Source organism: Tursiops truncatus, chromosome 10, assembly GCF_011762595.2.
Source record: "Tursiops truncatus isolate mTurTru1 chromosome 10, mTurTru1.mat.Y, whole genome shotgun sequence".
Lineage (NCBI taxonomy): Eukaryota > Metazoa > Chordata > Mammalia > Artiodactyla > Delphinidae > Tursiops > Tursiops truncatus.
In genome coordinates, this window is record NC_047043.1 from 102,718,200 (window position 1) to 102,788,406 (window position 70,207).

At 53.2% G+C, this 70,207-nt stretch overlaps 1 protein-coding gene across 1 annotated transcript; it reads left to right on the plus strand.

Annotated features, from left to right (window-relative positions):
* Positions 1–6,099: 6,099 nt before the first annotated feature.
* CFAP100 (cilia and flagella associated protein 100) lies at positions 6,100–52,155 on the plus strand. The gene is made up of 14 exons (XM_073787817.1): positions 6,100–6,201; positions 7,041–7,148; positions 15,279–15,356; positions 27,319–27,419; positions 29,204–29,390; positions 30,937–31,004; positions 31,077–31,240; positions 31,429–31,509; positions 31,891–32,539; positions 34,542–34,819; positions 48,322–48,457; positions 49,576–49,781; positions 50,777–50,870; positions 51,642–52,155. The coding sequence occupies exons 2-14, from the start codon at positions 7,100–7,102 to the stop codon at positions 51,753–51,755; spliced, it is 2,205 nt and encodes a 734-aa protein (XP_073643918.1). The 5' UTR covers positions 6,100–6,201; positions 7,041–7,099; the 3' UTR covers positions 51,756–52,155.
* Positions 52,156–70,207: the final 18,052 nt, after the last annotated feature.

Here is a 70,207-nt window from a genome sequence, read left to right on the forward strand (position 1 = left end):
TTTTTATTCTTTGAATTGTATATATATTTTATACAGTCTTCTGTATAATTTATATATTTCATAATTCAAAAAGTGGACAAATGAGGAAGGTGGAGGAAAATGGAGGATTTAATTTCAGGGAGAACAGACAAAAACGTAATGTCTCACAAGGGAACCACACTTATCTAGGCATAAATTGGAAAAGGCTGACTCCCCAACCCTGAAGCAACTGTGGGGACTCAACTGACACGTATCTGAAACTGATAGATTGAGAAATCAAAGCTTAAACAGGTTATTTAGGAATATGGAGAAATAAACCAGAGGAGGCAGCCCGAAGAGTGTGCAAAGTGGGCAAGGAAGTGCTGATTTTTATTATATGGTATAAAGGAATATTTGTTGAACACTTAATAAACAGTTGTTGGAGAGATTGCAGACAGGTCCTTGAGAAATGCATATTAAAATGATATTTGGGATTTTGCTTCCCATCAGATTGGCAAAAATGAAAAAGGCTGGTAACACTCAGTGTAGGTAAATGTCGAAGAAGCTAACAGTTTCCAGCGACACTTGTGGCAGTGAGATTGGCACAGGCGAAAAAAGAACAGAACAAAAGAACACAACCAAAGGGCAACTCGGCTGCACCGATCTGGACTTGAAGTGAGCCCAGCACTCCTTACGCATTTCCGTACAGGGACAGCCCTTGCTGATAACAGAGGGGAAACCCGGAGGGGGTGCACGGATCTCTGGTGGACCAGCCGTTCCACACAAACGCGAGTGGCCACCACGTGCCAGGCCAGGCACCTCGAATCGGCTGCCTGGCGACAACTTCGTCTGAAAAGCAAGTCCCGCGACAGTGGGGGTGGGAGGATCCCATTCCCCAAAGGATGGACGCCCCCTGCAAAGCCGAGGGTTCTGGAGAGATGGGAGTGCGGCAGACCCCTGACCATCCACGCCTGCCCCCCTTCATTGGTGTCACTGGGATTTTTACACCCATAACATATTTGTGCATTTCTTGTCTGTTTATCGAGTGCTTTAAAATGTCTGTGAGTCCAGGGTTGGGTTTGGAGTGGGTCACATCCGCGTTGGGTTAGGTTTCATTGCTGTTGGTAGATGGGGGTTTGGGGTTAGAAATGAGGTTTTCACTAAAAGGCCCAGCAGAGTTGGAGTAAAAACGCCTCGGGTTAGTGTTTGGGGAGGACGGGGTTGAAAACGTGAGCCTGAAAGAGGATTCCGAATCAATGAAGTTTCGGATGGCGCCCAGGCTGCGGCGGTGCTGGAGTTTGAGGTAGGCTGCAGATCTCCCAGCAAGGTTTAAACTGGCGGGGGAGGGTGTTCGCATGTGGGCGCAGGGGCTGCCCAGACCTTGATGTCCCCCGCACCCCCTCCGGCATCTGCCTGCGGCTGTCTGCAGCAATCCAGGAGGGTTGCCCGGAGGCGGCCGCGTCCTCGCCCGCGGGCGCGCAGGACGCCGAGCGGGAGCCCCGCCCCACTCCCACCGCCAGCCCGAGAGCAGAGCCGCGGGACGCGCGCTCGCCCGCCGACAAGGTCTCCGTTTGCGCCTGACGCGGGCTCTCGGGGCAGCTTGTTTACCAGCCTGAGTCACCCGGGAACCTTTGACCGCTGCCTGGCACAAAAGGTTCTCCTCCTGTAAGTCCCCTTGGGCAGAAAGGGCATTCACCAGGGCCCGGGACTCAAACTGGTGCAGGGCGACACCCCGCGGTGGATTCGGACCGTTTCCTGCTTTACCCACCTGGGCTCTACCCACCCCTACGTGCATCGGCCTCCTTTCCTTGCAGCAAATCGGATCGTGCTTTGCCTTCTTTGTGTCCCTGGGGAGTGATGAAAGACCCCAGTCGCGGCAGGAGCAACAGTCCAACCCTCCGTGACCTGGTGGGCAGCTGCCTCCCTTCTCCTGGGGCCCCCGCCAGCCTCCGCTCTCCCGCCACTGCCTTTACCACCACACTCTCTGCACCCCAGCCTCAGAGGGTTACTGCAGCTGCCTGAGCTCCAGTCTTCCCTGCTCCTCCAGTGCCCTATGTGGACCCTGTGCATCCTTTAACGAGCTCCCAGTGAAGTCACCCCGGGAGGCCTCCCCTGATGATTCAACTCCGGCCAGCTGATCTCACTCCGGCCTCCAAGACTTTCCTTACGGCTCACTTAACACTGTTTCTCTTGTACTGTAGCCAAATGTGGATGCCAGAAATCACCCCGCTTTCTCCCCAGACGCCAATCGAATTATCCGTCCATCCGAGCTGTCGGGAAAGCATGCCAGGCCAGGGCACCACAGGGCGCGTGAGGGCACTGGGGTGGGGAGGGGCCCTGAGGGGAGGTGGGGTACTGCTTCAGACTCACTTCCAGGCCTGGCAGCTTCCCCTGGCCCGGCAGACGGGAGTAGTGTAGACCACAGCCGGACTGGAGCTTAATGGCAGGTGAGGTGGAAGCAGCGCACGTGGGCCGTATGGCCCACGAACACCCCGGCTCACCGCGGGGTAGACTTTCTCCGCACCCTGCAACCTCTGAGACTGAAGGAGGAAGAAAAGGAAATCCAGATGCAAGAGGCCTGGGCAGTCAGGCGTCTGACCGCCATGGCGCCCATCCAGTCCCGAGCGGGAGTCACCGAGAATCCCGCTGTGTTTCTGCTGGCTGCGTGGCTACTCCTTCCTGCTTCCACTGTAAGCCTGCAGACACCCCAGGGGTATCAGTCGATGTGTCCCCTGTGGTCCGCATCTGTCTACTGCAGGAGCTGTGCCACACCTGGGAGAGGGGTTCTGAGGGTCTAGGAGGCCCCCCGAGGCTGACAAGCACAGGTGGGGCTGGGGAGGGACGCTGCTTGGTTGGGTAACCCACAGAGTCCACCTCCAGCCGCAGGCCCCACGACCTGGCCCTCCCCAGCTGCCCGAGCACCGTCTCTCGCCAGGCAGGTGGGAAGAGGCTTGGGTGGCATTGACGGGCCGGGCTGTGGAGCCACACTGCCTGGGTTTGAATCCCAGTTCTGCCTCTTATGGGCTGTGGTCTTGGGCAAACAGCTTCAAGTCTCTGACCCTCAGCTTCCGCATGGAGATCTCGGCCACGCTGCTGGGACGCCCTGTAGACCTCTGCAGTCAGACACACCCCTCAGGCCACACTATGATCCAGGCAGACTAGCATTTTTGAGGCCCAACTGGGTGCTGCTTCTGTGCTAACACACAACATCCCCCCAGGTCGTTGTTACTGTTCCCACTTTTTAGGTGGAGAATCTGAGGCCCAGAGCACTAGAGTAACCTGCCCAAGGTCACACAGCCAGTGAGGGTCAGAGGTAGGATTTGGACCCAGCCTGGACTGAGGCCACAGCCTGTCCCCTTGGCCAGCAAGGTCTCCTGCCCCTGGCAAATAGGTGTGACTCAGAAAACAGAAGCCCTCGGGGGTTTCATAGAGAGGGAATTTAATACAGGGCATTTGTTACACACACGATGGAAGTAACTAGATACCAAAATGGGGATGAATTGTGAGGGAGGGGACAGATGCTCTGGCTGCACCACGTCTCCCGCCCCCCAGTCTCTCCCCCGCTGGACCCACCCAGGATCCAGAGGAGGCAGGGCTAGGACGTGTTGGCGGCTGGACCCGGAGGATGCAGGCCGTGACGGCACAGAGCAGCAACATGCTCTGCTCCAGGGATGCCTCCTAGGAGGCCAGCCCTGAACTGAGTCTTGAGAAATGTAGTGTCAGCGAGCAGGACCCTATAGGGCCTTCCTGGGACAACACCCCCCTCCCCACGTCCTCCACCTGCCTCTTGTCTGTAGAAAAACTTTACCCGAAGAATATATTTAATCAGAGAAATGAGAGAATGCGGAAAGAAAGGAAAACAGTCAAGCAAGACAAAACAATGATGGTTTAGCCATTAAACAAAGTCAAGGACCTTTAGTTCCTCCTCAAGGGCTATAGACACTATTCTGAGCCATGTCCCTTGAGCTGTTTTGCAGATACTCAAGCCCCCACCAGGTGGGAGAAGTTAACTGTCTGCTGCCCACTAGCACGTAGGCCCGGACTAGCTGGAACCAGAAGGTTGATGAGGCCGACTCCCTGTTACCTCACCACCAGCCAATCAGAAGGATGTCCACGAGCTGACCACGCCCCCACAGCCCTCTCCTCAGCACGTAGCCCCTTCCTCTTTCCCCTATAGAATCTCCGAGCGAAACCTGGGGAGTGGGGAGCTGGTTCTTTGGGACACGAGTCCACTGTCTCCCCAGGATTGCCGGCTTCCTCAGTAAAGCCACCCTTCCTTTTATGCAACACTTGTCTCTCAGTATTGGACGCTTGAGCCGCAAGCAGTGAACCTGGGTTTGGTAACACGAGGAGTTTGACAGGAGAATAAAGGTCATTCCAAAGAAAGGGGTGGATAGAAGCACAGGCACAGAGTCGGTTTTGCGGGAGTGACCTGAGACCTGGCGCCATGGAAACACACCAGCTCCTGTCCTCAGGCTGGACCACCTGTACCTCTGACACCCCTCCTGGGCTGGGGGCCCCATCTTAGGAGTCCCCACTTCCCACCTTAGAAGATCTCTCTCCCGCCTCTCTTGCAGTCAGGGCGGAGGTGGGACCCTTAGGCTCCTGCCTATGAGACATGAAGTGTGGGCAGGTGACCCAGGTTCTGAGGATGAAAATCACACATCAGGACCCCCATCACAGCCAAGGGGTCTCCTCCAGGACACACCTGCAGCCGGCTTTGGGCTCTCTCCTGGTCACACCATCTCTCAGCCTGGCTCCCACGCCCTGCAGATTCGGGGAGCCCCCCTGCCCCTTTCCCCTTTAACCGGCTACTGTTGCTTTCTGTTTCTGTTCCCAAGAGCTCTGACTGCCACACCTTCTTCAAGGAGGAAAATAAGCTCACGTGTTGTTAACAAGGGATTGGATTTTCTCCTTTTGGGTTGCCTTTTTTCCAGATTCCTAAAGTCTCGTTAGAACAGGTGTTGCTTGAGATGAACCCTCTCAGAACTCTGTGCTCTCCCATCTCAGTCGCTGGTTCACAGAGCCTGTTGTGGCTTCTAGACCCCAAACTCAGTGCCCAGCTCTCTCTTCCGTGGCTCTGACGGCTAGCAAGGAGGCTGGGCTGCAGAGTCAGGCAGCGGCTGGATCAGTAGATTGTGAGAGTCCCGGGGGTGGGGGAGACACTTGTCTGCTCAGGGCACCCGACACCAGCTGCTGTAACATATACTCCCCCATACGTACACGCGTGTGCACACACACACAAATCCCATGTGTGGCTTAACACAATAGAACTTCCTGCCTTGTACGAAGAACACCGTGGTTACTGCCTGTTGGGTCCCACCCCTCCAGGGGTGATTCAGGGATTCTCGCTCCTTCCACCCGCGGGTGTCCCCCCTCCCACTCGTGGAACTGGTCTCCCCACCCACTAATCCCGCCTTGGGCAGACCCAGGAGCTGCTGGGACTCCCACTGGCACTACAGTACTTTGTGCCCTTGTCAATCTATAAATCCCCGAGATGCGTGGGCAGAAATGGTGGCCACGGTCAAATCTCAAGGAGGGGCCTCCTGCTGTTTTGGGGGGAAAGGGGGCCCTCAGCCGGGAAGGCAGAGGGCAGACCCTGGTGCCCGTGGCCACAACAGCTGGTGAATCTGGGCGATTTAACCGGGATCCCTCCCTCTTTTTACTGACAGATCTGTCACTCTGCCTTTATTTTATGTCTCATGCACCGTCTGGAGCGGTGGTTCTGCAACCTGAGCCGGCACCGCAGTCACCTCCTGGAGGGCTCGTTACAGCCCAGATCTCCGGGCCCCGCAGCCCCCACAGCTTCTGCTTCGGCCAGGCAGAACATCTGCTTTGCTAACGAGTTCCCAGCATGTGTGATGCTGCCGCCCGATACCACACTTTTAAGAGCCGCCCCTCTAGAAAGTGAGGTCCACTCCGCAGGAAGGACCAGGTATATTTTCGTACCACGAGCAACCTGGTGCCCGGTGAAAAAATGAATCAGAGAATGAAGGAAAATGAGCAGAAGGGGGGCGGAATGGTGAAGACCGAGAAAGGAAAGAAACCTGGGCCGGGCGCTTGCTCTGAGCTGCGCAGCCCCCCTGCGGCTCGTGGGCAGCAGGGCCCCCGGAGCCTTTGTTACGTCACAGCCCCGCCTGCCGGGAGAATGGTTGCCATGGCGACGTAAACCGAAGGCCCGGGCTCGGGGAGACGAGTCCAGGTGCGCAGAGGCTTCGGAGCGAGCGCGGTCGTGCGGATCCCGTGAGTGCGCGCTGGACCCGGGCTGGGGGCGCGCGGGGTCGGGGCGTAGTGTGGTGCGGGGCGGGGCCGCACACCTCGGGCGCCCTTCCAAGCCCCCGTTGCAACGCTCTCCCCCTTCCTTGCCCGTACTTTACTGGCCTTATCACATACCCAGCCATCTGGGCACCCTTCTTGCCTCTCGGCCCGGTCACCCTTGCCGTAGGCCCGACGGCCCAGACGGGGGTGTGGGGGGACCCCGTCCTGCCCGAGTACACGGTTCCTTTCGTGGAGGCTGCAGCCGGAGTGTGGCTGGAAGGGTGCAAGTTTTGGAGTCGAGGAACCTTGGACTGGAGTCCCAGCCTGGGCCCTTCCTGGCTTTGTGCCTTCGGACAGCTTGCCGCTTCGCCTCCGCCTCTGCGAAATGCAAACTCGTTCAGTACTTAAGAAGCGCCATGGCGGGGCCAGACGCTTGAGAAGGCACGAATCAGTGCCTCACCCCGTCCTCGTGGAGCTTACGTTCTAGGGGCAGACAGGCAATCAACCGATTGTCAAAGTGATAAATCAAGTATTGGTAATCGGTCAAATGGGAGTGGATGGGGTGTTGAGAAGATGCTTCTCCGGAGGGGTGACGCTTGAGCTCAGGGCTGGGTGTGGGGGAGGCCTGATCTGGGAACAGGAAGACTAGGTAGGGCGGCTGGAACCGAGCCGAGGAGGGGAGCGAGGTCGTACGGAACGCCAGGAACTGCAGGTGTGGGCCTCGTGGCGCGCCCTCAGGGAGCGCCGCTGTTCCCAGCCACCCCGCGCGTGGGCCGGGGGCTGGGGGCGGGCCCAGCTGGCTCAGGCCGCGTCTCTCTCCCCAGGTTGGAATCTGCTTTAGCCAATTGCAAGCTTATCGGTGAGCGCTCCCTCCTTCGCCCGGATGTCAAAGGTCCTGCCTCCTCTGGTCTCCAAGGGCATAAGTTTCAACAGTAAGTTCTGGGCTGGGGTGGGCTCTCTCAGCGTCAAAGGCAGCCTTGCGGGTCTGCACAGTGAGGTCTAGATGTAATCAAGGGCCACAGTGATTCTAAATCAGGCCGCGAACCAGAAATCCCAGGTTTGCCAGGTTCCCTAGAAACTGCATGTTTTGCTTCCTAGGGCCACTGTGACAAAGCCCCGCCCCAGGCCGGGCGCTTAAATAACAGAAGTGTGTCTTTTCACAGTTCTGGGGCCCAGAGGTCCACAATGGAGGTGTCGTGGGCAGGGCTGGTTCCTTTCTGCGGCCGCGAGGGGGGGACTCTGTCCTATGCTCTCTCGCAGCTTCTGGGGGTTTGCTGGCGATCTTTGGGGTTCTTGGGCGTGTGGAAGCATCAGCTCAGCGTGTACCTTCGTCTTCACGTGGCGTTCTACGTGTGTGTGTTCCAAATAGCCCCTTTTTCTTGAGGACGGGAGGCATATGGTATTAGGCAACCACGGTAGCCCAGCATGACCTCGTCTTAGTTATATCTGCGGCCACCCTGTTTCTGGACAGGCTCACATTCTGAAGTCCTGGGAGTTAGGATTTCAGATATTCAAAAGCATTCGTTTTGGGGGGGACAGAATGCACCCCAAACAGGCTTTGAGGAAAGCGCCGCCGCGGAGGTGGGACTCAGCTTTGCGCAGACCCGCCCCCGTGCGAAGCCCCTCCCCCTCTGGAGGCACACGTGCGCGGCCAGGTGCTCCCGCTGCGTGGCACGTGAGAGGCCGCTGGGGCTGAGGGGGCGGGAGGGGCACAACGTCCGCTGTCTGCACGCTGTGCATTTCTTCAGCTTTTGGTTTAATTTTCCTGTGGTTCGGATTCAAAAGTGTGTCGATAGCCGCCCTTGTGAAAAGCCCTACCTGCCTCCCAACGTGGCGGCTGCTATGTCTCCGTCTCCCTCCACGCGTGACACCCGCCACGCTCACGCCTTGTGCACGTACAAGAAAATGCGCAGAGGCGGCCTGTCCTTTCTCGCACAAACGGCCACACAGCAGCGACGCTTCCCGGGCCTTGCTTCCCGTTGACCCAGACGTGGTGGAGACAGTTCTTTATGACCCCGTCGAGCTCCCTTACACCCTTAGTGCTTGCGGCAAAGAGCGAGCCCCGTGTGCAGGTAGAATTCTTGAACCAGTTCGCTGTTGGTGGGCTGCTCTCAGCAGCGGTCGCGCGTTTCCACCGTGTGCTCTGCCTCTCACCTACTCTGCTCCCTAGTAAATTGAAAAACGAAGGCTGAAATGGGGTTACCAAAAAGAGAAAAAAAAAGGACAGCTCTGCAATGTTGACAGATAACAAATCAACTCTAAAGGCGCACCCGAAACAATGCAACACAGGCGCGCTCACAAGACAGTTGAGAGCTTTATAAACGATGCTGATCGACTCTATGGTCCCAGGGGCTGGTTAGATGGAGGGCATCCTGTGGCCCTCAAGATTCTGTGATCATACCCGTGGAGGTGACAAGCAAGCAGGAGGCGTCCCTGAGCTGGGTTGAGGGTCTGTGCATTAGGGAGGAAACCAGGCCAGGCCGGCACGGCCAAGCCGACAGACCCAGGGCATTGGCCGGCTGGGCTGGGCGCGGGAGCTGAGCAAGGCCGGTGAGGGAAGTCGACCTGGGTGAGGGTGTGTCGACTGGGGCTCAAGCCAGGAAGACTGCTGAGCCTGGCATCCTGGGTTCGGCCACAGGGGCTGGCGACCACGGTGGGGGCCAGGAACAGCCTGAGCCTTCTGGGGGGGAGGGGCTTGGGGACACTGAACTCCGAGCCTGGGCCAGGTGCAGGTGGGGCGTCTGGACCCCAGCCGCAGACAGAGGCCGCGGGCAGGGGCACTGGCGTCAGACACACCTAGTTGCTCGGGTCGCCTCGGTCAGCCTCAGCTGCCCCATCTGTGGAGGAGGAACAGCCTGTCTTCCCGAGGGCTGCCGTGGGGCGGGAGGGCTGGGCACACGTGCAGCTCTGCCAACCGTAGGCGCATCCATGTTGCTGGTGCAGTGTCTGCACCGTTGCTGTTAGCGCGCCCACCGCCCGTCTCCAGGGCCTGGGCTGCATCTGCATGCGTGGGGCCAGAGTTGGATGCTGCAGGCTGCAGGATGAGGGGTGGCTGGGGGTGTGGGCAAGGACTTAGCTGGGATGGAACACGGGAGGAGTGGGCTCTGGGTTTGTTCCTCATTTGCACGTGCTTAGTGAGTGCCGGCTGTGTGTGGGCATGGGTCCTAGGCCCTGGGGACTCAGGTGAGTAGCGCTGATGGAGTTGCCCGTCCTGGGACTTAGGTTGGGGCGAGGGACGCAGACGCTGGGAATCGGACGATCGTTCTGTATCTGCTGCAGTCCAGGGGGCGGGGAGGCCTCTGGGAGGAAGCGACATTCGACACCTGTGGGTCACTGTCCTGAAAGATGAATGCGTGGACGGGTGTCCTAGGCAGTGGGCGAGGACAGCGGAGGCCCTGACGTGGGAATGGGCATGAGGGCTGGCGGAAGAGACAGAAGGCCAGTATGGACCAGCGTGCAGGGCCTTGTGGGCGTAGGGGGACCGCTGGGCTCCGTGGGGATGACGGGGAGGGTTTGAGCAGGACACAGCCTGGTGTCTGGGTTTTACGACTCTGTGGCTGGGGTGCCATTCCGTCCCCCTTGGGCAGGGGGCCACTGGCCGCGGCTCCCTCGAGACCCTGGGCAAGGCCTGGCCCTGGCACAGAGGGCAGAGGATGCCTGGTGGGACCTTGGCCTGGCAGAGTGGCCGGCAACGCCAGAGTGGGCCCCAGGCTCCCCAGTCGGGGCTGGCGGGGGCAGGGCTGCAGGACCTCAGTGCACAGCCCCTTCCGGGAGACCTGGCCTGCAGCTGGTCCCCGCATCTCTGGGGCTCCTCGCGGGGGCGGGGCCTGGGGGCCATCCCTTGAGCGGCCGAGTGTATTTCCCGGTGTGGGTGGGGGGAGGGGGCTGCTGGGAGGGGTCCTCCCTGCTGAGGCCTGGCTGTCGGCCTGCGTGCTCCGCCAGCGCGTGTGCACGTGCCTTCCCCCGCCGCTGCTGACCCTGGGCATGGGGACCGGGTTCAGTCGTTGACTTTGGCGGTTTAGGAGCCCTGTTTTTTTTTTTTTTTTTTTTAACATCTTTATTGGGGTATAATTGCGTGTGTTAGTTTCTGCTTTATAACAAACTGAATCAGTTATACATATACATATGTTCCCGTATCTCTCCCCTCTTGCGTCTCCCTCCCTCCCACCCTCCCTCCCCTCCAGGCGGTCACAGAGCACCGAGCTGATCTTCCTGTGCTGTGCGGCTGCTTCCCACTAGCTATCTACCTTACGTTTGGTAGTGTATATATGTCCATGCCTCTCTCTCACTTTGTCACAGCTTACCCTTCCCCCTCCCCGTATCCTCAAGTCCATTCTCTAATAGGTCTGTGTCTTTAATCCCGTCTTACCCCTAGGTTCTTCATGACATTTTTTTTTCTTAAATTCCATATATATGTGTTAGCATACGGTATTTGTTTTTCTCTTTCTGACTTACTTCACTCTGTATGACAGACTCTAGGTCCACCCACCTCATTACAAATAGCTCAATTTCGTTTCTTTTTATGGCTGAGTAATATTCCATTGTATATATGTGTCACATCTTCTTTATCCATTCATCTGATGATGGACACTTAGATTGTTTCCATCTCTGGGCTATTGTAAATAGAGCTGCAATGAACATTTTGGTACATGACTCTTTTTGAATTATGGTTTTCTCAGGGTATATGCCCAGTAGTGGGATTGCTGGGTCATATGGTAGTTCTATTTGTAGTTTTTTAAGGAACCTCCATACTGTTCTCCATAGTGGCTGTACCAATTCACATTCCCACCAGCAGTACAGGAGTGTTCCCTTTTCTCCACACCCTCTCCAGCATTTATTGTTTCTAGATTTTTTGATGATGGCCATCCTGACTGGTGTGGGATGATATCTCATTGTAGTTTTGATTTGCATTTCTCTAATGATTAATGATGTTGAACATTCTTTCATGTGTTTGTTGGCAGTCTGTATATCTTCTTTGGAGAAATGTCTATTTAGGTCTTCTGCCCATTTTTGGATTGGGTTGATTGTTTTTTTGTTATTGAGCTGCATGAGCTGCTTGTAAATCTTGGAGATTAATCCTCTGTCAGTTGCTTCATTTGCAAATATTTTCTCCCATTCTGAGGGTTGTCTTTTGGTCTTGTTTATAGTTTCCTTTGCTGTGCAAAAGCTTTGAAGTTTCATTAGGTCCCATTTGTTTATTTTTGTTTTTATTTCCATTTCTCTAGGAGGTGGGTCAGAAAGGATCTTGCTGTGTCTTGCTGTGATTTATGTCATAGAGTGTTCTGCCTATGTTTTCCTCTAAGAGTTAGATGGTTTCTGGCCTTACATTTAGGTCTTTAATCCATTTTGAGCTTATTTTTGTGTATGGTGTTAGGGAGTGATCTAATCTCATACTTTTACATGTAGCTGTCCAGTTTTCCCGGCACCACTTATTGAAGAGGCTGTCCTTTCTCCACTGTACATTCCTGCCTAGGAGCCCTGGTTTTAAGTGACCCAACCTTCATCTGGGGAGCTGCAAGATCGGGCCGGGCATGAGCACAGCTGCTCTGTGCCGGGCTGGGGTGCAGAGGTCGAGGACACGGAGGCGTCGCCCGCTTTTGGAGAGTTTGGGGGGAGGGTGATAAGCAGCTGTCCTCTCTGTGCTCGTCCCGTTCGCGCCACTGGCCGCCTGTGCTGCTGGGACAGATGTGCAGGGTCCCCTGCCCAGAAGGCCCTCCCCCTGAGGCTCCGTCCCCCTCACTCCCTTCAGGAGTTTATTCAGCGTGAGGCCCTGCAGTGAGCCCCGCGTGCAGTTCAGTCACGGGGCGGCCGCACCTTCCCCGCGCTTCTCCTCGCTGTGCCCGTCTTTGTTCCCTCCTTAGCACGTCCCCGACCTGCCTGACCTTTCCCTACTTACCTTGTTTCTCTCTCTCCCCAGTAGAGTGTCGGCTCCATGAGGGCAGGGGCTGCTCTGTACCTCTTACGCTGCTGCGTCTCCAGAACCCGGCACCTAAAAAGCCTTCAGTAAAATTCTGTTAGGCTGCAAGGTTTCCCCAAAGACCAGGCGCGTTCATCAGTGCCTTTCAACACCGTGCTGAGGTTCACCAGGGCATTCAGACAAGGAAGGGAAGTAAAAGGGCTTCAGATGGGGACGGAAGAGGGGAGACTCTGTTCACAGATCCTATATGTAGAGAATGCCCAGGAATCCCCAAGAAAGCTATCTGTGCTAATACCTGAATTTAGCAACATCGCAGGGTACAAGATCAGCACTCAGGAATTAGTTGTGTTTCTGTACACCAGCAGTGCACCATCTAACATGGAAATTAAGGGGCAGTTCCGTCCACACTGGCGTCTAGAAGAACAAAATATCTGTGAATGGGGTGACGTCACGGGAGGCGACCCAGCAGGAAGACCTGGGAGTCACTCTCTCCACACAAACGAGCATTGAGCAGGCAGGAACTGTCAGAACCCCGGACGAGCTCCGCGGCTTCCAGGAGAGAACTAAATGGAGAGGCCGGGAGATCCTGGTGACCTTTGGCAGTTGGTGGAGGGGCTGCCGGTCCCCAGTCTCCGGTCCCGGAGCAGTGGGGAGGGTGGCCTGAGTTCCCGCCGTGGCTTGTGGGTGCCAGGGTGGGCAGCAAGGACCTCGTCGTCCCGGATGGGGGCTGTGTGTTTCGTTGCTGAGGGGCCGCGCAGAGGCTGGCCATTATTTCAGCCCCACAGCTGCCATAGCTTCCCTGCCATGTCTGTCGGCCCCTTCGCCGGCTTTGGGAGGCAGACACCTAAGGAAAGCTTTGATGAGAGGTTAACATCCGGAACACACGGAGAGCCCTGAAACTCAACAACGAGTGAAAACAGACAACCCAGTTAGAGAGTGGGCAAAGAGCTTAATAGACGTTTCTCCACGGAAGAGGCGCAGGTGGCCAACGAGCACGCAGCAGGCAGAGACACGTCGCTAGCAGGGGCTCCCCGCTCCCTTCCTCTTGGGCTGTGGGCGTGGCTCCCCGCTCCCTTCCTCTTGGGCTGTGGGCGTGGCTGCTTTGGTGCTCCCCGTGCCCCACTGAGCCCAGGCTGGCAGGGGAGCTGGTGGCCGGTGTACAGTTGCCTGCAGGGGAAGGGTGGGCATCCCAGGAGCTAAAGGCTTGTGACTTTCCTGTACCCGAGGGCTGTGAGGGAACACTCACACCCCTGCACGCTCTCCTTCGTTTGTGCCAGTTCCTCAACCGCTTCCACTGGGTACCAGGACGGCTGTGGGCCGAACCAGCCTCGTGAGGTTGGGATTCAGGGGTGGAAGGCAGAAGGAAGCAACAGGTGACTCGGGTGCTTTCAGAGAGGAAGACAGGAGCTGGGACAGAAGCAAATTCACACTGTCCGGTGTGGCGGGAGTCGGGGAGCCCCTCTGTGCAAAGGCCCTGGGGCAGGCACCATTCGTCCTGTGTGAGGGGCCCAGGGAGGCTGGGTGGCTGAAGTGCGGGGGGCAGGGGACGAGGCAGAGCGGCTCAGAGCACCCCCCGGGGCTTGATCTGGGCAGCCGCCCTCCACGTGCACATCCATTTAACCGTCCACATCCACGCCCTGTGCCCACGGAATGACACACCAGCATCCACCGCACCTCCTCTACTGAGGGCTAATTCCCTTCCCAGTGTTCACTTTTTCCTCCGGCGCGGCGGTCGACACCTGTGCGTGATTCCCACGTGTCTCTGGGATAAACTAGAAGGGGGATGGCGGGTCAGAGGGCCAGGCACAGGACCCAGGCTGGCCGCTCGGAACAGCACCCAGGAAGCAGAGCTCAGGGCGGCGCTGGGGGTGGCGGGAGGACGCCTGGAACGCACCCCTCGTTCTCTGGTTCTGCCAGAGGGGAGAGTGGAGCTGGGGGCCACCGGGCAGCACCCGCTATCTGGAGGGTCTCGCCCTGATCCCTGCGGAGCCCCAGCCCAAGGATGCGGAGGGCCTGACCCCATTCACAGCCCCGTCGGGAAGCACAGATCCACGCCTTTCTCTCGTGGCACCGGGGCCACGGGCGTTTCCAGAGGGCAGCACTGTCCAGGGGGTCGGGGCCGGCAGGCGTCGGGCCTGTGACGTCTCCGCTCGGCCTCGGGTGACACCCAACTCTCGCGTCTTGTCTCCTCGGTTCCTGAGGAGCAGCACGGGTCTCCCGAGCTTTGTGGGGACTGGACGTGGCGACCGGTCTGGGGCTGAGCCTGGGGAGGCGCCGGGCGGTGTGAGCTGCCGTCGTCCCACGGGAGAGAGGGCGGCCGGACGCCGGGAAGAAGCCGGGCGGGGGCAGGACGTGGGACGGGCGGGCGTGTGGGTGCGGGCCCCGGTGGCGGGAAAGGCACGTCGAGGACGAGCGCTGGGCCTCGGGGGTCAAGCAGGGCCTGGGGGGCAGCGGAGGCTGGTGAGGGGCAGGTGCTGAGGGGAGTAGGAGGAGGCCCGGGGGCACGTCTGGGGGAAGCTTGGGGCACCGCTTTTGCTGAGATGCAGGCATCTGCAGGACCTTCTGGGGATGCCTGGCGAGCAGAGGAGCTCTGGGGGATTCAGTGCTGATGTGGGAGCGTCATCCCAACAGACCAGCAGGTCCCTCTCCCCCTCGTCATCCCCTTGGCTCCAGCAGTCCCTTTGCTGCCTGCCTGCCGCTGGTGCTGTGGTGTCAGCGGACAAGAGAGCAGTGGGCAGGGGGTCTCCGCGTCTTCCGCTGCAGCCCTCGGAAGCCCTGGGAGGCTTGCGGCCCAAGGGCTGGCTGGGTGGGCATCAAAGGCTTAGGGGCCGTGGCCTCCATGAAAAACAGTCCCGCTCTGCCCTTAGGAGCAAAGAGAGGGGTGCCGAAAGGGACGCACAAGACGCCTTCTGTGCGCCAGGCACGTGTGCTAGGAATTTTTGTGGCCATTCTCTTGCACAATTCTCACAGCCTCCTGGCAAAGTCAGCATAATCCTCTCCAATGTGGAAACTGAGGGTCAGCTGGTAGGGGAGACCGTGGGACCGGAGTCCTAGTATCTGGGGTCTCCCCAGCCTCACACTGTGTTCACAGCTGTACCAAGCCAATGAGTCATTTGCTGTGGCCCTTACTTTTGTGTCTCCCCAGAGAAGAGCCCGGAATCCGTGGACAATAGTTCTTCTTCAGTCATTGAAGAAAAAAAGAAACATGGGGAAAAAACCAAAGGTAATTCTGCAGCTGGGAGTTGAGGTCCCAGTTGGTGGGAGGCAGACTCTCTCCCTCAGCACCCAGATGCCTTCAGACGTAGTTTTCAGTGTGACAGACAGAGAGAAATGCTTCTGTTTCCATTCGGAATTGGGTTACTGAAACGTGAAATGATAGGAACATAAACCACAAAGTAGGGTTTATTTTTCCTCCTGTAATGAGAAACGTGGGAGGCAGACCAGGGCTCCATGGAGCTCCACCAACGGCAGTTCTACAAAATCTTCCAGGTCACCAGGTCCCAAGTCTTTCTGATCCACCATCTTTATTTTCAGGCCTTTCAACCACAAGGTTGTCACATGGTCACAAAATGGCTGTGGCAGCTCCAGCCATCATATCTGATTCCAGGCAGGGAGAAGGAGCAAAGGGAAGGGCAAGATTGCCCACCTGCTAACTCAGATCTTGGAAGACCTCTTCCCCAGAAGCCCCACCCAGCAGTTTCTGCCTACACTCCATTGGTTATGGGCCCATCAGTATCTGCAAGGGAGTCTCAGAAGTGTAGCTTTTCAATGAGGCACGTGATTGCCACCTGTTAGGAGAAGGAAGAGGAGGCAGCTGGCTGCATGTGCCTCCTCCTCTGAGCCCCTGCTGTGTCCTCCACGCCTTGGCTTCCTGGACTCCCTCCTGGTTCCTTTGCTGTCCCCACCCCCAACCCGGCCTTACGGGCCAGTCTGATCCTTCTGCAGAGATGTGCAGATGTGAGCATTTTCCCCGAGCCTGCCCTTCCCAGGCCGAGCTCCCACCCTGGGGCCAAGCTTCCCAGTCCACCCTGCCCCAACCCCAATTCCTCTTCGTTTTAGTTACCAAAATCCAAACCTGCCCAGAAGTAGAGACTGAAGTCCATGAACTTGTGTGCTCATTGCCAGGTTGGAGGCAGACAAGATTTTGCCACATTTGCTTCATCTGTCCTTTTTCTCTGTTTTTTTTGTCTTTGCCAGAATATTTTACTTTTTTTTTAATTTATTTTTTTATTGAAGTATGGTCGATTTACAGTGTTGTGTTAATTTCTGCTGTGCAGCAAAGGACCCAGTTATACACATATATACATGCTTTTTTATATTCTTTTCCACTATGGCTTATCCCAGGATATGGAATACAGTTCCCTGTGCTATACAGTAGGACCTTTGGTTTATCCATTCTATATGTAATAGTTTGCATCTACTAAGCCCAAACTCCCAGTCCGTCCCTCCCCCATACTCCCTCCCCCTTGGCAACCACAAGTCTGTTCTCTATGTCTGTGAGTCTGTTTCGGTTTCATAGAGAGGTTCATTTGTGTCATATTTTAGATTCCACATATAAGTGATATCATATGGTATTTGCCTTTCTCTTTCTGACTTCACTTATGTGATAATCTCTAGATGCATCCACATTGCTGCAGATTTTGCCACAATATTTTAAAGTAAATTCCAGATACGTCATTTCATCCCTACAGTGTGCCTTTTTCAAATGTAGGGATCTTTTCTTACAAGCCCGTAAGCAGTTAACCAGGCCATCGTCAGATTTACCCAATTGTCTCAAAAACGTCTTCCCATAGAACACTTATTCTAATCGGGAGTCAGATGAGATCTGAGCATCTTTGGTCTCTTTGAATCAAGCTGAGCCCCTTTCCACGTCTTTTCATTTTCTGTGCTTGTAGAGAAATGGCGTTAATTATCCTATAGAACGTCCCCGAGACAAACGTGTCTGTTCACTTCCTGATGGTGTCACTGAAGCTGTTTCTCTGGGCCCCCCATTTCCTTTGGCTGGACATTAACCCAGGATGATTGATAGGATCCGTGTTCCCCTGTGTCTGCAGACTCCTTCCTGGGTGGGCTCTGTGCTTTCAGCTGTCTCGTGGTGGACCACCCAGTGACCTGCGGGTTCAGGTGTGACAGCCTGACCCTGCATCGCACATCCCACCAGCCATTCACCTGACAGTTTCTTCTACCTGTGATGTTTGCACTGAACTGAACGTTACGTTAAGGGTCAGGGGTGCACACTGTGGTCTGTCTGTGTTTCTTCACTGAGGTATCATTCATTACAGTGAAACGCACAAATCTCAAGGCTACAGTTTGATAAGTTTTGATAAATGTGTACAATTTTGTGTCCAGCCTCCACCCCATATTCACCATCTAGAACTTTTCCATCCATTCCCCCAAGGACAGCCCATGTTCTGCTCTCACCATGGAATCCTCTTCTCTGCTCCTGACCCTTGTGCAGGTGAAATCACACCCTGTGCTCTTTTGCTTCCGGCTTCTTTCTCAGCATCACATCCGACATGCACGTAGCAGGAGTCCTTCGCTGTTGTGGTGCGTATTCTGCTGTGTACATACGCCAACAATGTGTGTATTCTTCTACAGGTGAACATTTAGGTTGTTTCCAGTTATTAGCTACTCCAAATAATACTGCTGCGAACATTCAGTTTTTAAAAAAATTTTTACTGGAGTATAGTTGATTTACAATTCTTGTGTTAGTTTTAGGTGTACAGAAAAGTGAATCAGTTATACATAAACATATATCCACTCTTTTAGATTCTTTTCCCATACAGGCCATTACAGAGTATTGAGTAGAGTTCCCTGCGCTATACAGTAGGTCCTTATTAGTTACGTATTTTATATGTAGTAGTGTGTATACGTGAATCCCAATCTCCCAATGTATCCCTCCCCCCACCTTACCCACTGGTAGCCATATGTTTTGTTTTCTGCATCTGTAGCTCTATTTCTGTTTCGTAGATAAGTTCATTTGTACCCTTTTTTTAGATTCCACGTATAAGCAATATATATTTGCCTTTTTCTTTCTGACTTACTTCACTCAGTATGACAATCTCTAGTTGCATCCATGTTGCTGCAAATGGCATTATTTCATTCCTTCTTATGGTTGAGTAATATTCCATTGTATATATGTACCACATCTTCTTTACCCGTTCCTCTGTTAATGGGCATTTAGGTTGTTTCCATGTCCTGGGTATTGTAAATAGTGCTGCAATGAACATTGGAGTGCACATATCTTTTAGAATTATGGTTTTCTCTGGATATATGCCCAGGCATGGGATTGCCTGGGATTGTTTTTTAAGGAACCTCCATGCTGTTCTCCACAGTGGCTGCGCCAATTTATTGATACGTTCCCACCGACAGTGTAGGAGGGTTCTGTTTTCTCCACACCCGCTCCAGCGTTTATTGTTTGTAGAGTTTTTGATGATGCCCATTCTGACCAGTGTGAGGCGATACCTCATTGTAGTTTTGATTTGCATTTCTCTATTGATTAGTGACGTTGAGCATCTTTTCATGTGCTTGTTGGCCATCTGTGTGTCTTCTTTGGAGAAATGTGTATTTAGATCTTCCGTCCATTTTTTTGATTGGGTTTTTTTTTTTTGATATTGTGCTGCATGAGCTGTTTGTATATTTTAGAGATTAATCCCTTGTCGGTTGCTTCATTTGCAAATATTTTCTCCCATTCTGAGGGTTGTCTTTTCGTTTTGTTTATGGTTTCCTTTGCTGTGCAGAAGCTTTTAATTAGGTCCCAGTAATTTATTTTTGTTTTAATTTTTATTACTCTAGGAGGTGGATCGAAAAAGATATTGCTGTCATTTATGTCAAAGAGTGTTCTGCCTGTGTTTTCCTCTAAGAGTTTATAGTGTCTGGCCTTACCTTTAGGTCTTTAATCCATTTTGAGTTTATTTTTGTGTATGGTGTTGGGGAGTGTTCTAATTTCATTCTTTTACATGCAGCTGTCCAGTTTTCCCAGCACCACTTATTGAAGAGGCTGTCTTTTCTCTATTGTATATTCTTGCCTCCTCTGTCATAGTTTAGGTGACCATATGTGTGTGGGTTTATCTCTGGGCTTTCTATCCTGTTCCAATGATCTATAATTCTGTTTTTGTGCCAGTACCATACGGTTTTCATGAATGTAGCTTTGTAGTATATTCCAAATTTAGGGAGCCTGCTTCCTCCAGCTCCATTTTTCTTTCTCAAAATTGCTTTGGATATTCGTGGTCTTTTGTGTTTCCATACGAATTATAAAATTTTTTGTTCTAATTCTGTGAAAAACGCTTTTAGTAATTTGATAGGGATTGCATCGAATCTGTAGATTGCTTTGGGTAGTATAGTCATTTTCGCAGTATTGATTCTTCCAATCCCAGAACATGGTATAGCTTTCCATCTGTTTGTGTAATCTTTTATTTCTTTCATCAGTATCTTATAGTTTTCTGAGTACAGGTCTTTTGCCTCTGTAGGTAGGTTTATTCGTAGGTATTTTATTCTTTTTGATGTGATGGTAAATGGGATTGTTTTCTTGATTTCTCTTCTGATCTTTCGTTGTTAGTGTATAGGAATGCAAGAGATTTCTGTGTGTTAATTTTGTGTCCTGAAACTTTACCAAATTCATTGATGAGCTCCACTATTTTTCTGGTAGCATCTTTAGGATTTTCTATGTATACCATCATGTCATCTGCAAACAGTGACAGTTTTACTCCTTCTTTTCCAATTTGGATTCCTTTTATTTCTTTTTCTTCTCTGATTGCCATGGCTAGGCCTTCCAAAACTATGTTGAATAATAGTGGCGAGAGTGGACATCCTTGTCTTGTTCCTGGTCTTAGAGGAAGTACTTTCAGTTTTTCACCATCGAGTATGATGTTATCTGTGGGTTTGTCATATATGGCCTTTATTATGTTGAGGTAGGTTCCCTCTATTTGCACTCTCTGTAGAGTTTTTATCATAAATTGGTGTTGAATTTTGTCAAAAGCTTTTTCTACATCTATTGAGATGATCATATGATTTTTATTCTTCAATTTGTTAACATGGTGTATCACACTGATTGATTTGCATATATTAAAAAAATCCTTGCATCTCTGGGATAAATCCCACTTGATCATGGTGTATGATCCTTTTAAAGTGTTGTTGGATTCAGTTTGCTAGTATTTTGTTGAGGATTTTTGTGTCATGTTCACCAGTGATATTCGTCTGTAATTTTCTTTTCTTGTGATATCTTTGTCTGGTTTTGGTATCAGGGTGATGGTGGCCTCGTGGAATGATCTTGGGAGTGTTCCTTCCTCTGCAATTTTTTGAAAGAGTTTCAGAAGGATAGGTGTTAACTTTTCTCTAGATGTTTGATAGAATTCTCCTGTGAAGACATCTGGTCCTGGACTTCGTTTTTTGGAAGATTTTATATCACAATTTCAATTTCATTACTTGTGATTGGCCTGTTCATATTTTTGATTTCTTCCTCGTGCAGTCTTGGAAGGTTGTACCTTTCTAAGAATTTGTCCGTTTCTTCCAGCTTGTCCATTTTATTGGCATAGAGTTGCTTGTAGTAGTTTTTATGATCCTTTGTATTTCTGTGGTGTCCATTGTAACGTCTCCTTTTTCATTGCTAATTTCGTTGATTTGAGTCTTCTCCCTTTTTTTTCTTGATGAGTCTGGCTAAAGTTTTATCAATTTTGTAAATCTTCTCAAAGAACCAGCTTTTAGTTTCATTGATTGTTGCTATTGTTTTCTTTGTCTCTATTTCATTTATGTTTGTTCTGATCTTTATGATTTCTTTCCTTCTAGTAACTTTGGGTTTTGTTTGTTCTTCTTTCTCTAGTTGCTTTAGGTGTAAGTTTAGGTTGTTTGTTTGAGATTTTTCTTGTTTTCTTAAGGTAAGATTGTATTGCTGTAATACTTCCCTTTAGATCCTGCTTTTGCTGCGTCCCGTATGTTTCGGATTGTTGTGTTTTCTTTGTCATTTGTCTCTAGGTATTTTTAAATCTCCTCTTTGATTTCTTTAGTGATCCATTGGTTATTTAGTAACATATTGTTTAGCCTCCAGGTGTTTGTGTTTTTTACAATTTTTTTTTCTGTAATTGATTTCTAATCTCACAATGTTGTGGTCAGAAAAGAGGCTTGATATGATTTCAGTTTTCTTAAATTTACCGAGGTTTGATTTGTGACCCAAGATGTGATCTATCCTGGAGAATGTTCTGTGTGCACTTGAGAAGAAAGTGTAATCTGCTGCTTTTGGATGGAATGTCCTGGAAATATCAATTAAGTGTATCTGGTCTAATGTGTCATTTAAGGCTTGTGTTTCCTTATTAATTTTCTGTCCAGCTGATCTGTCCATTGGTGTAAGTGGGGTGTTAAAGTCACACTATTATTGTGTTACTGTCGATTTCCCCTTTTAGGGCTGTTAGCATTTGCCTTACATATTGAGGTGCTCCTATGCTGGGTGCATATATGTTTACAGTTTTTATGTCTTCTTCTTGGATTGATCCCTTGATCATTATGTAGTGTCCTTCCTCGTCTCTTATCACAGTCTTTATTTTAAAGTCTATTTTATCTGATATGATTATTGCTACTCCAGCTTTTTTTTGATTCCCATTTGCATGGAATATCTTTTTCCATCCCCTCACTTTCAGTCTCTGTGTGTCTCTCCAGATCTGAAGTGGGTCTCTTGTAGACAGCATTTATACAGGTCTTGTTTTTGTATCCATTCAGCGAGCCTGTGTCTTTCGGTTGGAGCATTTAATCCATTTACATTGAAGGTAATTATCGATACGTATGTTCCTATTGCCATTTTCTTAATTGTTTTGGGTTTGTTTTTGTAGGTCTTTTTTCTTCCCTTCCTCTTTTGTTCTCTTGTGGTTTGATGACCATCTTTAGTGTTGTGTTTGGGTTGCTTTTTCTTTCTTTTTTTAAAAAATAAATTTATTTATTTATTTATATTTGGCTGCATTGGGTCTTCGTTGCTGCACGTGGGGGTTTCTCTAGTTGCGGCGAGCAGGGGCTACTCATTGCGGTGGCTTCTCTTGTGGAGCATGGACTCTAGGCGTGTAGGCTTCAGTAGTTGCAGCACGTGCTCAGTAGTTGTGGCACACAGGCTCTAGAGTGCAGGCTCGGTAGTTGTGGTGCACGGGCTTAGTTGCTCCACGGCATGTGTGATCTTCCTGGACCAGGGCTCAAACCCATGTTCCCTGCATTGGCAGGCGGATTCTTAACCACTGTGCCACCAGGGAAGTCCCTGCTTTTCCTTTTTTTGTGTGTATCTATTGCAGTTTTTTGGCTTGCATTTCCCATGAGCAGTGTATTCTATACAAGGTTGTTTTAAGTTGCTGGTCTCTTAATTTCAAATGCAATTCCCATTTCCTGCATTTGTGCTCTCCTCTCTCATGGTTGCTGGTTTTGATATCATACTTGTGTATGGATGATTTCCTGCCTTTACTGTATGTTTGCCTTTACCAGTGAGCTTTCCCGTTTGTTCTTTTCTTGTTTCTACTTGTGGCCTCTTTTTTTCCCCCTCCTGCCTAGAGAAGTTCCTTTAGCATTTGTTGTAAAGCTGGTTTGGTGTGCTGAATTCTCTTAGCTTTTGCTTGTCTGTGAAGCTTTTGATTTCTCTGTTGAATCTGAATGAGCGCCTTGCTGGGTAGAGTAATCTTGGTTGTAAGTTTTTTCCCTTTCATCACTTTAAATATATCCTGCCACTCCCTTCTGGCCTGCAGAGTTTACGCTGAAAAATCAGCTGATAACCTTATGGGGATTCTCTTGTATGTTATTTGTTGCTTTTCCCGTGTTGCTTTTAATACTTTTCTTGGTATTTAATTTTTATTAGTTTGATTAATATGTATCTTGGCTTGTTCCTCCTTGGGTTTATCCTGTATGGGACTCTATGCTTCCTGGACTTGGGTGACTATTTCCTTTCCCATGTTAGGGAAGTTTTTGACTATAATCTCTTCAAGTATTTTCTCGGGCCCTTTCTCTTTTCTTCTTCTTCTGGGACCACTATAATTCGAATGTTGGTGCATTTAATGTTGTCCCAGAGGTCTCTGAGACTGTCCTCATTTCTTTTCTTTCTTTTTTTTAAAATGTATTATTTATTTATTTATTTACTTTTGGCTGCATTGGGTCTTTGTTGCTGGGCATGGGCTTTCTCTAGTTGTGGCGAGCGGGGGCTACACTTCGTTGTGGTGCACGGGCTTCTCACTGGGGTGGCTTCTCTTGTTGCAGAGCACAGGCTCTAGGCGTGCAGGCTTCAGTAGTTGTGGCACGCGGGCTCTAGGCGTGCAGGCTTCAGTAGTTGTGGCATGCGGGCTCTAGAGTACAGGCTCAGTAGTGTGGCGCACGGGCTTAGCTGCTCCGCGTCATGTGGGATCTTCCTGGACCAGGGCTCGAACCCGTGTCCCCTGCATTGGCAGGTGGATTCTCAACCACTGTGCCACCAGGGAGGCCCCGTAGATGTATTCTTGATGCGTTTCTGGGGAGAGGTGAACTCCACGTTGTCCTACCCCTCTGCCATCTCGAGGGCCCCCCGCTGTGAACATTCTTGTGTGTGCCATTCTGGGGCTGTTTCCCCTGGGTGTGTAGGGAGGAGTGGAATTGCTGGCTGGATGCTAAACTTTCGTAGTTGCTGCTGAACAATCTTCCAGAGCGACTGTAGCAGTTCACAGCCCACCAACAGGTGTGAGGGTTCCAGTTGCTCCACACCTCTCCAACACCAGGCACACATACTTCCTTTCTGTATTACCTGATCCTTTGGGTGTGCATTAGTATCTCACATTCCCTGTGACCAGCGAGGGGAATTACTTACGTTTATGGGGCATTGATGACTCTGTGCTGTGAAGCACCTGTTCCTCCTGTTTCGGCCCACTTTTCTATTGGGTTGTCTGTCTCCTTATTTTAATGATTCCTAGGAGCTCTTTACATATTCTGATTACAAATCATTCGCCAGTTCTGAGTATTGCAGATACCTCCCCCTGCTGTGTGGGTTGCCTTCCCTCTCTTGGTGGTGCCTTTTAATAAACAAAAGTTTCTACTTTTGTAGTTCAATTTACCGATCACTTCCTTATGGTTAGTACTTTTCAAGTCCTGTTTTAAAACTCTTTGCTGACCCCCAGGGTCATGAAGACATAGGTTGATTGTATCTTCTCTGCATTCTTTTTTCATTTCACAAGAAGATCTGCAAACCATCTCTAATTGATCGAACTGTGTCCATTTTGTTTGCAGGTGTTTTGGATTTTCTACTCTACTCCATCACCCCTCTTTCCAATCCTTACACCTTTTATTCGTTTTCTCGCCTGTGGCATCCTGAGGACCCTCATTACAACACTGCTAAGATAGGCATCCGTGCCTTGTGTCCAATGTTGGGGGGAAGTATTTTACCTAGCGGTTTCTTGTGGCTACACGGATCGGTTTCCCATTGCTGCTGTAACAAATTACCACAGACTCCGTGGTTTAAAACACACACGTTTATTAGGGTTCTAGAAATCAGAAGTCCAAAATGAATGTTACAGGGCTGGAATCAAGGCGCCTCCAGAGCTGGCTCCTTCTGGGGCTCCAGGGGAGAATCTGTTTCCCGCCTTCTCCAGCGTCTAGAGGCGCCTGCGCTCCTCCACCCCCGAGAGCAGCCTCTTCCCGTCTCCGCGGCGTCTCCCCAGCTCTGCTTCTGCTGCCACTCTGCCTGCTGCTGTTCCAGACCTCCGTCCTGTAGGGCCCCTTGTGATTACATTGGGCCCATGTGGATAATCCAGGACCATCTTCCTGTCTCAAGGTCTGTGATCACATGTGCAAACCCCCTTTCTATATAAGGGAACACAGTCACAGGCTGCGGACGAGGGCACGGACGTCTTTGGGGACCATGAGTCAGCTCACCATTCTTCCTCTGATCAGATCAGGGGTGTCTGCTTCTGTTCCTAGGTTGCTAAGACTTTTATTCAAAGTAAGTTTTGAATCTTAAAAAACACTTTTCCTGCCATCTGTTGAAATGATCATATAATTTTCTTCCTCATTCTGTTAATGGGGTGTAGTACGTTGCTTGATGTGTAAATGTTAAACCGACTGAGTTTCTGGAACAGTCTGCCTGGAATGATCACCATTCTGGGTTTGGGGCTCGTCTTCACATCACCCATTGATTCCCTTCGCGTTAGTGCTAAACATTCCCTCTTCCCCGAATGCAGTTGCAGTTTCTGCTTCGGAAGCTGGTCTCGGAGTAGCTACTTACGGCTGCGTGGCCTTGGGGAGCTTCTAACCTCTCGGTGCCTCTGTTTCCTCACAGGGGTCGCAGTGTTTCCCACCTCATTGGGTCGTTACGAACATTAGTCCTTGCTAACTACTGCAGTTAACCTCTTCCACAGAGGCGGGCTGCGCTGCCAGAAAGCAGGGTGGAACTGACACAGCCCCTGCTGACTCCCTCCCGTGGGCTGGGGCCAGGAGCAGATAATTTTTCTCTATTCTTCTCAGCCTGAGCACAACTCAGTTTTTAAAACTCTTTTCTGATAGGAGCTAATTCTTACAGAAAAGCTGAAAAAAGATTTTGTAGCGTGCCCGTATTTAGGCTTCTCTGACCCCTCCTCATGAGGGATGCACGTCCTGGGCACGTCCGGGGTCAGGATGCAGACTCCTCTCACCCGGGCTGGTGTGGAGGCTGCCAGGCTTCTCCACTGCAAGCTCGTTGCGCTGTGGGAACTGACACACGTCTTGTGTGGAGGTGCTTGGAGACTCTCAGGGCATAACTTCATGTCCCTTTAACGGCATCCTCTTTCTGGGGGTGAGGGCGTAAAATGGGACCGACCTCCAGGAAGGCAGGTCGACCTAAGTCTCTGAAGCCTGGAAACTGCTCACAGCCCTCTAGCCTCCCTTCGGAAAGTCACTCCGAGGGCCAGTCAGCGATGGCGCAGTGGAGGACTCAGGATGTCCAGGGCGGTGCCGTGGGGCCCGCCTTTGCCACGTGAGTGTGCCGCGTGAAGAAGTGAGTTACGGTAGCCCTTAATATTTCCTTATGCTGTCCACAAAGGGTTAGTAACTTTAAAGTGTTTCGGTTTTTTTTTTAAGGAAGATATAGAATTATCAAAAATGTGTATTGAAAAGTATTAGGAAAAAAATACCCCCAGGAATGTTATCAGCAGTTGTTTAAAATGGAGGAGTTCTTTTTTATATATGATATTTTCTTTTACTTTCGAATTTTTTTTTTTTTTTTTTTTTTTTTGCGGTACGCGGGCCTCTCACTGTTGTGGCCTCTCCCGTGGCGGAGCACAGGCTCCGGAAGCGCAGGCTCAGTGGCCATGGCTCACGGGCCCAGCCGCTCCACGGCATGTGGGATCTTCCCGGACCGGGGCACGAACCTGTGTCCCCTGCATCGGCAGGCGGACTCCCAACCACTGCGCCACCAGGGAAGCCCGAGATTTCCTTTTTTTTAACAATGAACCCTGTTTCTTCTAAATCAAGGGTAGTGGGGGAGGAAGCAACATAGTTTTACGCCCTTAGTTTGGTGCCCTGGGTTCCATCTTCTCTGACACCGGGAGCTGTGCTGCGGGAATCTCCCCCTTACTACCGGGTCCCAACCTCTCTGACACGGGGAGCTGTGCTGCGGGAATCTCCCCCGGTGAGCTGTGCTGTGGGAATCTCCCCCTTACTACTGGAGGGAGGCAGCAGGATTGGAATCCTTGGCAGCCCTCACGTCCCAGATTCCTGCCCTGCCCTCCCAGACTTCAGGCACTCTGCCCTCACCAGCTCCCAGTCTCAGCCTTCCCCTGGGAGGCTCAGGGAGACCCCTGCAAGGACAAAGCGCAGGGCTCCCCCTGCCCTCTGCAGGCAGGTGCCTCAGCTCCAGGGTCAGCTGCTTCCGTCACTTACAAAGGGCAGGTGGAGCTTCTCTCCCCTATGGACTGGGGGTTCCCGAGACTTTAAGCGAGAGAGGACAGAGGGCCAGGAACATAGCACAGGTCTGAGACACAGGAAGGTCTGTGTTCACAAGGTCTCTTTCAGATGGCAGGGACAGAAGCCTGAGTCCAAACAGGTTAAACCAGAGCTGGAAGGTCCAGGGGTGGACTTCAGGCACAGCTGGATCTAAGAGAACATTCGCTGCTCGCTTGTGCTTTCGTGGAACTCCCTTGCTGGGCTGGGAGGGTGCCGGGACCCCAGAGGCCCAGATCACCGGCTGGAAGAGCTGGCTTGTTTCTCCAGCGAGGCATCTCCCTCCCCAGGGTCTGCGATTGTTCCTGACCAGTCAGCTAATCCTTTCCATGTGTCTGGGGACCTGGATTTCTTCTTGCTCAGACACCAGGAGCGGAATAAGTCTCTATCAGTGAGTATCTGTCGAGGAGTAGCCTGCCCGCAGCTCTTTCCTCCCTCACACGGCAGCAGCCACACTGCCCTTTGCTCAGGTCACTCTCTCACTCTGGAATAGTCAATGGCTCACCACTTGCGATGAAAACCACTCGCAACTGCCTGGCCCCAGGTCTCTTGTCGCACTGTCTTACCAGCTTCATCACCACTGTTCCTGGGCTGTTGTCAGGGTGGGGGAGTTTCTGTGGCTACAGCCTCAGCCAACATGCCTTAACTTCTGCTGTCCCCTGCATGAGGCGCTGTCCCCTCCTGAGACTCTCCCTGACCTTCAAGGCCCTAGGAACCCTCCCGCATGCTCTAACCTTGCACAGTCCCCCTCACTGGGATTCTGGGAGGCCAGACACACACACACACACACACACACACGCACACGCACACGCCCCAGGCCGTGTTTCTGGGACACACTCTCACACGCACAGGCAAGGCCTGCGTCCCGGGCTCCCTCATGGGCTGACTGTGTCCACCCCGACTCAGGGCTCAGCATGTGAGATTCCTTAGAGCAGTGGCTCCCTCTGTGACCCCGAGCGGGACCAAGGACACACAGGGACACGCAGGTCCTCCAGCCCCACCCCTGTGCCTAGGATCCAGGCGGTGCCGTCGGTGTTCCCCACCTCCTGCCTGGAAGGCGGAGCGACAGAGGCACAGGGCCACTCTGAGCGGCACTCATGGCAACACGCGCACGCAGGACTTCCCCTTTCTCCACCGGTGCCAGCACAGCCTGGACGTTCTTCTCCCAGCCTGACGCAGCCTCAGGGAGCCTCTGCCTTCCTTCCAAAGCCCCTGTCGCCACCTCACACTCCTCCGCCCAGCACAGCCCCGACCTCCTCACACTGACCCCAAGCAGCTGCCCCGTGTCTTTAAATTGCAGACCTTCTGCCACTGGAATTCTAGCGCGTGACATTTTCCCACCTTCATTGTACACGGACGTGCAAAGTAGGGTCCCGCCACAGACTAGAGGTGGAATAGGTGTTGCACGCGGCAGGGCCGGCAGGAAGCCAAATGAAGACCCACGTGAGGGCTTATCTGATCGGGCAGCAAGATGCCCAGGACTTGGACAGCAGGAGGGGCTGGGCACGAGGCCTCAGAAGAAGAGTCCCTCGCCCCACCCTATCCCGAGACCCTCCCCAGTGAAGGGCTGGGGCCGGATGCAGTCCTGGGGGTGGCTGGCCAGAGGCCAGGCAGGGTGGAGAATAGGTAGGGAGGTGCAGAGCCCCGCATGTGGCCACGGGCTGCCCACAGTGAGTAGGGAGCTTGCAGATCAAACTTGGGATTTCCAGTTTCTTTTGGAAACTCCGAGGATCTAGTTTCCCTCAACGTCGGTTTGTCAAGATTTAGCAAATCACAATACAAGACACTCAGTTTAAGTGTGAACTTCAGACAAACGAGGATCATGTCTAGTGAGTGTGTCCCTGCACCACTGATCTGGAATGCGTATCTGAGCTGGCATCCTGTGGTTCATCTGGCGCCCCGCCTCCCTGTCAACCGCTGGGTAGCTGTGCTCAGGTACCCAGAGCAGTTCCCGCAGGCTCACAGCCCCAGGGTCTTCTCCGCAAGTCACTCCGCACGTGCGCGCCGCCCCACCGGCCAAGTGCGCGCCTCCGCGCCGTGCGCGCTTCCGAAGCCCCCGCCGCCCCCGCTGCCCCGGACGGGGAGCCGAGGAGAGGACTGGTGGGCGGGAGAGGGGTGGGTGGCTGGCCCCGCCCGACCCCGCCCGACCCCGTTGCCCTACACGGCCCACCCCAGGATCGGAAGCAGAAGAAGAAGCTGCGGGTGCACGAGAAGATGACCTACTCGTCCAACGTGGCGGCCAAGCACGCCAGCCTGCGGCGCGAGCTGCAGCTGGAGGACGAGGTGGCGGAGCAGGGGGCGCGTGCAGAGCAGCTACGCATCTTCCACGAGCAAACGGCCTGGAAGCTCTCCATGACCCGAGGTGTGCCCCTCCCCCCGCCCGCAGCCCTGACGCCCCAGAATCCCGTCTTCGCCCTTGCGGTCTGAGCAGTGCGTTTAAAGGGCTCGGGAGATGCGGGGCTGTGGTGCAGTGTGCGTGTGTGGCCGGGGTCTTCTCTGTGCCTGACCTCTGCCTCCCGGGGTACAAGGATGAATTCCACATGGATTGCTGCTCTAAAAGCCTTTGAATCCCAGCATTGCACGCACTCTGAATGCTGACCTGCAGTGAACGCAGGCGGGACAATGTATAAAACGTAGGCGCTTCCCTTGGCGGCGAGCATCTGAGCTTCAGCATTGAATGGCTTCTCTGTCCCGGACAAGTCGGCTTTGTACCGCAGCTTCCGCTCCTGGCTGGTAACAGCACCAGACTCATGGGTGGTCGGGTTCAACGTCTTCAGACACTGCAGGTAGTGAGAGGAAGCTATGTGTGTGTGTGACCTGTTATTATTTTTATGACCCTGTAGGAAATCTGAAGTACTAAAAATGCACTAATACTCTGCCAGTGAAATATAAACCAGTAAACTAGAAAGAAGCAATTGAGATCAGAGAGCCCTGGACCCCATGGGCTACAGGGGCCCTGAATGGGAATTTGAGCGTGGAGAGACCGCCAGCCTCTACCCCTGACGCCCGAGGCTTGTTGTTCTGGGTAGGAGGCCCTGAGCTTGCTTGGACGTTCTGTGTGTGGAGCTCTGCACCAGGGAAGCAGCGCTGCGTGTGTTTTGTCTCTGCCTCACTGTCCGTTTCTGAGGCGTGGGAGCGGCAAGTGGCGCCTGGGTGGGGAAAGCTGGACCCAGCAGGTCTGACCTCCCGTGAGGAGCCCGGGGAGGCCAGGCCAGACCTCAAGACTGAAAACGGAACTTGTGTACACACCGGCTTCTTCGGGAAAGGAGAGGAGTTGAGGGAAAAGGCCGAGAGCCCCGCGGTTCCATCCACAGCTGGAGGCCTTCCTCTCCAGAAAGGCAGGGAAGGAGGCCCGCATGGGCCTTGAGCCCAGCTGCGATGCCTCCCTACTTGTACTCCGGAAGGTACACGTAACTTCCGCCTGGCTGAAACCCTGCCAGGGTAGACTTAGCTGCTGCCCACATTGTGTGCTTAGGGAACCCCAAGGAGAGATCACGCTGCCCCACCTTTCTCTCACTGCCCCCATTCTCTCACTGTCCTGGCCCATAGACCTTTTATTATTAAGTCCAGCCCGGTAAAACTTCCAGGGTGGGCGTGTCCAGAGCTTCATTCCAGGTGAGAAGGGTGCTACAGCAAGAGAGACTCGAGTCAGACATACGGAAGGACTTCCCACCTGGCCAGTCTCTAGCCATGGAGGCTGTACTATGTCAGCAGAGCCTGCTTTCCGTTTGCTGGAGCCAGAGCTGGCTCTCTCGCGATCCCTGTAGTAATCTGGGCCTCACAGCCAGGTGTAGCACCAGGCCGGCAGGCCGGCTCCGCACTGCCTGGCTGTGCCCACCCAAGGCTGCAGGCTTGGGTCTCTCTCCCACTTCCTGCCCGCCCCAGATGCCTCGTGCCTCTTGTTGCAGAAAGGAAGATGGAACCTGATGACATACACAGCTACATCACCCAGAAGCGGCAAACATTCCTCCTCCAGGTAGGCTGGCTGCCCCGCGGGCCCAGCGGGCTGTCCCTGTGCGGAGCGTGACTCCCGCTTCGGTGCCCTCAGTACGCCCTGGATATGAAACGGAACGAGATCCAGCGGCTGGAGAGGCTGGCGGCCAAGGAGGAGGCCAAGCTGGAGCGGGCGGAGAAGTTTCTGGAGAAGGACGCTGCTCGATTTGAAGAGTTCCTCAGGGAAAACGACCGCAGCTCCCTGCAGGCCCTGAGAGCGTGAGCTGCCCGGACCCCAGCCTGTGCACACCCACCGCCCACCCAGCCCGACCCCAGCCTGGCACACCCACCACCCAGCCAGCCAGGCCCCTCCTTGGCAGCTCCCCCGCCTCCCGCCCTGACTGAAGGCAGAGTACACGCCCCTCCTGCACACCCTGTGATTGGCTCCCTCCCCGCCCCACCCCCAGGGCTGAGAAGGAGACCAGAGCGAAGATGGAGACGATCCTGGAGATCCGCGATCTGACCAACCAGATCACGATCGTCAAGAGGTGAGGTCAGGCGCCAAGCTGGCCCTGCGCCCTCCGGGCCAGCACACCTCCGGGAGCCGGAGGAGCCCCACACAACACACACCTCTGAGCCTCGGCTCTCTAGGGACCCCAAGCCCTGTGGGGCTTTTCAGATGAGGTGACCGAGGCCAGGAGAGAGTCGGGGGCCTTCCTGAGGCCACACCACCGGGCAGGGCTCGCTCCACCCTGAGAGCGGCTGCAACTCGGGGTGTGAGCCGCGCTGGTCCCGGCAGGGCGGCCTCCTTCCCCGCACACGGAGTTCCGGCGCCTGTCCTTCGGGAGGCCTGGGAGCTCTGGGCCCGGCCTCCCCTCCTAGGGGCCCAGGGACGGAGCCTGACTTTGCCCGTCCCCTCCCGGGTCTAGTGAAATCGCCAAATTTGAAGACACTCTGCAGCGTTACAAGATCTACAAGGATTTCCTGTACAAGCTGTCGCCCAAGGAGTGGCTGGAGGGACAGGAGAGAAAGCGCTCATCTCTCACAAGCACCAGGGAGGCGGTCGAGGCCTCCGAGGAGAACGTGCTGTTCTCTACACTCGGGGACAAAGGTAGCAGGAGAGAGAGGGCGTGCTGGGTGCTCCTAGAGCCTGTGTCCAGCTGGCTCCAGGCCCCTTCCCCTGCTCGCAGAGCCCCCCCCTCCCCGGGCTCAGCCCACACACTCCTGGGAGAATCGCCGACTGTCAAAGCAAACCTTCCTCCTGCCGCTGAGGGGGACCTCGGGGAGGGTCCTGGGGAACTCTGTGCCCCTGAGCCATCTGAGAGTCCTCCTGTGCTTCCTGTAGGACCAGAGATCAAGGGCCAGACAGATCTCAGAGGTATGTGGCTGCCCCAGGTTGGAGGGGCCCTGCTCCGGGCTGGGGCAGATGGACAGCCCTCCTCTGCTTCCTCCAGAGGAGCAGGGCCCAGAGAAGGCCACCAAGCTCCTGCAGGTGCCGCAGCTGAGGCAGGTCCGGCCCAGCACTGTCAGCCACCAGGGGGGCCCCCGGCCCAGTGGGCCTGGCAGGCTGGGCCCCAGGTGAGTGGGCTTGGTGGGGGGTGGGTGATGGAGGTGACTGGCCTGCTGCGGAGCGGCCCCCAGTGGCTCCGGCCAGAGGCACCCCAGCCGGGGTGAGAGGGTCGGGAGGGGCTGTTTCTAGCCTGGACGGTCTGGAGTCAGACTTAAGCCTGAAAAGCGAGATGTTTCCCAAGCAAAGCTTTCTTTTTGTCTGATTTGGTGAACTTGAGTTGGGGTGGCCCAGTTGGGCGCTGGTGGGACAGTCAAAGGTACACAGATGAAGCAGCTAGGTGGGCGCCTGGGACAGGACGCACCTGCCCACGCCCTCTGTGGCAGGAGTGCCGGCTGGCGGCTGGCAGAGCCTCCGAGCCTTTCAAGAGAATCAGGAAGTCTGGATTTTCATATGGAAGTCCCAAATTTTAACTGTGACAGTTACTTTTAAGTCTTTAAAAAAACATGGTAAGGGACAAGCAAATCAAACAGATCCAGACCCGGTGACTTGCCCCGTGGTCCCTCCGACACCCACCTCTAGGACCCCCAAGCCCCCCGGGCTCTCCTGGGTCCCTTCCTGCAGTGCCTCTCCACCCCCCCTCCATGCCCGCTGTTCTCCAGCTGTGACAGGTGACAATGGGACAGACCTCCTGCCCCACTCCCTCCTCCGTGTCCCCTCGCTCCTCCAGCCCAGCCACCCCAAACCCCGGCCCCTCCTGTAGTGCTGCCCACGCAGCGGAGAGGGGACTGGGGCCTTGAGCAGCCAGGCGAAGCTGGAGCCCTGGCTCCGCTTCCAGCACCTGCCCTCGGGGCCAGGGCTGCAGAGTCCAGGAAGTTTCAGCAAAGCACGGCCATGATTGCACTTGGGTCTCCTGCTACTTCCTTCTCTGATACTGTAGTGTTGTGGACATATCACCAACTGCACAAGCCACGCAGCAGGTTGACTCTGGTCCCAGGAACCCCTGTCGGGGGTGCTGTTTCCAGCTGAAGAGGTTACGTGTGTGTGCTTCCTCGCCCTACGTTGCCCTCAGCCCTGGAGCTCCCAGCAGCAGGCTTCTGTCGGGACAGACCCTGAGAACAGAGGTCTGGGCCCCGCCCTCTACTAGCCATGTGACCAGGGCCACTGAGCACGTGTGGGCAGGTTGTGGGCTGCACGAGGCACTCGGCCGAGAGGGCAAGTGGGGGCTAAAGTCCAGCCCAGCCCCAGGCTCTGTCCTCCTGGAAGGAGGATTCTTAGAAGGGCACCTTCTGGGCCAAGAGTGTCCTAGCGGTGACCTCGGCAGGTGACTGGCTCTCTGAGGAGCGTGTTTCTCATTTGCCGAATGGGCATCAATGTGCAGACGGGGTGGGGCACAGGCCTGGGAGTGTGTTAGCTGTCGGCGTGGGCCCTGCGCTGTCATCTCCGTACTTCACGATGGTCGGGGCCTGGAGTCTCTCAGGCCTCGGCCCAGCTCTCCCCGGCTGCAAGCCCCCCTCGCCAGCTCCGGGGCCAGCAGAACCTGCGTGTCTGCATAGGGTGCAGGCTGGAGCAGGCCAGGAGGGGTGACGAAAGCGGGTTTGAGGTCGGTCCAGGGCCCCCTGCAGTGTTGCGGCCCAAGCAGCCTTTCCTGTGGCCTCTGGGCCCGCCCAGCACGGTCCCTGCCCCGTGGCATGCGTGTCACGACAGCTGTGCGTGGGACCAGCAAGGACACGTGGCACGGCCGAATCTGACAGAGGAGGTGGGCAGAAAAGGCGCACGGTGAATGGGGAGCCGCAGGTGCACAGCTGCTGAGCACCCGGAGTGCGGGAAGGAGCCGGTGGGGAGGGGCAGAGCCGCCTCGGGATGGGGGCTCACAGGCCCCGAGGGCGCGAGCTGTAGTCTGGCCGGAATGAGAGGAGCTAGTTGGGTGCTGACCCTCTCCCCCTGGCTGCCGTGTGACAGCTGGGGGCCGAGAGGAGCCCAGCGCCACCTTCTCGGCAACTTGAGGGACAGAGGAGGGGGCGAGGGGCGGGCGTCACGCCCTCAGGCCTCCCCGACCCCGTGTCTCCGCAGGGCCTGTTCCACCCTCCCCGTGCAGGAGGACCCAGACAGCGACGGGGAGGTCAGTGCCCGCTCTGGGCGGGGGCCGCAGGAGCCGGGCCCGCGCCGTCCAGCAGCTCCACGTGGCTCTGGTTGCAGGAGCTGCAGCTGTACTTCACGGAGCCCCAGCAGCTCCTGGATGTCTTCGTGAACCTGGAAGAGCAGAACCTCTTACTGGTCCAGAACACCCAGGAGATGGAGGAGGCCTTGGAAGAGCTGAGCTTCACCCTGAAAAACACCCAGATCCGCATGTAGGTCTCACGCCGCCGGGCGCCCGGGCAGCGAGGGGGCTCTGTCACTGGCTTTCCTCCTGGGACCTCCCACAGCAACTGGGAGCTGGGCTGTGCACTCCCCGCCCTGTGCATGGCTTCAGTTTTCTGGAAAGCTCCATTTGCAGACTTAAGGCCTGGCTCTGGGAAGAGGGTGTGTCTTCTTGGGCGGGGGGCTGGGGTTGGGAGCGGGTCAGGCCCCTCCCCACCCTGGAGCAGCCTGTACGCAGAGGGGGAGATCTCCAAGGCCCTCTCGCGCAGGGCCTTATTGCTGACACTAGGCCCCCCAGAGCTGGTCTGGGCAGGGTCAGGCCGGGGCACCACGTGAGGCCTGCTGGGAGCCAGGAATCATCCGTTTATTCCCAGACAGTGGCTGAGCGCCTGTTCTGGGTCAGGCTGGGGTCTAGGCTCTCCAGGGATAAGGTAAGGCCCTGCCTCGTGAGCTGACAGCCCGTGGGAGCCGACTTAGAGGCTCGCAGATTTGACTTGTAGGTAGTAACACATGCTAGGAGGAAAAGAAAGAGTGACGTAGGAAGGCTGAAGTGGAGGGTCGCAGCAGATGGGAGAGGGGAGGGGAGGCTTCCAGGGGAAGGCGTCCTTTAAGCCAGGCACTTCCTGAGCAGCGGGAAGCCACATGGGGATCTCGGGGGAAGAGGGCTGCGCGCAAAGGGAAGGCACGTGTAAAAGCCCTGAGGCGGGAGCCGGCCCGAGGCTGTGAAGTCCCGGGGGAACCATGTTCTTCAGGGCTCAGTCTTGCTGGGCTGCATCTACCCTGGAGAATTTCCTCCTGAGGGGCTCCAGAATCATACAGAAACGTAGGCTCTCAGGAAGGACTGTTTCCTGGAACCTGGGAAGTGGCAGAGATACAAGGCGAGATGAGCTGGGGAGAGGCAGGCGGCCTCCCAGACTCCACGAACATGCTAGAGGACATACACATGCACCCATAGGCCTCACGGCAGAATCCTGGAGGGGCTGTCTGGTAGCTGATCTTCAGCCAGGTGAGCCACCCCCAAGATCACCAACAGTTTATTTCCAGAGGAGTCACAGCCCATAGGCATTTAACTTACATGAACTCAACCATCGTTTCTAAAATAAAATAAGGAAGAAAGAAAAAAGAAAAAGAAAACTTCGGGACTTCCTTGGTGGTCCAGTGGTTAAGACCTCGCCTTCCAATGCAGGGAGTGTGGCTTCGATCCCTGGTCAGGGAGCTAAGATCCCACATGCCTCACAGCCAAAAAACCAGAAACTTAAAGCAGAAGCAATATTGTAACAAATTCAGTAAAGACTTTAAAAATGGCCCACATCAAAAAAATCTTTAAAAAAAAACTTTAAAAATACAACAAATAAACAATCTGAGTAGGCCTGTCTTTTAAGGAAATTGTATTAATAATTAATAACCTTCCATGGGCTTCCCTGGTGGCGCAGGGTTTGAGAGTCTGCCTGCCGGTGCAGGGGACACAGGTTTGAGCCCTGGTCTGGGAAGATCCCACATGCCGCAGAGCAACTGAGCCTGTGTGCCACAACTGTTGAGCCTGTGCTGTAGAGCCCGCGAGCCACAGCTACTGAGCCCGCACGCCACAACTACTGAGCCTGTGTGCCACAACTGCTGAGGCCCACACGTCTAGAGCCCATGCTCCACAACAAGGGAAGCCACCGCGATGAGAAGCCTGTGCACTGCAACAAAGAGTGGCCCCCACTCGCTGCAACTAGAGAAAGCCAATGTGCAGCAACAAAGACCCAACACAACCAAAAATAAATAAATAAAAATTTAAAAAAACAAAAAAACCTTCCAAAACACAAGTTACCGGGGCCAGATGGATTTACTGGTGAATTCTACCAAACATTTAAGGAAGAGATAACAGTTTTCTACAGTCTCTTCCAGATGATAGAAACAGAGGGAATACTTCCTAACTCCTTCTCTAAGACCAGCATTCAGCGTTAACCTACCTAGTAACAAAACCAGACAAAGACATTACAAGAAAAGTACAGTATCTCTCGTGAACAGAGAGATGTAAAAATCCTCAACAAAATGTTAGCAAATTGAATTCAACAACGTATAAAAAGAATTATACACCACGATGAAGTGAGATTTTTCCCAGGTATGCAAGGCTAGTTTAACATTTGAAAATCAATTAATGTAATCCACCACATCAATAAGCTAAATAAGAAAAAAAGCACATGATCATATCAATGGATGCAGAAAAAGCATTTGAGAAAATCTAATACTCATTCATCATAAACACCCTCAATAAACTAGGAATAGAGGAGAATTTCCTAAACTTGATATAAGATGTCTGCAAAAGCCCTACAGCTAACGTCATACTTAAAGCTTTCTTGCTAAGATTAGGAACAAGGCAAGGATGTCCTGTGTCACCACTCCTTTTCAACATCGTACTAGAAGTCCTAGCTAATGCAACAAGGCAAGAAAAGGAAGTAAGAGGTATACAGGCTGGGAAGGAAGAAATAAAACTTTCTTTGTTCACGGAACACATGGTCATCTGTGTAGGAGAAATGAAAGAATCAACAAAGAAAACCTCCTGGAACTAGTAAACTATTATAGCAAGGTTACAGAATACAAGGTTGATATACAAAAGTCAATCACCTTCCTATACATTCGCAATGAACAAGTGGAATTTGAAACTGAAGATGTATTAGCGTCCCCCCAAATGAAATGCTTACATAGCTAACAAAATATGTACAAGATCTTTATGAGGAAAGCCACAAAATTCTGATAAAGCAAGCCATGTTTATGGGTAGGAAGACTCAAATATGTCAAAGTATCGGTGCTTCCCAGCTTGCTTTACAGATTCAGTGCACTCTCCACCGAGATCTCAGCAAGTTTTTTTTATGGATATTGAAAAACTGATTCTAAAATTTATGTGGAGGCAAACGACCTAGAAGAGCCGACTCAGTATTGAAGGAGAAGATCGAAGTTAGAGGAATGACACTACCTGACTCCAAGACTTAATTGGCAAGAGAAAAGACATAGAGATCAATGGAACAGAATAGAGAACCCAGAAATAAACCCACATAAATGTGATCAACTGATTTTTCCCAGAGGGGCAAAGGTCGTACGATGGAACAAACAGTCTTTTCAACAAATGCTGCTGGAACAGCTGGATGTCCACATGCAAAAAAAAAAGAGGAATCTAGACACAGACTTTACACCCTTCACAAAAACTAACTCAAAAATGGATCACAGACGCACATCTAAAATGCAAAACTATAAAACTAGAAGAAAATATAGGAGAAAACCTAGATGACCTTGGGTACGGTGATGACTTTTCAGACACAACGCCAAAGAAGACGGTCTGTGAAAGAAAGAATTGATAAGGTGGACTTCATTAAAAATATAAAATTCAGCTTTATGAAAAGCAATGTCAAGAGAATGAGAAGGTAAGCCAGAGACTGGGAGAAGATATGTACAAAATGTATGATAAAGGGCTGTTGTCCAAAATATACATTGTTAAAAATTTAATATTGTTTAAAAATTGTTAAAATTTTAATATTGTTAAAGTTTCACAATAAGGAATAAACAACCTGATTAAAAAAATGGGCCAAAGATCTGAACTGTCACCTCATCAAAAAAATAGTCAGATGGCAAAAAAGCACATGAAAAGATGCTCGGCGTCATAGGTCCTCAGGGAAATGCAGATTAAGACAACAACGAGAGGGAATTCCATGGCGGTCCAGCGGTTAAGACTCCGAGCTTTCACTGCCGAGGGCTGGAGTTCTATCCCTGCTCAACGAACTAGGATCCCACAAGCTGTGAGGCGTGGCCAAAAACAAACAAACAAAAAAACAAAAAAACCCCGAACTACCATTACACACCCATCAGAATGACCAAACTCAGAGCACTGACAGCAGCAGGTGCTGGTGAGGTGGTGGAGCAACAGGAACGCTCATCATCGATGGAGGTGCAGCCACTTTGGAGGACAGTTGGGCAGTTTCTAACGAAACCAAACGTACTCTTACCTTAGGATTCAGCAGTCATACGCCTTGGTGTTTACCCAAGGCGTTAAGATCTTAGGTCTACATCAAAACCTGCACATAGATGCTTATAGCAGCTGTAGTCATAATTTATTCAAAACCTGAGAGCAACCAAGATGGCCTTCAGGAGATACAACCAGACAGTGGAATGTTATTTGGTGTTAAAAAGAAATGAACTGTTGAGCCGTGAAAAGACATGGAAGAAACTCAACTGCATATGACGAAGTGAGAGAAGCCAATCTGAAGAGGCTACAAAACCGTGTGATTCCAACTGTATGACAGTCTGGAAAAGGCAAAACTAGGGAGACAGTGAAAAGATCAGTGGTCGGGCTTCCCTGGTGGTGCAGTGGTTGAGAGTCCGCCTGCCGATGCAGGGGACACGGGTTCGTGACCCGGTCTAGGAAGATCCCACATGCCGCGGAGCGGCTGGGCCCGTGAGCCATGGCCGCTGAGCCTGCGCGTCTGGAGCCTGTGCTCCGCAACGGGAGAGGCCACAGCAGTGGGAGGCCCGCGTACCACACACACAAAAAAGAGATCAGTGGTTGCCAGGAGTTGGGGGGTGGAGGGATGAATATGGAGAACCCAGGATTTTTAGGGCAGTGACGATACTGTATGTGACACCACAATGATGGATAAAGCCCACATCCATAGAATGTACACCACCAAGAGTGAACCCCAGTGTTAACTGTGGATTCTGGGTGATAATGATGGGCCCATGTGCGTTCATCAGTTGTGGTAAGCGGACCACCCTGGCGCGGAATGTCAATAGTGGGGGAGGTGGGGGGCAGGGGAAATTCGGGAAATCTCTGTACCTTGCACTCGGTTTTGCTGTGAACCTAAAACTGCTCTAAAATATGAAGTCTGTATTCAAAAAATATATACAACAGCAAATGAGCAGTGTATTCCCACAGTGGAAGCAAGAGTGGCCGTGTTAGAGACAGTGTCCTGAAACTCTCAGGAGTGCCACAGTGGAGCCAGGCAGAGCCGCCAGGGCTGGGCTCACGCCATGTCACCAGCAGGCGAGCGGATGGACAGTGCGGCCTGCCCACAGCACTCTCGTTGGGTGTCCACCGCTGCTGTGACAAATTAGTGCAAACCGAGGGGCTTAGAGCAACCAGAGCTATCCTCTTACAGTTCTGGAGGCCAGAATCGCGACACGGGTCTTGCTGGGTTAAAATCAGGGTGTCGGCAGAGGCCCTGAGGCAGAGCCCTTTTCCAGCTTCCAGAGGCCACCTTGCCCTTGCATTTGGAAGCCAGCAGTGCCAGCGGAGGCCTCCTCCCCTCACATTGCTTGACTCTCTTTCCTGCCCCTGTCTTCCGTTTACAAGGACCCTTGTGATTACAATGCGTCCAACCAGATAATCCAGGACCATCTCTCCATCTCAGGGTTAGCTGGCTAACAGCCCTAATTCCATCTGCAGCCCTGGTTCCCCCTTGCCGGGTAATGTAACGTATTCACAGGTTCGTGGGGTTAGGGCGCGGACATGTAAAGGGGGCCGTTACGCGCCGTACAAATCTACTGAGCAGTAAGAAGGAGCAGACTATCACGCCAGCCAGTGATGCGGGTGAGGGAGAGAAGCCAGGCACCAGAGAACACCGACTGTCTTATTAATCGGGAGGCTAGAACCAACTGTGTGTGTGATCCATTGCTGCGTCGCGAATTACCCCAAAACCCGGTGGCTCAGTCTAACACACATGTATCATGTCAGGCTTTCTCTGGGTCAGGGACCTGTGCACGGCTGGGCTGGCTTCTCTGCTCCGGGGCCTCACGGGGACTGCTGTCCAGGTGGAGGCTGGGCTGCAATCGTCCCAAGGCTCTGAGCTCCGAGCTCGTGCACGCGGCTGTTGTCAGGATTTGGGTCCTGGCTGGTTCTAGGCCAGAGGCCACCCTCAGTCCCTGCCACGTGGGCTCCTGGATAGGGCAGCTTGTGTGCAAGCCGGAAAGCCAGCGGAGAGAGTCTCCTAGCGAGACGGAAGTCAGGATCCTCTGTAACCTGGTCACAGAAGGGACGTGCTGCCCGCGTGGCACTGGTGAGAGCAAGTCGATGAGTTCAGCCTGCGTTCAGGGTGTGAGCATCTTTGAGAAGCCAAAGTGAATGGAGACTTCAGCCCATCAGGTGCCTTTGGTGGGGGAAGGGGAGGGAGGAGACCGAGGGGCACGAGGAAGTTTGGGGGTGTGAAAAGGCCCTGTGCCTCGATTATGCTGGTCCTTACACAGCGTGTACGTTTGTCTAGCCCCGCCGTATACACAAAATGGTACATTTCTGATACGTAAATTAAACCGCAACCACAAAATATTGTTTGGTGAATTCAGGACTTTTTAAGGCTGACTTGGCCAGTCGCCCCTGTACGTTGACTGGGCGCGTAAGGTTGCAGGACGAGCCGACAGGGCATCATATATTCTCTGTCAAGGGCACCGCATGTGAGGAGTCGCATGTGACCCTGAGGGCGAACACCTCCTTGAATCGCACGCTGGCTCCCTGGCTCCCTCCCTCAGGTCCCAGCCCTTTCCCTGCTGTGAGTTGCTTGAGACGCTCACTCCCTGGGCCCTCCATTCAGGGTCAAGGAGAGCCCAGACCAGGAAGATGGGCCTGAGACACACAAGAGACACAGGACAGGCTGAGGTAAGGACAGAGCCTGAGCGCCAGGGTCAGTTCTGTGTCTCCAGACAGGGCAGAGGTGATGGGACCAGAGAGGAGCCAAGCGGAGGTGCTCAAGCCAGAGGGAACCCGAGCCCCTCCCAGCTGTGCCGTAGTGACCACAGGAGCAGGAAAGAGAAAGCCTCGGTCCCTTCCTGGAAACCGCGCAAACCTGCCTCCAAGAAGGACCAGCCCAACCAGGAAGTCAGAGAATGTGCAGGAAGGAATCCAGCAGAACCCCAGACACCATCGCTGGAGGTGAGGGTCAGCCCTGCAGTAGCTGGGGCCACCGGGCCAAGGCCAGCCACACCCAGCAGGAAGTGCTGGCCCGTGCCGGCCTCGGCTGAGGCCACACGCCGTGTAGGCTGAGTCTTGGCAGCCACGCGAGGCACCTGCAGCCCACGACTGCCGCTCAGTCATGGAAACGAGCCTCCACGGCCCGGTGGACACCAGCCCGCATGTCAGCCTCCAGCCCAGGCTCCATCCCGACACTCGATTAAAGCGACACAACTCACCTTAGGTCCCGGGACTGGACTTGCACTGACTCCCAGCTCTACAGAGAAGCCAACAAAAACTGGCATCGGAAACAGGAGAGAAAACATTCACGAAGGGGATGAGTTTGAGAAGTCCTAGTAAACGTAGACGCTGTGAGAATTAGGAGAACGTCTTAACTCCTCTCTGGAGAGGCTTCAGCCCCGCCGGGGAAAGACCCATCGGGGCACAGGAAAGCCCACCGGGGTTAAGGGCGTGATAAGGACTGAACACGGCCGGCAGTCAGGCGGGCAAAGTGGGCAGTAGGCTGGGACAGCTACCAGAGCTCCAAGGAGAAGAACAAGGTGGCACTGCAGGAGAAAGGGCAGGGCCCAGGGCTACGCCTGCAGGTGACGAGTGGGAGGAATTCCAGGTGCCAACAGACGGAAGGCAGGAGAGGCAAAAGCCAGTGCGCCGGCAGGTGAAAACCGCCCTGGACTGAACCCAAGGCCCAGGTGCAGGGACAGGAGCTCACGCTGGACACCTCCACAGGGATAAGACCGAGAAGAAAAAGCTACGATGCTGGAGCAGACGAGGAAGACAAACAAAACCCAGGTCCTGTGAAGGAGCCAGAGCCAAGCGTGTGTCATTCGTTTCCTCCAGAATCCTAATGCCGGGTCTAGGTGAGCACGGCTCTCAAGTTTGAGGGGTGAGAAGGATCTCTTCTTTTTTTTTTTTTTTTTTTTTTTTTTTTTTTTAGCAAGCCTCTGTTACCGTAATACTGGCTTTTGTACTTGCTGATGTATTTACCTTTATTGAGATTTTTATTTGTCCACGTGGCTTCAAGTTTCTATCAGTAACCTTTCATTTCACCTGGCAGGACTCCTCTGGGCCTTTCTTGCAGGACAGCTCTAGTGGTCACCAAGTCCCTCAGCTTTTGTTCATCTGGGAATGTCTTGATTTCTCCACTTTTAAAGGACCCTTTTGCCAGATGTAGGATTCATGGTTGACTCTTTTGTTTTTTTCCTTTGAACACTTTGAATATATTGGCCTCTGTCTTCTGGCCTGCACAGTGTCTAATGAGAAATGGGCTGAAAATCTTATTGAAGGTCCTTTGGATGTGGGGATTCGCTTCTCTCTTGCTGCTTTCAAGATTCTTTGGCTTTCGATTACCCTGTGATCGTTTGTTATAATGTGTCTCAGTGTAGGTCTCTTTGACTTCCTCATACTTGGAGTTCCTTGAGTTTCCTGGATGTGTATATTCATCCAGTTTGCAAACTTTTCAGCCATTATTTCTTCAGATACATTCTCCGCCTCTTTCTCTCTCTTCTCTGTCTGTGACGCCCACAATGCGTATATTGGTCCTCTTGATGTTGTCCTACAGGTTCCTTAGGCTTTGTTTGCTTTTCTTCAGTCTTTTCTTTTCTGTTCCTCAGCCTCCATCGTTTCCATCGTCCCCTTTTCAAGATCACTGATTGTTTTTTCTCCCTGCTCAAGTTTGCCTTTCAATCCCTCTAGTGAATTATTTATTTCAATGATTGTGTTTTTTAGCTCCAGGTTTTCTTTTCTGATTTCTTGTTAAGTTTTCTACTTCTTTGTGCGTATTTCCATTTTGTTCACACATCATTTTCTCGACCTTCTCCACATCTTCTTTTAGTTCTTTGAGCATCTTTTTTTTTTTTTTTTTTTGCGGTACGCGGGCCTCTCACTGTTGTGGCCTCTCCTGTTGTGGAGCACAGGCTCTGGAAGTGCAGGCTCAGTGGCCATGGCTCATGGGACTAGCCGCTCCGCGGCATGTGGGATCCTCCCGGACCGGGGCACGAACCCGTGTCCCCTGCATCGGCAGGTGGACGCTCAACCACAGCGCCACCTGGGAAGCCCCTCTTTGAGCATCTTTTAACACAGTTTTTTAAAAGTCTTGGTAGTATACCTGCCGTCATGTTTTTTTAAGGAACAGTTTGTTTGTTTTTCCTGTCAATGGGCCATACTTTCTCATTTCTATGTGTGCCTTGTGAAGTTTTGGTAAACCCTGAATATTTGAGTTTAATAATGTGTTAACTCTGGAAATCACATTCTGTCTCTTCCCCAGGGTTTTCTGTTTATTGTTGCCATTGTTTGTTGGTTTTGGTTGTTTTGATTGTTGTACGCTATCTTTGTGCTGAGAGTCAGCCTGAGGTGTAAACTTAAGGTCTCAGGTCTTTTCTGAGACTTTCCCTTGTGGATGCTGCCACAGGGATGGAGGTGGGGGATAGGTAGCTGTTACTGTGCTCAGTGCTGAAATGGACAGAAATGAACACAGTTTTACATCAGAGTCTTCCCTTAGAAACTGCAAGCCTCAACAGACTCCAGAGTTACAGAAGAGCTCCATCACAGTTCTGCCAATGCAACAGTGGTCTGGATGGGGAGGTAGACTCCTGGGGCTTCCTACTCTACCATCTTCCCCGACTTCAAAAGATGTTATTTTTGTTCTTTTTGCTGCTATTTCTGCAGGAAAATGGTAACTCCTTCTCTTTTGCTTGGTCTTTGAATGACCTTTATTCACATTTGGTTCTGCTCGCTTTTCCCTCTCTCTCTCTGTCTCTTTAATACCAGTTCAGCAAACTTTCTGAGTATATGTCCCCAGGTATTTATGAAGGGATTCTCTTTCTTGTTACTGTCTAAAAAACCTATTATAACTTCTCCAGTTCAGCCCAGTGGCTCTAAGAAAATTTCAAACACATAAACATATACAAAAGTAGAGAGGTGGGACTTCCCTGGAGGTCCAGTGGTTGAGACTTCGCCTTCTAGTGCAGGGGGTGTGGGTTCGATCCCCGGTCAGGGAATTAAGATCCCACACGCCTCGGGGCCAAAACACCAAAACGTAAAACAGAAGCGATATTTTAACAAATTCAATAAAGACTTTAAAAGTGGTCCACATCAAAAAAAAAAAATCTTCAGAAGTAGAGAGGATGGTATAATGAGTCTCCAGGATCCCATCACCAGCTTCACCAGTGATCAACTTGTAGCCAATCTCCCTTCACCTAGAACCCACCCACTTCCCTATGTCCCATATTATTTTTATAAATTTATTTATTTATATATTTATTTTTGGCTGTATTAGGTCTTCGTTGCTGCGTGCAGGCTTTCTCTAGTTGCAGTGAGCAGGGGTTACTCTTTATTGTGGTGCATGGGCTTCTCATTGGGGTGCATGGGCTTCTCATTGCGGTGGCTTCTCGTTGCGGAGCATGGGCTCTAGGCGTGTGGGTTCAGTAGTTGTGGCACGCGGGCTCAGTAGTTGTGGCTCGCGGGCTCTGGAGCGCAGGTGCAGTAGTTGTGGTGCATGGGCTTAGTTGCTCCACGGCATGTGGGATCTTCCCAGACCAGGGCTCAAACCCATGTCCCCTGCATCGGCAGACAGATTCTTAACCACTGTGCCACCAGGGAAGTCCCTCCCGTATTATTTTGAAGCAAATTCCAGGCATTGTATCATTTAATCTTTAACTGTTTCAATAGGTACTTCTAAAAAGATGAGGCCTCTTCAAATTAACCACAATACCATCATAGCATTAAAAAAAGAAATCCTTAATATTGAATATTCAAAATCCATAAACGGAGTTTTTCAATCATTAATTTGAATTAGAATCCAAATAAGATCGATACTCTGCAATCAGTTGTATCTTTAAGTCCCTTTCAACCCATAGGTTCCCTCCCTGTGTGATCACTTTTCCGGTGGCAAAATGCTCCTCAGGTGCTGTGCGTTGGATTCCCCGAGGGATCTTGCTTGTTTTTTAAATTTTAGTATTTTTTAAAATTGAAGTATAGTTGATTTACAATGTTGTGTTAATTTCTGCTTCACAGCAAAGTGATTCTGGCACACAAACATATATATATATATATATATATTTTTTTTTTAAATATTTCTTTCCATTATGGCTTATCACAGGATACTGAACATAGTTCCCTGTGCTCTACAGCAGGACCTTGTTGTTTATCCATTCTGTATATAATAGCTTAGATCCGCTAACCCCACACTCCCACTCCATCCCTCCCTCAACCTCCTCCCCCTTGACAACCACAGGTCTTTTATCTCTGTCTGTCGTCTGTTTCTGTTTCATAGATACGATCATTTGTGTCATATTTTAGATTGCACATATAAATGATGTCATATATTTGTCTTTCTCTTTCTGACTTACTGTACTTTGTTGGACAATCTCTAGTTGCATCCATGTTGCTGCAAATGGCATTCTTTTATTCTTTTTTTTTTTTTTTTTTTTTTTTTACTTTCTGGCTGCACCCTGTGGCATGTGGGATCTTAGTTCCCCAACCAGGGGTTGAACCCGTGCCCCCTGCATTGGAAGCACGGAGTCTTAACCACTGGACCGCCAGGGAAGTCCTATTACATTCTTTTTTATGGCCGAGTAGTATTCTATTGTATATATGCAACACATCTTCTTTATCCATTCGTCTGTCCATGGACACTTAGGTTGTTTCCATGTCTTGGCTGTTGTGAACAGTGCTGCTCTGAAAATGGGGATGCGTGTATCTCTTTGGATTAGACTGTTGTCTGGATATATGCCCAGGAGTGGGATTGCTGGATCCTATGGTAGCTCTATTTTTAGCTTTCTGAGGACCCTCCACACTGCTCTCCACAGTGGCTGCAGAAGCTTGCATTCCCTCCCACACTGTAGGAGGGTTCCCGGGGATCTTGGTAAGTGAAGTCTCTAGCTGGGCAGGTCCTAGGTGGAGCCTGGACCCTGCGTTTCTGACAGATGTGCCGGTGATGTGCACGCTGGTCTGAAAGGACCGACACTGAGCAGTGTGTCCCTCGTGCCCTGCATTTCCTGAGACTTTTCTCCTTTACCAGTGGGATCTGGTGGAAGAGAAAAGCCTGTGACCCAACAACTTGACATTTAAAGAGAACTAGTGGGGAAAAGGTACCTTTTTATCCCAATTACCTGGAGAAGAAATAGGACATCAAAATTACCCCCCGGCCCCCAACCTGGTCCACGTAGCAGAGGTGCCGGCTCTAGGGTCACTCATGGGTCCAGGCGCTGGACGTAGAGGAAGCTTTACAAAACAGGCTAGAACCGAGTGCAATCACGTACCCTTAGGAGATGCCTCACTGACCCCGAACGCACCCGCCCTTTTGGTGGGCACTCAGGGTTGGAGGGGTGTCCGGCCTCTGTTGTTGTCCCGGGCAACCTGCGTGCACCCCACAAGGGCCCGGGGGGAGGGTATGTGGGAGCTGCGTGTGGCCTGTCAGACCATCTGCCTCTGAGAGCCCAGGAGAGCTGGCCAGACCAGGTCAGGATCCCTCATGCTCAGGCTTCTGGCCTCAGCCCCACAGCCATGGGGCTGCAGCCCGGGGGGGCACCGGGAGGCTGAGGCCCGTAACCCTGCGGCGGTGCGTGTGACGGACCGGTGGCCCCCAGTGGGCAAAGGAGCAGCAGCCCGTGGCACTTGGCCTGTAAAGGAGAAAATGTCAGTAGGTTCCATCAACCATGTGCAGAGCCACAAAATCACCGTAGGGGTAAGGGACACCTCTAGGCCTCCCGGCACTGCTGGCTGAGGGGCCGATGTCCTGCTTACCCTGGCCAGGACTTGCATGCGGCCGCCCGTACGGGACGGCCCCACGACCACCCTAAGAGCCAGGATTCCTGCTCCAGAAACCCCAACATACAATGGTCAGTGTCTGCCATGATTGTGAAAGATTTAAAAAACTTCTCAGTATATTATTTCATGTAAGAGTTGATCGTTGCTGTCCTATTCCTAAGAGAATTGAAAACGTGTCCTCACCAAGCCCTGTCCTGTCAATGTCCATAGCAGCATTATTCCCAAGAGCCTAAAGGTGGGCAGTACCCAGGTGTCCAGTGGTGAAGAAGCCATCAGCAAAGTGTGGGCTCTGCACACAGCGCACTACTGCAGAGTCATAGATGGACCACAGCGGTCACAGGAAGGAGTGAAGCTCTGGTACGCGCTACAACACGGACAGACCTGAAAACATTGTTCTGAACGAAAGAGCCAGACACAGAGGGACAAATGTCGTGTGGCTCCACGTTACTGAGACATCCAGGAGGCAAAGTAGGGGGGACGGAAGAGTGGGAGTGACCGCCGGGGTTTCTCCCCAGGTGGTGAAAATGTTCTAAAATTAGATTATGGTGACGGTTGTACGCCTTTGCAACTCTACTAAAAACAACTGAACTGTGCACTTGGGAAGAATTTTATGGTGAATTACCTACCTCGGTGAGGCTGGTTTTTGTTTTCTTTGTTTTTTTTAGTGTGGATTGTTAAAGATCTTACATTTTCCTCCCGCATCTCACCAGCGCCTCTGACCCTGGGCCTCACCCAGCCCTCAGCATGCGGCAGAGGCCAGCAGGCTCAGAGAGGTGCTGGTCCCCCATCCAGGGAGCGGGAGGTCAGCCAACTGAAGCAGTGGATCAGCACGCTGATGATGTCCGTCGCCAGGGAGGAGGAGACAGCCGCGGAGCTGGAGCTCAAAGCTCGCATATTCCATTTCGGCGAGTACAAGGGTGATCAGGAGGTAGGGCCTCTGGATGGACAGATGGCTGCCCGTGGCGGTGGTGGGCAGAGGGCATGTGGCCACAGGCCAGGGTGGGAGGGTGGGGGCGTTCATGGGCACCTGCTGGGACGGGGCCCAGTGCTCAGAGCTCGGATGGTGGGAGAGCGAAGCCCCGGGGACGCGGTGCTCTGGGCCTGCCGTGGCCCCTTGCCAGCGTCCAGGCTCTGGGCCTGACCCAGGGGCACCACTGGACAAGGCCGTTGGCCTCAAAGCAGAACCAGCCATGTATTCACGCCCTGTGAACAGGCAGCTCCCCGACACACCTCCTCTATCCCTTGCTTCCTTCAATGACTACATCAGCTTCTTAAACACACACAGTGTGTCTGGAAGTGACCCTGCCAGGAGCAGGGCAGGCACGTCCCCAGCCAGGCTTGGCGGGGGGGAGAGTTCTGAGGGCACAGAGGCCAGGGATGTGTCCTGGGACCGGGCACACCCCTCCTGACAGCATGCCCGGGGCCCAGGGTGTGCACCTGACTTCCCAGTTCATTCAAATTCCCGTTGAATGCCTACTGTGCGCCAGGCACCGGGCCAGGTACCTGGGATGCCCCGAGAGCAGGCCAGGCGTCCGTGCCTCCTGCAGACTAGTGGGCGCTGGCTGTGCCCTGTGCCTGGCCTGTGCCTGCTGCTCCTCTTGTAACCACCCCGTGGGACAGCGGTCGTTGAGTTTTCTGAATGCCAGGACAGGCTGAGAGAGGGGAGTCCACCTGCCCAGGGCTACACAGAAAGCAGGTCACAGAACGTGGTCCTGGGGGGAGCTGAGGTCAGCGCGGGGCCAGGACAAGGCGGGCTCCTGGAATAGGGGCTGGGCCTCAGTGGGCACCCCGAGGCCCAGACGTGAGCCCCAGTAGGTGCCGGGACCCAGGATCTAGCTGACCACAAGAGGGCCAAGGGGTCAGGCACTCTGGCCAAGAGAAGTCCAGGCGTCCAGTTGTGCCCCCCCCCCACTTCCCGAGCCCCACTGCCTGCTGGGCAGGGCCCTGGGAGGTCAAAGAAGCCGCAGTGAGAGGTCTGGCAGGCTGGGGCAAGGGGCCGGCCCAGGCCCGCGTGGCCACACTGGAGGGAGGCCTCCCACCTCGCAGGACAAGCTGCTGGAGAGCCTGAACCGCAAGGTGCTGGACGTGTACCAGCACTGTGTCAGCAGCCAGCAGGAGTCCAGCCTGGGCACCGTGAAGATGCTGGCCACCATCGAGCACCAGCTGAACGAGCTGCTCGAGAACCTGGAGCGGGTGCCCCAGGTGAGGGTCGAGCAGGCCGAGAAAGCCAAGGAGAAGGAGCGCCATTTGAGGTGAGGTGCCGCTGGTCGTGCAGCTGTCTCTCAGCGGGAGGGCCCGGGGGCGAGGGACCCTCACACCCCTGCCCCGGCTCTGGGCTGGCACTGAGGACAGAGGTCGGATGCGGCCCTGCCCGCGGAGCTCCCGAACCAGCGGCAGGACCTGGTGCTGCATGCTGAGGGAGGGGAGCCGGCATCTGCGGGCGTCTGGGGGCGTCTGGGGGTCCAGACGGGACGGCACACTCAGCCCGACGGAGAAAGTCCCTGTTTGGGAGTGGGGCGTGTGGTGGCGTCAGGGAGCCTGGAGCCAAAGTGAGGGTGCGGCCAGCCGGCCTCGCCTCCGGAGACAAGGGACGGTGGCAGGCACTGTGCTGGCTGGACTGGAGGGGGAGAGGAGCTGCACTGCCAGAGCCAGGGGTGGGGGGCGGTGGAGGGGGAAGGCGCCCGCTCGGGAGCAGCTGAAGGGAGCCTAGGTCAGCAGGGGACGCCCGGCTCCAAAGGGAGGCCCGTGGAGCTCCCCACGGGCGCAGTGGGGTGCAGGCCAGTCCCTGGCCACCTGGTTCATTCGGTCCTAGCAGAGCCCCGAGACACGGTCACCTGCAAGCAGCCGTGTCTCTGCCACATGCACAAGGGCTCTTCTTGTGTGTCCATGGGCCCTGCTGGAGCGGGCACTGGACAGAGGTTTGACGGCCACAAGTACAGAGGACGACACGGGACCCTAGAGCTTGCTGGGGCCTGGGCCTTCAAGGGCGGCGATGGGGGAGTGGATCGGTGACCAGGGATGACGAGCTAGGAAGTCGGGTCTCCCGGGGGCATGAGCCCAGTGCCACGACCTGCACGGAGCAAGGGTCAGAAGCCAGGCCCTGCCCCCTGGCAGGGAGGTGGAGAGGAGTCGACAGTTTTCTCAGAAGATGGAGGGCTGTGGCCTGAGGGCCGTGTGGGAGGGAGCTGGTGACTCGGTGGCCTTCCCTGGGCCTCTGGTCATGAACCCCTCTCTTCCTGCCCCCGAGACTCCGGGAAGAGAAGCTAATGCTGCAGAAGCAACTGCAGGAGGAACGTGTACAGCGGGCCCGGGCCCGGGCCCAGGCCGAGGTCAAGAAGAAGGTGGGCGAGGTGGCCCTGGGGAGGCGCCGGGGCCCGGGAGGGGTGATGGCCTGCAGCCCCCCCGGCTCGCCCCCTTTTGCAGATGCTCTTGCTGAGGTCCTCGGGGGGAGATGGGCCAGCAGAGCGGGGTCAGGGTGGAGCAAGTTCTCCCGTTCCAGGCCCGCCGCCCCACCTGCCCCTCGGGACCTGCTTCCTCTGGGTGCCCTCCCAGCCCTGCCCGGCTGTGGGCCCTCCGCCCAGAGCGCTGGCGCCCACAGCTCAGCCCCCACCCCAGGGTCCCACCTATGTTTCAGCCAGACCACAGGCCAAGGTCATCATCCCTCAGTAAGGGCCCCCCAACAGCTGCGTCCTCCACCACAGCAAGTGGGCTGGAGTGGCCTCTGGCCTCCGGCCCCGGCGTCAGGATGCGTGGTCCCTAAAGCAGGCCTGAGCATCCACACGGCCCCAAGGACAAACGAGGACACTGCGGGGTCTCCCGTAATCCTCGCGGCAGGAGAGACGGGCCCTTCAGCCTGGCGTTTCCCCTGAGTTTCCAGGTTTCCCCCCTTCTCTCCCGACGCCTGGCTCATCCCGGGGGGCAGGTCCGGTCCAGGCTGGTTAGACTTCCTCCCCCGCAGCGCTCACAGTGGCCCCGGCCCGCCTGCTGACCACGAGTGACCAGAGAGGCTGGCATGGGCCCTGGGCTCCTGGTGCACTCGGGCCAGGTGTGCAGACCTCAGCGCTGGGGCTCTGCTGTCAGGGCGCAGGCTCACGGCGTGCCCGTCCCCACAGAGGGGCAGGAGGCTGGTGTGCCGCTCGCGGCCACCTGCCCTGCAGAGCAAGGAGGCGCCCAGGCACGAGCTGGTGGACAAGGACCAGGTGGAATGGCTGTTCTTCTTCACATAGCCCACGGGCCACCTGCTGCCTAAGGAGAAGCAGAGGCGGCGGGGCTGACGCCCCAGGACACGCCAGCACTGGCACCATGCCCCCCGCTCCCACGCTGTCCCTTCAGTCTCACGCGAAATAAAAGCTATGTCGCTCTGGTACCTCAAGGCCTGTTTCAGGAGGCAGACGCTCTAGCAAAATGTCAGTCTCCCCTCGTTCGTCATCTAAATCAGCAAATGAGAGAGGAGCCCATTTTGCATGTCCATTCAATTAGCTGCTGAGACAGAGAGTTCCTTCCTAAGGTGAGGGCTGGGATAAGCCCCAGCTGCATCCTGAGACGAGGTGTAGGATCCAGCCCGGTTCCACCCTGAGGTGAGGTTTGGCATCAACCCTATCTCTACCCTGTTGTGAAATGTGGGATAGACCTTAGCTCCACCCTGAGGTGGGATGTGGGATCACCCCTAGTCCCCACGGAGCTGAGGTGTGAGAATAACCCGAGTTCTACGTGAGATGCGTATGGTGAGGTTAAACCCCGTTCTACCCGAGGTAAGGCGTGGAATCAACTAGGGTGAGGTGGGGGACCCCCTGCAGCTCCATCCTGAGGTGAGGTGTTGGGTCGCACACTGTGCCACCCTAACTGGAGGAGGTGTGGGATCGGCCCCAGCTTTTCACCATGGTGAGGTGTGGAAACAGCCCAGGTTGAACCTGAGTTGAGGTGTGGGATCCACACGAGCTCCACCCTGGACGGAGGTGTGGGATGAACCCCTGTTCTACTTGAGGTGAGGTGTGGGATTAACCCCACTTCAACCCTGAGGTGCGGTGTGGGATCAACTACGATTCGATCCGGATGTGACGTGTGGCGTCAAATCCAGTTCTAACCTGAGGTGAGATGTGGGATCAACTCCGTTTCCACCTTGAGGTGAGGTGTGGGATCAGTCCCCTCTCTCTGTGAGGTGAGGTATGGGATCCACCCCGTTTCTCCCCTGATACGAGACGTAGGATCACCCCCAGCTGCACCCTGTTTGACGTGTGGAACCAACCCCAGTTCCACACGGATATGAGGTGTCAATCAACCCTAGCTCCCCACTGAATGAGGTGTTGAGTCAACCCAGATTCCGCCCTGAGGGGAGCTGGATCCGCTGCAGCTCTGCCACGTGGTGCGGTGTGGGATTAACTCCAGCTCACTTGGAGGTGGGGTTTTGCATCAACCCCAGCACCATCTGGAGTTGAGGTGTGAAATCAACCCCAGTTCCACCTGAGGCGAGATGTGAGGTCAACCAGAGTTCTCCGTGGGGTGAGATGAGTTAAACCTCAGTTCTACCTGAGGTGAGGTGTGGAATCAACTGCAGTTCCACCTTCACTTGAGGTGTGGGGTGGACCCCAGTTCTACCCTGGGGAGAGGTGTCGCATCAGCTCCAGCTCCACCTGCAGGTGATACGTGGGACAAGCCCAGTTCCCCCTTGACGTGAGGTCTGTGGTCAGTCCAGTTTCACTCTGGGTGAGGTGTGGGATCACCCCAGGTCCATCTGTGTGTGAGACATGGTTGATTGGCCCAGAGTGATCGGGCAAGACCTGTCTGTTGGATGGAGTGGAATGCATATACATAGAGTATTTATTGCAGACATTGAGTGTGCCTGGATTGAATGTTGAATTAAAAAGTTTTCTTTCTAAAGAGTAAAAATTGGATTTTGCAGAATGAGTGTATCTGAGAAGTTGGTTATTTGCACACATCCTCTGTAAACAGCGGTTTTTAAATGCACACAGTGAGGGAGCAAGTAGGCATACCTGAATGGTATCGAGTGAGTCATAAGGCGTGAAGGCTGGCCTGCGCAGAGCGTGGGTGCAAACAGTGGCTGTTGAATAAGTCCTGAGACTCCCTCTGGCAGCGTGTCCTCGTTGGGTGGGGATGGGTGGGGAACATGAAGACACGGGGTCGGGTCAGATCTTAGAGGAGCAGCCAAACAGCTCTGTCCCTGTCCCTTCCCTGTCCAGGAAAGGGAAACCCCAGAACACTGAGAGGAGAATCAGGAGGGAAGAGGGCTCCGGGTCACAAATGGGACGCTTGTATGTTGTTATTTTAGGGTCCATTTTGTGAATGTGTGTTTTCACTAAGAAATCACCAGTTTCCTCTAGATCTTTAGTCTGATGCAATATGTTTCTCTTATTCTACAGAATTGTCACATTTAGCGAACAAACACTGATACTTTATTATGAACGGAAATCCATATTTTATTCAGTTTCCCTTTATTCTACCTTTTCCGTTCCAGTATCCCATCCAGGGCACCATGTGACATGTAGTCGTCATGTCTGTTTAGCCTCTTCTGGGCTTTGACAGTTTCCCAGACTCACCTTGTTTCTGTGACCTTGACAGTGTGGAGGAAGACCGATCAGGTTGGTGTTTTTCTTGTGATCAGACTGGGGTTATGTGTCTTGAGGAGGCAGGTCACAGAGGTCAGGTGCTTTCTCATCACTTTATATGAAGGGAACAGGCCTCAAGGCAGCTTGTCACTGTTCGTCTTACTTGGACTCCTGGCTAAGTTATTATGCGTCAGCGTTTCCCACAGTGAAGTCACTTGCTTCCCTGTGTCCATACTGTGTGTCTTCTCTTGGGTGAACTTAGCTTGGGCAACTCACACTTCTGCAGAAGGGAGTGACCTTCACCTCCTTGGCGGATGGCTGAGTGTCTGCATCAAATACGTGGATTCTTCTGCGTAGGAGATTTTTATTCAATCTGATTTTAAAGAAGAAACCTATGCAATCACTTATTTCTCCCAGTGTGGACACCTGGGTAGGTGTTTTAAGCTCTTGGTTATAACCCAGCACTAGAGTTTTTGGTTGCCGTTTATTCCTGCTTTGGCCATTGATCCTTTCCCTTTGGGTCCTGTTTCATTTGACATCCTTCCATCTCCTTGCAGGAATGATAATTTTTTTTTTTTTTTTTTTTTTTTGCCTGCTTTGACTACTTCTTGGGCCCCATTTCTATGAGACCTCTGTGTGCAGGAATTAAATTTGTTTCTTTTTCTCCGGTTGATCTGTCTTGTGTGAATTTTGTTATTAGTCCAACCACAGGAACTCAGGAGGGAGAGAGGGAAAAAGGTCCCCCTCCCCAACAGTATTACCGTCAGCACAGTCATTCAAATTCTGTAGAGAGTTTCCTATTTGTCCTCATTTAAAAATGTTAAATATAAAAGTTGAGTTGAATGTTATCTGCCTTTTCTTAAATCTAAACTGAAGAAAACTTTAAGCAAGCATCTGATTACTTAGTGTAGTTGAAGCCAAACACTCACCTACTAAATTACGTATTATTTTATTTAAATGTATTTATCTTGAGTTCTCCTCTCTGTTGTAACTATAGCTGCATACATACACAATATACATAATTATACTTAAATTATATGTGTAGAGAGATTATGTTACCTCTGCATCTGATTTCAGAAGGTGAGGGGAGTGTCCCAAAGTACTTGATATAAAAGGGGTGAGGGTCTGACGGGCTGACAGAACCCTCATGACAGAGCATTTCATTCCCACTAAGGTGCTAGAATCGAAAAGACAGACGATAACAGGGGAGAAAGTGGAAGCTTCAGACAGCGCTGGGGGGAATGTGAAATGGTGCCACCAGGCTGGCAGTTCCTCAGCGTCAAACACGGAGTCACCGCGTGACCCAGCAATTCCACTCCTACGTATACACCCAAGAGAAAGGGGAACACGTCCACACGAACACCTGTGCACGCATCTTCATAGCAGCATGATTCACAACACCTAAAAGATGGAAACCACCCAAACGACCATCGACAGGTAACAGACCATCAACAGGAGAACAGATACACACGATGTGGTCCATCCACACAATGGAATATTACTCAGCCATGAAAAGGAGTTTCTACTACCATGCTGATGAGCCTTGAAAACGATGCTCAGGGAGAGAAGCCAGGCACAGAAGGACACTCTCTTAGTCTGCTCGGGCTGCCATAGCAAAATACCAGGCTGGGGGCTTCCACAACAGAAACGTATTTCCTACAGCTCTGGAGGACAGAAGTCTGAGATCAGGGTGTCGGGATGGCCAGGTTCTGGCGAAGCTCATTCTCGGCTGCAGACGGTGACTTCTCACTGTGTCTTCACGTGGAGGAAGGGCAGAGGGAGCTCTCTGGGGCCTCTTTTATAAGAACACTAATTCTGGACTTCCCTGGTGGCGCGGTGGTTAAGAATCCGCCTGCCAGTGCAGGGGACACGGGTTCGAGCCCTGGTCCGGGAAGATCCCACGTGCCGCGGAGCAACTAAGCCCGTGCGCCACAACTACTGAGCCTGCTCTCTAGAGCCCGTGAGCCACAACTACTGAAGCCCTCATGCCACGACTACTGAGCCCGTGCGCCTAGAGCCTGTTCTCCGCAACAAGAGAAGCCGCCGCGATGAGAAGCTCGCGCGCTGCAACAAAGAGTAGCCCCCGCTCACTGCACAGCAACGAAGACCCAGTGCGGCCAAAAATAAATAAAAAGTAAATAAATTTATTTTAAAAACCCCACTAATTCCATTCATGGGGTCTCCACTCTCATGACCTTATCACCTCCTCAAGGCACCATCTCCTGATACCATCACCTTGGGGGTTAGGATTTCAACATGTGAATTTTGGAGGGACGCAAACACGCAGCCTAGAACAACCACAAACTGTATGATTCCATTTATAGGAAACGCCCAGAACAGGCAAATCCACAGAGACAGAAAGTGGGCTAGTGGTGCCGGGTGCTGGGGGAGGGGAAGAGAAGTGGGAGGTGACTGCTCATGGGGAGGGGGAGGGGTTCTCCTTTGGGGGGCTGAGAAGGCTTCTTACCACAATTTAAAAAACCCCATCGTTCATCACATCGACAACTTGACGTCACAGGGGACTCGCATGTCTGCTGAAAGATCCCGCCTGCTTGCCCACGTGGTTCCCGGGTGACCATGTGGGGACCGTGGAGTGTAAAGGAGGGCGTGAACGACCCCACGCCGGGACGGTCCAGAGGCGGACCCAGGGCTCAGCCCACGTGTACACGCATCCCCGCAGCACAGGACAGAATCCTCTGGGAGGGCTGGCCGGCTTTATCATCAAGTGTAAACAGCCTCGTGAGGCCGGTGGCCATGCACTGGTGACTGACTGACCGCAGCCCTGGACGCCAGGGCCTGTGGCCTGACTCCTCTCAGCCCGAGGCTGGGGCCTACCAGGGACGGCGCTGCCGTCAGTCCGTGGTCGCTGCTGGAACACGGGCGCGGCTGCAGAGGGAGACCGGAGCACCTCCAGTTCCTTGAGAACCTCATGGTAGAAACGTGAGTTTTACATAACGCACAGGAGCCGTGATAGGGTATTTTCTTAGGCGAGCTGATAACACTGCCCCATCCACGTGGGACACCCGCTGCCCTGCTCACTTTCCCCACGGTGGTTGGAGTTGAGCCCTTCCGTCCTCCCCCAACAGATTTGGCCTCCAAGGCCTCCTGAGGTTCCTCCCGAGCCCTGAGGATGTGTCCTGCCTGAGCCTCCTGACACAACGTGCTCCCGCTGAGGTCGGCCTGCGGAGGTCACACAGAGGTCATGCAGAGGTCACGCAGAGGTCATGCAGAAGTCTGAGCAGTCAGGTCCCGAAGCAGCCGCCTGCCTCGGTTTTCGGGCTTACGATGCCCTGTCAGTTCGGTGGGCACTCCTTGTTCCCTCCATCCTCTAACACCTCACCCGCTGCTGTGGGTTCAGTAGTGTCCCCCCCACCCAAACTTATATCCATTCTGACCCCAGAATCGGGCCTTGTTTCTGAAACAGGGTCTTTGCAGATGTGGTTAAGATGAGGTCATGCTGGATTAGGGAGAGCCCTAAATCCAGCAGGTGGTGTCCTTATAAGAAGAGGGAAATCTGGACACAGACACAGAGGAGAAGCCACGTGACGATGGAGGCAGAGATGGGGATGATGCAGGCCCAAGTCCAGGGGCGCCAAAGATTTCTGGAGACCAGAGAAGCCTGGAGAGGCCAGGGCAGATTCCCTGAATTTCCAGAAGGAACCAACCACACCTTCATTGTGTATTTCCAGCGTCCAGAGCTGCGAGAGAGAAATCTCTGCTGTTGTGACACCCCCGGCTTGTGGCATGTTGTCACGGTCACCCCAGGACCCCCACACCTGCCAGATGATGAGACACGAGGCATCGGAGGAAAGAGCCCCTCGGTATCTGCACGAGCATCTCTACACACGCGTCTGGGTGCTGAGATGGAGGACACGCAGCCGCCTCCCCACCCGAGCTGGGCGTCGGGCTGCCTTGCTGTCCCGCTCGCTCCTGTCGTATGTCCGGTGGATGACCCGCCTCTGTTGATGCAGGTGCCGCGTTTCACAGGGCAGGTCCTCGTGCCGAGTCCCTGGAGGGGGTGTCAAGCAGGAGTGAACGAGGCCTGGGAACATGTGGGCCAGAGAGGTCCTCCCCAGGAGCCCAGGCACGGTGAGCCCAGGGCGTGGGCATCCCTCCCCTCCTGTACCCCATGGAGTGAGGATAAAGCCCCAGTGACCCCCAAGAAGAGACAAGACACCCAGAGGACTAGACCATCCACAGACCGGGGACTGAGTGTCCACCTCATTTCCCCGGAGAGAACAATGTCTTCACCGGGACTGCAGACGGGCCCATGTGCCCACAGACACCCAGCTTCAGTGAGCCAGCCACACAGCAAACCCCCTTCCAGGGTCCCCTGTGTTAATAGACCCAGCCTGTGGGGGAGAGCGGCCGGCCCGAGGGAGGATGGACGTGCTGCAACAACGGACACTCACTGGTCCTCGACACATGCCTTGTCCTACATGGTCTGAGGTCCCACGTAGCCTGAGGTCCCACGTGGCTGTCCTTTCGCCCACCGTGTTGGGGGAAGATGAACCAGAATGTCCGGCCCTGTGTGTCTGACATGCCCCCGCTGGCCCCCCTGGATATGGGGCTCCTGGTGGGAGAAAGCACGGCCCCTCAAGTCCTTCTCTTTGGTCTCAGGTGCAGGGACCAGCCCTCTGCGGCCCGGATGCCTTGGTGAAAGCAGGCAGGGGCGCCCCCGCTGAAGCAGCAGAAGAGGAAGGTCGCCATCACCATGAAGTACTTGCCCAGGGGAAGTAGTCTGCGCAGGTGCAGCCACTGCGCGGTTGCGGACGTGGGAGCTGCTGGGGCACGTGGTGGGGGAGGGATGCTCCACGCCAGGCAGGGTCGGTGGCTCGAGCCCGCGGCAGCACTGCAGCCCTGTGGTGCCCTGCCCGCTGAGACGCCATGCGAACCTGATCACGTGAGTGTGCACCGCACCTGATCTCAGACACGCGTGCTCACTGCTGACCCATCACGTGTGCCTGATGTCACACACGCAGATGAGCTCACCTGCTCACTGCAGGCCCGTCACATACGCTTCATCACACGCCCACTCACTGCTGCCTGTCGCCCCCAGTCCATGTGGGTCGAGTCCTCGAAGGAGCTCGGGGTTGCCCTGCTGGACCTCATCAGCTGGTCCAGCGCTGCCGCTGCGAAGGGGAGCCTCACACGGGTGCTTCCTGGTGTCCTTCACACTCGGGTCCTGAGCCACACTCTCCTGCCCAGTCAGTTTCCAAGAGACCAGGCGGGCTCAGACCTCTTCGAGGCGCTGGCTTAGGTAAGGGGCTTGCTTGTTTCCTGGGCAACATTACTGTTGCCTCAGACTGAAGGGGGATTGTGTACCCCCCAGGGAAAGAGACGTCCATGCCCTGACCCCAGGGGCTCAGGCCAGGACCTCATTTGGAAGTAGGGCCTGGTCATGTAACTAGGTGAGACAGGGGCCTTAGGGTGGTCCCAATCCTGTGTAACTGCGTCCTTATAAGATGAGCGGAGACACAGACACAGAGGGGAAGCCCCATGAAGATGAAGGCGGAGATGGGAGGGATGCAGCCATAAGCCCAGGGAGGCCTGGAGCCCCAAGAAGCTGGAAGAAGCAGGAAGGACCCTCCCCTGGAGCCTCAGCACTTTCCAACTGGACAGGTAGTAGGAGTGGGTCTGAACTGAAGGCAGCACCGTGGTCCCTGACCAGTCTGTCTTGCCTGCTTGGCACGGTGGGCAGCAGCTCTCACGAGATGCTGACGAGTGAGTTGGTTTCCCATGAGACCGTAGGACGCTGGTCCTGTAAACAGGCAGGCCCATCTCACCCTTCCTCCTGGGCTCTGGTCACACACGGCGACGGTGCACCGTGTGGGGCTGGGCTGTCAGCCTCTGCACAAGATCCCTTGGTGTTGGTTCAAAGTTCAGCTTACAGCCCAAGAATGATGGAAGGTGAAATCCTCATCAGCCCTGTGTGGTGCAGGCAGGGCGACACAATTAATTATAGAGTTAAAAGCAGAGAGGCTAAGGGTGACTCAGCCACAGAAAAGCAGTGAAGCACTGACTCAGGCTATGATGAGGATGAACCTCGAAAACATGACGCTCAGTGAGAGAGGCCAGACAGAAAAAGACAATTAGGGATTCCACGTACATGAGACATCCAGCACAGGCAAGCCCACAGAGACAGAACGTGGACTGGGGATGCCGGGACTGTGGGAAATGAGGGGTGACCTCTGAAGAGTGGGGGTTTGGGGAGATGATGGAAATGTTGTCAAATGCATTGTGCTGGTGGCTGCACAGCCCTGTGAATATGCAAAGCACCACTGAGCTTAATACTTAAAGTGGGTGAACTAACTGTGTGGTAAAGAAATTCAGTCTCAATAAAGCTGTTACCAAAAGCGAAAACCCAGAGGCTTGCAGGCCCACCTCCAGAATGTGACCCCAGGGATGCTGGGTCGGACAGGACCTGCGTGTCTGAAAGCCCCGTGTGTCCAACCAGGTGGTCTGAGGGCACCTTGCGAAATTCTCCCTGTGGCATCAGAAGTGGGCGGCGCTAGTGTGGCCAGGCCTCAGGCAGAGAGGCTGGATTCCGTGGCCTTGCTGTCCTCTCTTAGGGACTGTGGCATCGTCTCCGTAGAAGGACGTGGGTCAGCTGGAAATCTGGTTCCCTCTTCTGCACGTTTCTTTTTCTCTCCCAGCGATGGTGCCGGCCGAGCTGTGCCAGAGCAACCAAGGCAAAAGGGTCGTGCACGGAATGACTGGGAACTCTGACCAGGTGCCGTGGGCTCCTCAGAGGCAGTGACCCAGGATTGAGGCCCCAGAGCCTCCTTCTGAGTGTCGTGGCCCCGGTGCCCCTCTCACGGGAGTTGCTGTCAGGCTTGATGGTTGAAGCAGCCATGGTATCGATACCTCACTGGTAGAAACTATTCCTTTTCTTCCCTGGGAGAAGCAGGTGTCCTTCTACTCTGTTGGGGAGACCCCTTTTTTAATAAACCAAAATGATAAGCTGTAAGTACATATTAAGGATTAGGTTATATACATGTAAAGAATAATCATAAACATCAAGAAACAGAACCTGATGAGTGGACAGCCAGGAGTGCCCTTCCCTCGTCCCAGCCTCCCCCCCGCCGTGAGGTAGCTGCTCTCCCGATGTAGTGTCAGTGACTTGTCCTCATAGCTTACGCCCAAGCACGCGTCCCTGAACAACGCAGCCCAGCTTCGCCTAGTTCCAAAGTCCGTAAGTGGGTGGACCGTGCTCGCTGCTCTATTGCTGTTCATGGCTCAGCATTGTGGCCATGAGATTCTTTCATCTTGGGAATATAGTTTTTTTAAAAATAACGTTTATAGTTTTACTACCTTTAAACACAACGTACTCCATTGCTGTGGAATATTCCTTCATAGCAGCGTGCATGGTTCATTTCTGCATCCGCCTGTGATGGCCTCCAGGTGCTTTCAGGTTCGGCTCCTGTGGCTGCGGAGTCCATGTCCGTGTGTCCTGGTGCAGGGCTGGGGGTTTGTGTTCAGCTGGGAAGAACACTGTGGGTCTGTGGGCATGGAGTGTGCTCTCTGAGGCCCGACTGTTTCAGAAGTGGTTGCACATCCCGCTGCGCACCAGGTTTTCCATTGCTCCACGTCCTGCTGATATTTGATGCTGTGTCTTCATGTCTGCCATTCTGGTAGGTGTGTGCACAGTAGTTTTCTTATGGTTTTAATCCCTCGGTTGTTAGTGAAGTTGTGCATCTTGTGGTATTCATGGACTACTTCCTGTTGTTTTTAAAAAAAGTTAAAAAAATTGTGGTCAAATACACAAAGCATAAGCTTTCCTACCTTAGCCATGTTAAAGTGCACATTTCAGGGTCAAGAAGTAATTCGCACTGTTGTGCAAACCTGACCACCATCCTCCTCCAGAACTTTTTCATCTTGCAAAACTGAGAACAGTCCCCGTTAAACACTCACTCCCCATGGTCCCTCCCTCAGCCCCTGGCACCCACCACCCTACTTTCTGTCTCTGTTTCCGACTGCTCTAGGGGTCTTGTATGAGTGGGTCAAGCACTGTTTGTTTTTTTGTGTCTCGCTTACATCACTGAGCATAACGCCCTGAAGGTTCATCCCTGCTGCAGCCTGTGTCAGAGTTGCCTTCCTTTTTAGGCTGAATAACATTCCCTTTTATGGATGGACCGTGTTTTTCTTCTCCGTTCGTCCGTTAATGGACACATGTAATATCTACATTCATTTCTCATGTCCTAATATTTGTGGAATAACGTCAGAAAGTCCTAGGAATCAAAAGTCATTTGCCATTAACTTTTTTCTTAAACTTTTTATCGTGAAAAACATCAAAGCTAAGAAAAAGGGAAGAATACATGTCAGCTTCACTTGTGTTCAGGAATTAATGCTTTACGAATTCACGTTATTCCCTGTGTGTGCGCTATGCGTGTGCATGTGCCTGTTTGCACACATGTGCATAGGTACGTGCACGTGCACACGTTAGTGTGTGCATGGGCATATGCGTGCGTGTGTGTTCATATGCTAGCGTGTGAATATATTTGTGCTGTGCGCCTGCATGTGTGTGTGCTGTGCTTCCTGTGCGCACACTGTGTGTTTGCTGGAACCACTTGCAAGCTGGTTGCAGACTGAATCGTGCCCCAGATATGTCCGCACGCACCTGCTCTAACAATCCTGTGTGGCCACGCAAAGGTCACAGATCTCAGGGATTTAAATGGATGGAGCAGGACGTCCTGACACAGAGTCTGTCTTCCAATGACTGTCACTGTCTCAGTAACACCCTTCACACCTTCTTTAAGCCCCATTCAGGGTGCAGTTTAGACCCCCATTACATTCAGTCACCTGCCCCAGGTCCCCTAAAGCTACAATGTCACAATGGGAGAGCCCGGCCAGGGCCTGGGGTGCCCCTCCTGTTGGCCTGGCCTCCAGGTCCTGCACTTGGCTCCCGTGTTCCCATCTCTCAGCCAGGCCCCGACTTGGATGGGGCCGCCATTCCTCACAGGGTCCCATCGCCCAGTCAAGGGGGTTCATTCTCCCAAACTCAGCATCAGGAGGGGGGTGACTGCGCCCACTGGGTCTTCTTCATGTGAGACCCTGTGCTTTTGAAAGAGCAGGCGCCCTGCCCTCGGGGGTGGGGGCTGGGGGGTGACATGCGGCCCACGATGGGCAGGCGGGTCCCCGGGTGGGGCGAGCCAGTGTGCAAGGAGTTCCGCGGTGGGTTCTCCTCTCCAACGGCTTCTGGGCCCCTACCTCTCCCCGTGCCTCACCTCGAAGACAGCGCGGTGCCTGGGACGGGAGCCATGGGAGCCGTCAGCCACCGCCCCCTCTACACACACACACACACGTACACGCACACGCTGCAGGGAAGCAGGACCTGAGTGCCGCGCCCTCAGCGGCCCTGAGCGCCCTGCCCGGAATCGGCCAGCGGAATAGACAGACCGGATCTCCCGGCCCGGACCATGCAGGACTGTCCTGCCTGGGCTTCCAGTGCGGCCGCCTCCTTCTGGAAGCCTGGGAGGCTGGAATCAGGCCCCTTCTTGTCTGTCCTGGCAGCAGACTGAGCTGCACTCCAAGAAGTTCGTGGCTCACCCGTGGATCCTGACCATCAGGTGGCCAGAGATATTGGTAACATTTCTGTTTTGCCTGTTGAAATGTTTAATGACAAAGATTTTGTTCAGTTTCCTGATGTGGGTGTCCAAAGATGAGAGACCCATGTGTGTGACCTGTACCTCCTATGAGATCAGCCCTAAGCTAGTTTAAACATGATCAAGCTCTGTCTACACGGTAGATTTAGACCTCTGCCTGTCCTGTCTACTGCTTATGTTTAGAGCTGACCATGTGTTGTCTATAATAAGAAGATTTAGACCTGACCATGTTCTGTGTACGCTAGGACTATGGGAACCTGGGTAGAGACCCGGCCTGGCCTCAGTACTGGGAAGCTCCATGCCTGCATCTGAAGGTCAGTGCTTAGATGTCTGGGGTCTGGAGCTGAGGTGGGCTTGTCTAAGTAACAGCCTCTCTTCTGAGTGTGGTTACCTGGTCCTCCCAAGGGTCAGTGCTATGGTCGGGGCCTCAGTCTTAATCCCTGCAAGGTTCACCTTCCCTGGGGCTCATGGAGAATCCGCAGCGGGGCTACCTGGCAATCATTCCAATTCACCAGCACGTGCATGGTGCGGAGGGAGGCAGGTTTAGCTGGTGAATTGATTGCAGGGCAGTTTGGGTAGAAGGCCAATGCGTAGCAGCTGAGGCTGCTGCTGAGCTCTCCTTCCAGTCTACCGTCCCTGCTCAGCAGTGTCCAGAGCTGCCCCTTGGCTTTCAGCCCTGCTGTCCTGTGAGTTATCTCAACAAGTATGTGAGACAAGAAAGGACTGAGCCTGCGAGAACCAAGGAAGTGTGTTCAACTCTAGCATGAAAGCTTTAAACACAGGTAAAATCAACAGAACCAAAGGGAAAAGAGGAGGACTTCTCTGGGACAAGTGTGGGCAGAGGAGACCCACCTGCCACTTTTTCCCATCCCAGGAGGTCCCAGGAACCCAGCTTGTTTCCACATTAGGGGAGCAAGCAGCAGAGCCATGGTGTCCTGACCAAGGAGAGGTGTGACCCCAGGTGCAGGGTCTGGGGAGGGCGGTTCACCCTGGGACTGTGGACATGTGACCCAGGTGGAGGAGTCTGGGTAGGAGGGGTGACCTGTTGAGAGAGAACGTGTGACTTTAGGTGCAGGGTCTGGGGAGGTGAGGTCACCCTGGGACTGTGGACATGTGACTCAGGTGGAGGGGTCTGGGTAGGAGGGGTCACCTGTTGAGAGAGCACGTGTGACTTTAGTTTCAGGGTCTGTGTAGGAGGGGTCACCTGTTGAGTGAGAACGTGTGACTTTAGGTGCAGGGTCTGGGGAGGTGGGGTCGCCCTTGTGAGTGTGGATGTGCAACCCCAGGTAAAGGGTGCAGGGACTGTGTGGGTCTCACCACATCTGCATGGGTCAGGATCACATGTACGGGGAGACAGCATATGTGCTCTTGCCTGAAGTGTGTCCTGTCCCCTCTGAGATTTCCAACCTCTGCATTGAGGGTGTTGCCCTGATTAACCTGTGGTACCTTTTCTTCTCTTAATCTTCTCACATTCATATGAGGTCAGGCATGTTTGAGTGGGCTGCTGCCCTGTGTTCTGGTGAGTGACGACGCTTGGTGGTATCATATTAATATCATAGCATATCATATGTCTAATCTATGGGGATCTCCACTGCCTGGGTCCCCCTGGACAGAGGTCAGGTGAGCACAGACTAGCCCCCCCTAAGAATGGTCTCCCACGTGCTCTGAGGGTACCGTGATGGTCCCTCAGGTGGGGGACTGTGTTTGGGCCTCTGACATTGGTGATGAAGGGGAGTCGAAATGGAATCTCAATTAACAAGACAGTATTTTAGGAATTTATTTGAAGTGAAATAAAACACACGTCACATCCCTTTACCATCGTCACCATGTTAAGTGCACGCTTCTGAGGCATCAGATCTATTCACTTTCTCGTGGAGCCGTCACCACCATCCCTAGGACTTGTCATCTTGCAAAACCGAAATTCCACAGCCATGAAAGTCTCACTCCCCGTTCCCTCCCACTGCCCCTGGCACCGACATCCACTTCAGTCCCTGAGTGGTCGACTCCAGGGCACCCACTGGAGTGGGATCCTGCAGTGTTTGCTGACGGTCACTTTGGAAGACTGACTTTCAGTCTGAAGCTCTGCCTGTTTGCATGTGAAGAATCTGCATTTAAGGAGAGGGTGTATGAGGAAGGGGGTGTATGAGGGACAAAGGTGTCCGGCGTGCAGATGAACCAGGACCTGACCAGCTGCCTTTTGGGTCCTCTGGTTCCATCTCTTGTCCTGGGCCTCATCTGCATCATCACTGGCCCCACTGGCACCCCTGGGGTGTTGTCTGAGTGAGATTCCCCTGGTGCCCCTGCTCTCCTCCCCCACTCCTGCTGGTTGCGGAGCGAGCTACTTGCTGTGTGGTCTCTACTCCTGAGGCACGAAGGACCCTGCAGCATGGACCTGCAGAGTGTGGGTGTGGTCCCAAGAGCATGGGACCCACATAGGGCACAGCACTGGGGCATGCCAAGTGCTAGGGCTGCCTCATCACTGACAGGGGATGTTGCCAAGATGCTGCTCGGGAGGGCGTGGTGGGTGGCCTGGGACCCCAGAGGCCCCATTCCTATCATGGAGCTTGGAGAGTGCATCCCCATGGGCTCCAGATTCACCCCATATCTCAGCCATATCCCTCTGTCCTGTCTTTGAACTCAGGAAAACGAGCTCTCTTGTGCACGACGTAGGCCTGGTCCTGTCGGAATTAGGATTCTTTAATTTAGGCGTCCTGGGATAGCAGCTCTTTTTCGGCCTGAGAAGGAACAGCTCAGTGGTGTACAACAATTTCAGATGAAACTAACTAATATTCAGTGACTATCTCTATACTGCTGGGTTGTTGACTTCTATTAGTCATTATTCTCCTGGTTTTAGCTCTGATGTGCGGATTACAGAGGAGTCAACATTTAAATCTTCATAATCTGTGTATTTGCAGCTTCAGTATCATTACTGACCCATAGTTTGTATGGTTTGGGAAGAGTTATTGCTTTCATGTATCATGTAAAGGATTCCCAATGATGATAGAGCAGCTAAGATGACAATAATGGCTGGTAAATTGTTCACATTTTCTCTACCTGTGCATCTATTGTATGTATATGAGGTAGTTTAGTTGTCAATATTAGTGAAGTAATATAGAGGACTAGAGAACTTATTTTAAAAATAACTATTACTGTGTGATGATGAACATGTAAAAGTTCTTCCATAATGGGTGATGTTGCATCTTGGGAGCCTAGAAGAAATTGATATGCCTTTTGATACACAGGAATTTAGCCTAGGATTTAACTTTGACAAAGTTACATCACTTTTAACTTTTATCTCATTTATTGAGAAAGACATAATTGTTATGGTGTTGGCTTGAAACTGGTTGAAAAGGACTTGAGTCCTTCCTTATTTTACATGTACATCGGTAGGATCTTCAAACATAGGATATGGTGGAGGGCATCCGTGTAACCATTCTAGGTTAGGAGTAGCAGTTTCCACTGCTGAGACTTCTTGTTTAGATGCAAATGCTTTTCAAAGTATGAAGATTATTAGCATTGCTGAAAGGCACTTTTCGTCCTAAATAGTATGTAATGATATGTGAGTTTATAGCAAAGCCTGGTAGGCCATGAATACACACTTCAGGGTGACCAAAGAATCAGAATAGGTGTTGGTATAGGATTCGCTCTCCTCCTGCAGCGTCAAAGAAGGTAGTGTTGAGATTTCTGTCTCTTAACAGTATGGCAATTCTGGCTGCTCGGACTGAGAGTGGTAATTATAGTAATATGGCTATAGTTGGGGAAGATTAAACAAATAATGGTGTTTGGTATTGGGATATGACTGCTGGTTTTGGATTAAAGACTATAGTAATACAAGAAATAGCACCAGGAATTGAAGAGACACCTGCTAAATGTAAGGAGGAAATGGTTAGGTCGACAGAGGCTCCTGCGTGGGCCACACTGCAGGCTAGAGCTGAATACACCGTTCCACCTGCCAGAACCCGCTTCTATTGGTGATATGAGGAGGAGTAAGAATGATGGGGGAAGTAGTCAAACGTTTATATGCTTTATTTGGGGAAACGTTACCTCAGGTGCCCCAGTTATTAGTGGCCCAAGTCTGTTTTCAAGCCCTGCAATCATAATGGGTACAACTGTGGAGAATATTATTACAAGTGCAGGGACTGTTATGACTACGTTAAAGATTTGGGCATCTCCAAGTAGCGCTCCAGGTTAGCATAGCTCAGCCTGGATTAATACACTCAAGATGCTGCCTGGTACTCCACTTCAAGCACCAAATAGTAAATATAAAACGCCAATATCTTTGTGATTTGTTGAAAATAATCAGCAGTGTATGAACAGAGGTACAATGACTTGAGCTAGCATTAGACTGTAAACCTAGAGACAGAGACTGAGCCCTCTGCTCTTGTCCCGTTTAGCTGTGGATCTAGATGGGGTCAATGCAGGTTTCATCACAGCCCCTGAACGAATTTTGTAACAGTTTCTCCCTGTGGTTTGTTCTTTTTTGTAATTTATTTTTATAATGAGGTGTAGCTGATTTTCAATGCTGTCTTTCTTGCTGCTGCACATCCACTTGATTCACTTACAGAGAGACATCCATAAATTCTTTTTCACATTCTTACCAGTCGTACATATCCTTTTCTGGTGACTAGAGTGTGCCCAGTCCAGTTCCTTGAGCTATAGAGGAGGTCTTGTCGATTACCTATTTGGTCTTTGGAACGTATCTGTGCTAATTTCAACCCTCTGGTTTATGCCTCACCCCACCCCACCTTTCCCCTTTAGCAGCCGTAAGTTTCTTTTCTAAATGTGTGACTGTTTGTTTTGTAATTTAGTTCATGTGCAGCCATTTTTAGATTCCACCTATAAGTGATCTCTTATGCTAAGTGTCTTTTTGTGTCTGACTTATGTCACTTAGAATGATCGTACCTAAGTCCACCTGAGTTGCTGCAACTGGCCTTATTTCATTGATTTCATGGCTGAGTAATATTCCATTGTACAGAAGTACCACATCTTCTTTATCCAGTTTTTCCTTCCAAGGACATTTATATTGTCTCCAAGTCGAGGCTCCTGCAAAAGGGCTGCACTAATAGTTGAAGTTCCTGTGTCCTATGGATTTATGGTTATCCCGAGATATACACCCAGGACTGGAGGTGCCGTATGCTCTGTAGCTCTATTTTTTTTTAAATTAATTCATTGTTTTTGCCTGTGTTGGGTCTTTGTTATTGCACGTGGGCTTTCTCTAGTTGCAGCAAGTTGGGGCTACTCTTCGTTGAAGTGCATGGGCTTCTCATTGCACTGGCTTCTCTTCTTGCGGAACACAGGCTCTAGGCGTTGGACTTCAGTACTTGTGGCACATGGGCTCAGTAGTTGTGGCTCATGGGCTCTAGAGCACAGGCTCAGTAGTCGTGGCGCACGGGCTTAGTTGCTCCGCGGCATGTGATATCTTTCCACACCAGGGCTCGAACCCGTGTCCTCTGCATTGGCAGTTGGATTCTTAACCACTGCGCCACCAGGGAAGTCCCTATAGCTCTGTGTTTTAGAATTTTTAGGAAACGTCGTAGCCTTCTGCAGCGTGGCTGTTAGCAGTTGACATTCCCACCATCAGCGCAGCAGCGTTCCCTTTCCTCCACGTCCTCGCCTCCATGTCTGCTTTTTACACTGTGAGGGCGGCCATTGTGACTGGGCAAAGCGACGCATCTCTGTAGTGTTGATTTGTTTTTCCCGCGTGTTTGGTTGGCACAAGGCCGTATGGATTTACACCTTTACGCCCTTTTTGGCCAACTGACCCGTAGGCAATGTTGAGCAGCTTTCATGTGCTTTAACGGCGAGTCCAGTCTACGTCATGCAAGCCGGTTCCTGCAATTCTGCCTTGTTTTCAAGTCCTTTTCAATTACTTACCCCAAGACATTTTACCACCATAGTTGTCATTTACAGCCCTGCAGGCGTTGTGGATTGCAGTGCCCCTGAGCACCTGTCTTCAACATGTTTCTGGAACCGGCCACAAAGTGGCAGGATCGCTTTAAGCCCCATTCTGGTTACAGGGGCAGCCTGAGCCTTTGGGAAATTCCTCTTCCTGATTGGAAATTAGAGTGGTATGTGCTGTCCAAACACGTAGAGCTTGTTTCTCGTTCCTTCCCCCGCTTCCCCTTCATCCTCCGGACAAATTCCAAGCCGTGCACAACCGGCTGTTGAGTGTGCTGACTTCCCCAGGTGGGGAGACTCTAAGGAACGAGGCTGGAGCAGGGACCCCTCCCCCAGGACATGTGGAGATAAGGTGACTTTTCCAAACTCTTCCCGCCCATCCGGGCCCCCATCCTCTGGGGTTCTGTCTGGACACTGCGCGGTTTCCAGCGGTGCGGGGCTCTGGCGCTGCCCTGCAGGGAGCAGCCCTGCTACCCGCGCCTGCAGCGCCGCCTGCTGGTCTCTCCGTCCTGCCATCGGGCACAGTCTTCACCTTCCCCGCTGCTTCGGATGCTCTGTCTCCGCACTGTCCTGTGATCAGCCTCTCGTCCCCACCGCCGTCACTCCCAGCTC

What these genes read in the sequence shown, in the direction of transcription:
- CFAP100 (XM_073787817.1), top strand. Translation starts at nt 7,100, where the DNA reads ATGTCAAAGGTCCTGCCTCCTCTGGTCTCCAAGGGCATAAGTTTCAAC. An exon ending in GGCAAACATTCCTCCTCCAG is followed by an intron (nt 31,005 to 31,076) that starts GTAGGCTGGCTG and finishes CGGTGCCCTCAG; the next exon opens with TACGCCCTGGATATGAAACG. An exon ending in CAGATCACGATCGTCAAGAG is followed by an intron (nt 31,510 to 31,890) that starts GTGAGGTCAGGC and finishes TCCCGGGTCTAG; the next exon opens with TGAAATCGCCAAATTTGAAG.